The sequence below is a fragment of the Neoarius graeffei genome, chromosome 20 (assembly GCF_027579695.1).
Source record: "Neoarius graeffei isolate fNeoGra1 chromosome 20, fNeoGra1.pri, whole genome shotgun sequence".
NCBI classification, from domain to species: domain Eukaryota; kingdom Metazoa; phylum Chordata; class Actinopteri; order Siluriformes; family Ariidae; genus Neoarius; species Neoarius graeffei.
Genome location: NC_083588.1, coordinates 36,866,899 through 36,938,987, shown reverse-complemented (window position 1 = coordinate 36,938,987; position 72,089 = coordinate 36,866,899). Strand labels below are relative to the sequence as shown.

Sequence of the window (72,089 nt, the reverse complement as noted above, 5' to 3'; positions counted from 1 at the left end):
GATTTATACAGCTCTTTCAGAATTACCACTGGCATCTGGGTTGCTTCTCTGACTCATACCCTCCTTACCCATCACTGACTTTTGGTTGGTTGGCCTCCATAAGGAGAATTACTGTTGGACCATGCTTGTTCCATTTTTAATAATGGATTTAATGTTCTACAAGATGCTGAAAGCTCGAGATTTTTTTTTTTGAACCAAAGCTTGGTACTTTTCAGAACTGTGTCACAAACTTACTGTATTTTCATAGATTTTTGGTTTTCATGATACTGTGCATTTATGTGCTTTCTCTAACAAACATGGGACCTTCCAGGAATGGGTATAATTATGTTGAGATCATGTGACACTTTAATTGCACATATGTGTACTTCATTTAATGAACTATATGAATTCTGATGGAAACTGGTTACTGTACATCAGAACTAATTTAGGGTTTCTCCCTATTTGAATATTATTGGGTATTTTGTAGATTTGTGACATATAATAAATCCAAATAGTATTCATTTCTACTTCCAGGTTGTAACACTACAAAATGTGCAATAAGTTCAAAGGTGATGGACACTGTAGATGTCGAACTTATAGCAGTTTAAAAATGCACACAATCTATTCTTGAGAAAACCAGAAAGAGACATTAATCCATCCATTATCTATACTGTTTATTCATCAGGGTTGTGGGGAAGCCGGAGCCAATCAAAGCTGACTTCTGGTGAGAGGTAGGGTACAATCTGGGCAGGTCACTAATCTATCACTGGGCTAACACAGGGGCAAACAACCATTCTCTGAGGGCAAATTAGTGTAATCTATTGACCTAATCCGCATGTCTTTGGACTGTGACAAGAAACCAAAGCACCCAGAAGAAACCCATGTTTCAGCAGGGGAAGTCAGCAGGGGGAGGACATGCAAACTCCGCACAGAAAGGCCCCAGTCAGCCGCAAGATTCGAAGCCAGAATCTTTCTACTGTGAGGTAACAGTGCTAACCAATGCACCACCATGCCACCCGGACATTCTTTCAAGAAAGAAATATTTTTTATACATGTCATCACCTACTTTTTTATACTTTCATTTCAATGCTGTATATTGCAAGATGAAAAGAATTAACTAAATGCCAACTCTCCAAAAGCATGTTTGTCGAATGAAAGCACACATCAAAGGCATAGTTTGAATTTCATCTGTCAGAACTGTTATTGAACAATGGCAGAAAGGAATTCCAGATATTCAATCAGTGATATTTAATGTGGGGCGGCACGGTGGTGTAGTGGTTAGCGCTGTCGCCTCACAGCAAGAAGGTCCTGGGTTCAAGCCCCGGGGCCGGCGAGGGCCTTTCTGTGTGGAGTTTGCATGTTCTCCCCGTGTCCGTGTGGGTTTCCTCCGGGTGCTCCGGTTTCCCCCCACAGTCCAAAGACATGCAGGTTAGGTTAACTGGTGACTCTAAATTGACCGTAGGTGTGAATGTGAGTGTGAATGGTTGTCTGTGTCTATGTGTCAGCCCTGCGATGACCTGGCGACTTGTCCAGGGTGTACCCCGCCTTTCGCCCATAGTCAGCTGGGATAGGCTCCAGCTTGCCTGCGACCCTGTAGAAGGATAAAGCGGCTAGAGATAATGAGATGAGATATTTAATGTCTGTTTCACTGACACTCCTTTAGAATTAAAGTGGTGTGGTGAATAGGAAAGCTGATCCCATACACAACATTAGCAATATGACCTTTACCGATCATTCAAGGTTTACAGAAAACACAAACATTATTTGAATTTTTTTCTTTGTTTTGTGCTAAATGTCTTTAAGCATTTGTATTTCAGAACTGTGTTGTCCTTTAATCCTGCTAATCACAAATTAAGACATCCATTAGAATAAATCCTGCTCAGGCTTTCTAACTGATGCAACAAATTGAGATACATATAAATTTCATGTGGAAAGAACATGGTAAGAACTGGAAATTCCCAAATGAACTGAGTTAAACTGGCTGTAGAATGGCAGGAGGAATTCTGAGCTGTGAAATTACATGATATATCATTAGTGATCAAAGACTGAGAATCCCAGCTGAGTGAATATGCATACCAAAGTAGTCTGCATAAAATTAAAAAAAAAATTAAATTTAAAACAACAACAACGAAAAACAAGTAGACCTTGATGCCAGTGATGTCAACAAGGATGTCTCCGTCAAGTCTAGTCCTTATTGTTACTAATTTTGTATGGCTGAAATACCTTTAAAATATACTTCAAACAGGAGGGAAGCTATTGAATAACCAAAGCATCAGCGACACAGTAGCTCATATGGCCGTACCTTGAGAAATCAGGCTAATTTATAACTTGCTAAGTTGTTCTTCATGAGAACAATTAGAACAATTTGATCTTCCAAACAAAACAATCAGAATCAAAATCTATTGAAAACTCAGGGAGGAGTAGCGATATTCCTCAAAGTTCGTTAACTGGCCTAATTAGCAACTTGTTAATGAGAAATCACAGAACCAGGGAGTAGTGCAGACTGATTTGATTTTCCAAACAAAACAATCAGAATCAAAATCCATTGAAAACTCAGAGAGAAGTAGCAATTTTTGTGAATTGTGGACGGATGATGGATGAATGGACAGCGGACGCCATGTGATGGCAATAGCTTATCGCCCTATGGCCAGTGAGCTAAAAACTATTTTGGACGTTTGACCCTGTTGTAACCTTGACCCTTTGTGGATTGAGTCCAAAATATAATCAATTAATCTGCTTTTTACAATGATAATTCCATATAAAACATTCAACCACTCATTCTTGAGATATTGTGCTATCATGAATCTCCGACAGATGATGAAAACCATCATATCTTCACCACCTACGGCAGTGGCTTAAAAATCGATCTAAAAAAATCCTGAGAGACAGCAGGATGGTATAGTAGGTTGTGCTGCTGCCTCACAGCTCCAGGGTCCCTCATTTGATCCTGAGTGGAGTTTTGTATGTTCTCTGCATGGGTTTTCTCCAGGTTCTCCAGATTCCTCCCACAATACTGATAAGCCTATTTTCTATGCTAACTTGCCCCAGGTGTAAATGAGCATGTGAATGGTGCCCTGCATGTACTGGCGTCTCATCCTACGTCATGCCCAGTGTTCCCAGGTTAGGGTTAGGATTCACTGCAACCCTGACCAGGTTAAATTTCAGGAGATGGATTAAAAACAGGTGGCACACTGGTGCAGCAGTTAGCCTTGTCACCTCACAGCAAGCAGGTTCTGGGTTTGAACCTGCCAGTCGACTGGGGCCTTTCTGTGTGGAGCTTGCATGTTTTCCCTGTGCCTGCTGGGTTTACTCTGGCTTCCTCCCTCACAGGAGTGTGGCTGTCTGTGTTAGCCATCCGATAGATTGGTGATTGTCCAGGGTGTACCCTGCCTCTCATCCAATGTCAGCTGGGATTGGCCCCTGCTCACCCATGACCCACAAAATGGATGGATGGATTAAAACCATAATCCATTATCTTAAAAAATTAGATTCAGAAATCCCCTCATAATCCCTTGAAAATAGTATGTTTAGCCATATTAGACTATAATTTGGACTTGCATTTTGCTGAATTATTAGTAGAAAGTTAGTGTTTATAACAGTTATTAATTTACATTTGGTATATCCTATACCAGCCATACCTCAAGTGTAAGTGGCTGTTAGCAGAAATGGAGAGCTTTTCCATTCGCCCACTATTTATTGCCTTAGTAAGGAAGAACCACTTTAACACCGTAATCCCACAAATCAAGAAGCAGATCTTTCAGTACTCCTTCAGATCCTCCTATAACCATGTCTGCTCCCTGCCAGGGCCTGATTAGCCTGCCATATGCCTACCAAACTAGCACGTCTGATCCCCGGTCTTCCATCTGGAACCGAACACATCTTTGGGCTGTTTTTATAAGGCCAAAAATCCCACAGTAGAAGGATCTTATGACATGAATTAAATTGTGGGTAGTAGTAGGATAATTCAGATGATTTATCTAATCAAGGGTTATGTGCATCTACAATTAAACTTGGAGTAGTTGTTCATTAGTGGACAGAATGTGTAAACAAGAAATAAATGCCCAGTGCTGAATTACTCCTTGCAGTATTCACCTGGGTGTGACTCACAGCATGCAGAGCGAGTACCAGATTAGTACTATAGCAGTTTAACTTGCCAATGTTAATGTGCATTGCATCTTACTCTGTATTTCGACAGAAGCAAGGGCTTAGTGAATGTGTCAGAGTTCTAGCTATCTAAAGGGGCTCAACATGGAACTTTTTCTGAAAAGGAAACCATTTGTTGTATGGTTCTACACAGAACTTTCAAGGGTTCCCCACTTGACCCCTGTAGAGTAAAGCCACCTCTGGTGAGCTTCAAAGGCAGATTTATTTTTGGATATTAAACTCTAAAAAAAATGGGGGAAAGTATTAAGAGTATTGATTTTTTTTTCTCCTATCAAATGGCACTGTAAATGTACTAGCAATGTCTACCTGTGACATAAGAGTGGCAGCCAACTGCTAACTTAAGAGAGGAATGATGAAAACATGGCATCAACCAACAAATTGGCAACAGAATCACTAAGCACATCACAAACATTTCAATATAAACTTATGTATATTATGTTGTGTACACAGCAATAGTCCATGTTTTTTGTAAAATGTGTTTGCATATTGTGTTATTTGCTCTGTAGTGCACTGATTAAAGGTCTTCAAGTGGCATATGAGAACATCCTGCAAGAATAAATTGTTAGAACAATTTTCTACAGGGTTGTAAATTTAAGGTATCAGCTCCTGTCCTCCTCCTTTTCCCCTTCCATGTTGGCTCCATCCATATTCATATTTTACCTCTATGTTATTGATTTAATCATCTGTCACTGACCAATATATTGATAAAAAGACACACAATCCACCATCTTTTACATGTGGGTAAGTAACAACCTGAATTCTATCATTATAGGCCCATGTAGGCAAGAAGGAGTTACTGGAGGCAATGTGGTGATTTCAAAGCATTCATAATGAATAACTGGGGATGTTAAAAAGACCAAGTGTAGGATGTGCAAATCACCCATTTATACCTGACACTTCCTGCATAGTGTATCTATACCCTTAAGTTAGCAGAGATGCTTTTGAGTTTTGCCCTAATGTTTTCCTTCTCAGTCCCCCTTTCACAGGAATACTATCAATATATAATATCCTGTCCAGTCGGGTGAATTATTGATTATGAATATGGATCGAAACCTATAGGGGACCAAAGCTGCAGAGTACAGAATAAAACATGATGGGGCTCTGCATCAGACCATTACAACCTCAAAAGTTGATTATTTGGACAACACTGACAGAAATATGGATACAGTAGGAGTCCATTTCTGTTCCCCAAGGTACAATCTACATTAATGTACCCTCTAGGGCTTGTTATTGGACCTCAAGATACAGTGGTGCTTGAAAGTTTGTGAACCCTTTAGAATTTTCTATATTTCTGCATAAATATAGTCAAAAACATCATCAGATTTTCACACAAGTCCTAAAAGTAGATAAAGAGAACCCAGTTAAACAAATGAGAGAAAAATATTATACTTGGTCATTTATTCATTGAGGAAAATGATCCAATATTACATATCTGTGAGTGGCAAAAGTATGTGAACCTTTGCTTTCAGTATCTGGTGTGACCCCCTTGTGCAGCAATAACTGCAACTAAACATTTGCGGTAACTGTTGATCAGTCCTGCACACTGGCTTGGAGGAATTTTAGCCCATTCCTCCGTACAGAACAGCTTCAACTCTGGGATGTTGGTGGGTTTCCTCACATGAACTGTTCGCTTCAGGTCCTTCCACAACATTTCCATTGGATTAAGGTCAGGACTTTGACTTGGCCATTCCAAAACATTAACTTTATTCTTCTTTAACCATTCTTTGGTAGAACGACTTGTGTGCTTAGGGTCATTGTCTTGCTGCATGACCCACCTTCTCTTGAGATTCAGTTCATGGACAGATGTCCTGATATTTTCCTTTAAAATTCGCTGGTATAATTCAGAATTCATTGTTCCATCAATGATGGCAAGCCGTCCTGGCCCAGATGCAGCAAAACAGGCCCAAACCATGATACTACCACCACCATGTTTCACAGATGGGATAAGGTTCTTATGCTGGAATGCAGTGTTTTCCTTTCTCCAAACATAACGCTTTTCATTTAAACCAAAAAGTTCTATTTTGGTCTCATCCGTCCACAAAACATTTTTCCAATAGCCTTCTGGCTTGCCCACATGATCTTTAGCAAACTGCAGACGAGCAGCAATGTTCTTTTTGGAGAGCAGTGGCTTTCTCTTTGCAACCCTGCCATGCACACCATTGCTGTTCAGTGTTCTCCTGATGGTGGACTCATGAACATTAACATTAGCCAATGTGAAAGAGGCCTTCAGTCACTTAGAAGTTACCCTGGGGTCCTTTGTGACCTCACCGACTATTACACGCCTTGCTCTTGGAGTGATCTTTGTTGGTCGACCACTCCTGGGAAGGGTAACAATGGTCTTGAATTTCCTCCATTTGTACACAATCTGACTGTGGATTGGTGGAGTCCAAACTCTTTAGAGATGGTTTTGTAACCTTTTCCAGCCTGATAAGCATCAACAACGCTTTTTCTGAGGTCCCCAGAAATCTCCTTTGTTTGTGCCATGATACACTTCCACAAACATGTGTTGTGAAGATCAGACTTTGATAGATCCCTGTTCTTTAAATAAAACAGGGTGCCCACTCACACCTGATTGTCATCCCATTGATTGAAAACACCTCACTCTAATTTCACCTTCAAATTAACTGCTAATCCTAGAGGTTCACATACTTTTGCCACACACAGATATGTAATATTGGATCATTTTCCTCAATAAATAAATGACCAAGTATAATATTTTTGTCTCATTTGTTTAACTGGGTTCTCTTTATCTACTTTTAGGACTTGTGTGAAAATTTGATGATGTTTTAGGCCATATTTATGCAGAAATATAGAAAATTCTAAAGGGTTCACAAACTTTCAAGCACCACTGTAACTATGTGTACCTTTTTAGGGCCAAAAAGATACATATATGTTCCCCAGCATTACGGTATATAAAGGGTACAAACAAATTGCTTAGAGCAGGGGTTCTCAACCTTTTCTGCTTCGAGGCCCACCTATTTGTGGCCCCACCATCCAGCAACTAAAACATGGGCCGTACTTAAGATTACATTATCAAATTTAGACATGCAAAAACCAACAATGCCACCTAGGAATTGGCAAAGCCTAGGACTCTGGAAAGGCTTACAGGTTCTTAAAACAATCAGGGGTGCAGAGTTAAAAACCAACAGGAGATGTCTCTCACTGATCTGCCTCGCTGTGCCCTCCTTCCCAATATGACAAAGGATACTCACGGTTTTCCTGGGCGGCAGATATCTCGCTGCTGACCCAGGCCTGAGTGAAACAGCGTTGGCAGACACTGGCTGCTGCACATCTCCCCACTGCAACTTCTTGGGGTTTGGTGCTGGGTACTAACTCCCGGGAGGACCACTTCTCCGATGACTGTTCTCTCTGGCATCTGCTCCACCCACATGTGGCCCTACTCTCTCCTTTTCTGTCCCAATAAAAATCCATCAAGATTGTGTGGCACATCCCCCCACACCTGTCGCTCATCTAGTAATTAAGTTAATATGCAGGGTGTGGGTGTGGTACTCCCAAGGTCATCACAGTTCATTTCAACTATTTAAAAAATGCACTCCACAACAAACTAAAAACATCAAGCAATTAAAATAAAAGGGGATGACTAAAACCACAGCAAACCAGGTAAACTATTATAAAAAAAATGCAAGTCAAATAAAAACACAACACTCTAATTTAAAAAACGCAATAAATATAAAAACAATATAACATGCACATGCATTTTTGACCCTGTCCCCCCTCCCCCACCCCATGGCTAAAGATCAGCGGTCCCTGCAACAGTTCAATTTCTGTAGCAAGCTGGCAGCTGACCCATGTTTTGGCCTAGATGAACATCTTGGCTGTGTCTCACCCTCTTCCGTGTCTACTGCAGCCTGCTCTACATCAGGAATGCAATAGAATATGGGTACTTGAGTACTTTCCTTTTCTCTCAACTCTACTTCTGGGGCCTGAACTTGTGGGGCTGTGCAAAGTTTGAGGGCATTTCTATGGAGAACCTTCTCTTTACCTCCTCTCTCTGGCCTGACCTTATAGAGTAGGCCCGTGTCCCCCAGTGTCTCAACTATTATCTGTGGTTCTGGGTCCCACCTGCCATATAATTTCCCTTGGCCTTGCCTGTTCCTATTACGCACCCACATTTTCTCACCTAGGAGCAAAGGAGTAGCATATGCCTTGCGGTCATAGCGCTGCTTTGCCTGCTCAGTTGCCTGCCTTATTTTCCTATGGGCTAGAGTGTAATTATAAGACAACTTCTGGTGATGGTCATGAACCCAGATACGAAGGTCACCTGCTGGCCTAGCATCCACTACCCCCAACCCAACATCTACAGGGAGCTTCAAATGTTGCCCAAACATGATAGGAAGTGGCAAATCCTGTCACACTGTGAACTGTGTTGTTATAAGCTTGCAATAGCTCAGGTAAGTGTTGAGGCCACCTATGCTATTTTTCTGCCTCAAGGGTACGTAACATATTCAGCAGAGTCTGATTCATTCGCTGTACCCTGCCATTGCCTGCTGGGTGGTATGTAGGGTGACCACCTGCTCATAAGCCCAAGGGGGGACAAGGGGTATGTTTTTGAGGGACAATGTGGGACACCGCCCCCACTGCACCACGCCGGCTGCTGGAAGACTCACAGATAGTGGTTTACCCATTTCTAGCACATACTACCTTACATGGTATATCAATAATACCCTAATCTGCTGTTATTGGTGATGTATGGTCATGAACAGGCCACCAAATGTGTTTTTTTTTAAATAAACATTCATAATATTTTGACCATTCAATTATGACTTGACAGACACACTTCCACTTATGATTTACTGAAGCTATACTCAATTTTATTTATTTTCCATTACAATTTATTCACTTTAAATCAATCATAATATAATATTGAGTCTGAGGCTTTGCAGTGCATCAGTACAGCAGGAATAGTGACAAGTCTCCATTTAGTTTTCAGTGGATTAACAGGAATTGTAGTGGCTCAGCACCACAGAAACAGTAGAAAAAAAGAAGTCCTGCCCGATATGATATTGCGTGTTGGACAGTGTGATACACACTCGTCACCTCTGCCGCAGTCACTTTGTCAGCTAGAGTCTCGTTTTTAGGTCGGAGGAAAGCATCCATAGATTTAGACATTTCTTTCTGTTGCACACGTTTCTTGTGAGTCTCCGCGAGCCTGTGTCGTTTCACATCTTATTCCCCGCCATGTCCGTTTGAGAAAGATGTTTTGCAAAGGTCACAAAAAGCCCTCTCTGTATCCCCCTCAACCCCTTTCAGCCACAAATATTCATTTTCCCACTCTTTCCTGTACATACACCTTCTCTTTTTAACTGGAGGTGGCGGTGCCTCACCTGCCATCTCCCCGGTACCTTTCTCCATTTTTTAATATGAAAGCAATGCATGCGTTGCACCTGCATCCCTCGTCACTGTCTGTGCACGTGAGTGCGGTGTCATGGCAACAACAAAAAGCTGACAACAACCAGTCAGTTGTGAGGAGTGTGTGTGTGGTTTTGTTCTACAGTGGCGACGGTGGTGTGCTGAAATGTCAAGTAATATTCGTTTGGCTGCCTGGGTGGCCCGGGGAGAGCGACATCCCCCTCAGCAAGCATCGATTATGTGGGACACGTTCTGAATTTGCGGGACGCATAAATTTGGCTTCAAATGCTGTACGCGCACGCGCTATGCGGGACAGGTGGTCACCCTAGTGGTATGGGGTAGTGCAGCTTTTTGAAACACCATACAGGTCACACAGTTGTTTCATTAAATCAGATTCAAAATTTGGGCCTTGGTCTGAGTGAAATCGGGCCAGACAACTAAATGTTTGAATAATATGGAACCAGTCATTTTGCAGTTTGATCACGTGTTGGTACAGCCCAAGCATAATGAGTGAACATGTCTGTCATAACTAGTATGTTCTGGTAAGCGTCATTGGGCCTGCTGAGGGAAAGGAAGTTGAGTGCCACTACCTCTCAAGGGTATGCAACATCAGTGGGGTTGAAAGGGGCCCAGGGCTTGGTACTGTCTTTCTGCAAGCTACAGGTAATGCACCCAGACTGAAACCCCCATACCTCCTTATCCATGTCAGTCCAGAAGAAATGCCATCTCAGACTGGTCAGTGTTCTCTCTGCTCCTGCATGGGCAGTGGCCTCATGATGCCATTTCCACACCTCTGCATGCCTGGAAGTTGGATACACAATCTGGAACTGTACCTTATGTGTGTTAGGATCAATCACTTTATGGCACCAGATTCCTCCCTGGATACAGAGTCTCTTATGTTGTCTCATCAGTCCAGCTGCACCAGTTGACAATGTTTTCCTCTCATGCACACTTGGCATTTTGTTCTGTTCCACATACCTCTGTATGATCTGAATGTCCAGATCTGCTGTCTGTGCAACCTCCCACTCCTCACCTTGATCCTCAGGGGTGTTGTCTGATCCAGCTGCTACCACAGCCAATGCAGAGATACCAGTCATGTTGGGGGCGGTCCTGTAGTGGGGCCCTGGAGTTGTGGGGAACCCTGGAAAGTGCATCCACTTTGGCATTCTCCCTTCCAGCTCTGTACTTGACCTCAAAGTCAAAGGAGGCCAGCTGGGCGACCCACCACTGCTCCACCGCTCCCAGCTTCGCAGACTGTAGATGAGCTACAGGGTTATTGTCAGTAAATACCACAAACTTTGCTCCAGTCAAATAGTCCTTGAACTTTTCAGTAATGGCCCACTTCAGAGCCAAAAGCTCCAGTTTGAAGAAGCTATAGTTCACATCATTACATTCAGTGGGGTGCAGACTCCAGCTAGCATATGTGATCACTCGTTCCTTACCATCTTGAACCTGTGCCAATACTGCTCCCAGCCTCTGGTGACTCTGGTGTACAAGGTAAATGGTTGAATAAAGTCTGCATTGGCCAATATGGGAGCCTGGGTCAGGGCTTTTTTCAGGGCCTCAAATGCTGTTTGACACTCGGTTGACCAGGTAAGTGAGCAGGAGCCTAATTTTTTGTCATTAGGGATACCAATCATCAATGCATTCAGGGGCGTGCAATTTTTGCAAATTCAGAGATAAAGCATCTATAGTAACCAGCCAATCCCAGAAATGCTTTTAGCTGCTTTGCTGTTGTGGGAACTGGCCAATTGGTGACAGCAGAGACTTTAACTGGGTCGGGTAGAAGCCCTCTTTGATCAACTACATGCCCTAAAAACTTTACCTGGCAATGGAATAGTTTGCACTTATCAGGCTTGAGCTTCAAGCCATGCTTCCAAAGGTGCTCAAACACTTTGTCCAGGTGCTTCAGGTGTGTGGCAAAGTCTGGGGAGTCGACAATAATATCAAGATATCACCAACAAAGATTCAGTTATCTGGCCACTAAGGCATTGCTGCATCAGATGCTGGAAGGTAGCTGGTGCATTGCAAAGGCTGAATGGCATACACTGGAACTCAAATAAGTCTAAGGGGGTAGAAAGGCAGTTTTCTCTCTGTCTCGTGGGTCTACCTCTACTTGCCAATAGCCACTAGCGAGGTCCAAGGTGGCGAACCATGGGCGCCGCCAGGGGGGGAAAGGTTAGAACAATTCTAGGGGCCCAGCACTGCCATGGGGCCCTTTAAGGGGCTGATAATATGCTTTTAATGATTTTAATAAGACTTCTGAAATAATAACAATGCAATATTCCGTCTGGTAAAATGAGCTAATTGAACAAGGTTGTCTATTTCTTGAGTTCTTCAACATATTGTCATTTAACCCTCCCCCTTTTGCGAAATGGTACAGTCCAGTTCTGGTAGAAGCGCGATGCGTTAAATCTGTGTGCTGGTGCAGCAGCCAGCCAGCCAGCAGTGGAGTGCATACAGTCTATGATTGCTAAATATGAAGAGTGGCTATCAAAAATGTAAAGAAAGGCAGCTGAAAGCTGAGAGGGACCGGAGAGGCAGGCAACTGGTCACTCAGGTTTTCCCAAAGAAAGGTAGCTATCGCTCACATGTGTGTTCAAAATATTAGCGAATGGTAAATGAACAGTATGAACATAGTTGGATTAGCCTATCAAGAGAACACTTTTACATTTTGTACAGTGACATTTTTTTCATTTTAATAACTGAACTGACTTGTGTGATAAACAAGATGAAATATTATGTTATGCTGGTGCTAATAACTAGTGCTAATAACTAGTTTCATAACTAATGGGGTGCCCTAAATATGCACAGATTCAGCCTCAGGGGGACCTCTGCCCTACCAAACCACTGAACCCCCCTTTGGAGAAGGAGGTAAGCAGCAATACAACCCATAAATGCTTTAGGATTGAAGTTTTTAATGAGCGAGTGCCATATACAGTTTGCTAGATTAAAGTGTTGCTAATAACGGATACCAGTCAAGTGTTTGACATGGTTACGTGTGTGGAATGTTCACACGTTCTAAGCCATTGGTTTCAAATTGAGGAGCTGGAGAAAGCGCAGCACACATAAAAGAGGGATAGAGGTTACAACATATGAAGAAATACGTACGTAATTGATCAAATTGAAATGTCAGGATTTTTTGCACTCTGCCAGTTACAGTTGCTGGTGGAGAAAGGGCATTCAGTAAACTCAAACTGATCAAGAGTTACCTCAGGTCGACCATGTTGCAGGAGAGGTTGAATAGTCTAGCAATACTTTCAATTGAAAGTGAATTGGCTCGCTCTCTAGACTTCAAAGATTTAATTCATGACATAGCTACAAAGAAGCCTTGGCGCCTAGACTTGGGTATTTAAATCTTTACTGTATGAGTAGTGTAAATATTGTTCTTCATGTTTACATTTGGATTGGTTGATATTGCTGGTAAGAATCTATCTTGAATATTGAATATTTTATTGTTCATGGATATTTGAATATTTGCTTTGACAAACTTTTTCTATGATTTATTAGCAGTCACATCACACATTTCACTACCAATTGTCCTAGCACAAGAAGGCATGTGGCAAAATCTTGAATTTTCATTTGTGATTGTAAATGCACCAGAATTAGTCACTGACCAGTTTTCATCTAGTCCCTGGTAGGTTAATATATAAAATGTAATAACAAAGTCACAAACTCAAGGTCCATGGGCTATCAAAAGTCAAATAATGACAATAGTGCAATTGTGACGAGGGTGGGCAAAGTTGGGGGGCCCAAAATTCTAATCTTTCATGGGGCCCAAAATTTCTGGCAGCGCCCCTGTGGAGAACCATTCTGCTTTGGTCACAGAAATAAGTGTCTCTGTAATTCGAGGAAGCGGAAAGACATCTTTGTGAGTAACAGAGTTCAGCTTCCGGTAATCTACACAAAATCGCCAGCTTCCATCCTTTTCTTTCACCATGACAATGGGTGCAGCCCAGGGGCTGGAGCTCTCCTTTATAATACTCCCTTGTAGCATACCTGATAGCAGGGCCCTCATCTCCTTGTACAGCACTGGGGGTAAGGGCCGGAACTGTTCCCTTAGTGGGTTAGTATCTCCTGTGGGAATCTGATGCTGAACAATGTTAGTCCTGCCAAAATCTTCCTCACTTGTAGTCAAGTCAAGTCAAGTTTATTTGTATAGCACTTTCAACAATAAACATTGTCACAAAGCAGCTTTACAGAATTTGAACAACTTAAAACATGAGCTAATTTTATCCCTAATCTATCCCCAATGAGCAAGCCTGTGGCAACGGTGGCAAGGAAAAACTCCCTCAGACGACATGAGGAAGAAACCTCGAGAGGAACCAGACCCAAAAGGGAACCCATCCTCATTTGAGCAACAACAGACAACATGACTATAACATTAACAGTTTTAACATGAAGTCAGTTTCGTTAATGTTATAACTCTTCCTTGATGGAAACTTGAGTGAAAAACTGTTCATGACAACTGCAGTCCGAAAGCTAGCAAGTCAACTGTAGTCCTCAGCCATAAAAGCATTACTGTAAGTGTCCAGAGCGTCCTCCAGGTGTGACTTTCAACTGTCCACATGGGGCCATCCTCCACAGGAGCGATGCGATGAGACTCCAACCAGACACAGGGCACCAGGATGGATCAGGCAGGTCTGAGGAGCAGAAGAGGTCAGCATCTCAATCTCAGGATTGACATGTAACTCAGAGGGACAGATTTTTGGGGGAGAGAGAGAGAGAGAGAGAGAGAGAGAGAAAACACAGGTTGTTAGGTATGCCCAATGTCATCTGAATAAGTAGGAACAGTATACATATTGCATTGAGTACAAGCAGGGACTCCGGCAACTAACTATGACAGCATAACTAAAAGGGGAGAGCCAGAAGGTAACACAGGCATGAGGGCACCCCGAGACATGAAGCAGCCAGCCACTACACCGTCAACAAACTCAAGTGAGCAAGCGAGTGGGGGACTAACAGCATCCATACATCCCAGTTTACCAAAACACTCTATGTCTGAGGACCCTCCAGATCTACACCTTTACCTCATAAACACCATTAACACAGGGCTTGACTAAACAGATATGTTTTCAGCCTAGACTTAAATACTGAGACTATGTCTGATTCCCGAACATTACTTGGAAGGCTGTTCCATAACTGTGGGGCTTTGTAAGAAAAGGCTCTGCCCCTGATGTAACCTTCACTATACGAGGTACCAGCAGATAGCCTGTACCTTTTGATCTAAGTAGGCGTGGTGGGTCATAGAGGACCAGAAGTTCACTCTGGTACTGTGGTGTGAGACCATTCAGTGCTTTAAAGGTCAATAGTAGTATTTTATAATCAATACAAAATTTGATTGGGAGCCAATGCAGTGAGTATAAGATAGGGGTGATGTGGTCATATTTTCTAGTTCTAGTAAGGACTCTTGCTGCTGCATTTTGAACTAACTGAAGCTTGGTTATGCACTTATTGGAACATCCAGACAGTAAGGCATTACAATAATCCAACCTGGAGGTAACGAAAGCATGAACTAGTTTTTCCGTGTCATGTAGTGACATTAAATTTCTTATCTTAGGAATATTTCTGAGATGAAAGAAAGCTATCCGGGTAATGTTATCAATGTGAGTTTCGAATGAAAGACTGGGGTCAATAATCACTCTGAGGTCTTTTACTGCTGCACGTGAAGAAACAGAAAGGCCATCCAGAGTTACTGTGTAATCAGAAAACTTACTTCTAGCTGCATGTGGTCCGAGTACAAGTACTTCAGCCTTGTCAGAGTTAAGCAGAAGGAACTTAATAAGCATTCAGTGTCTAATATTCTTCACATATTCCTCAATTCTATTAAGCTGGTGTCTCTCATCAGGTTTTGCAGAAACATACAACTGTGTGTCATCAGCATAACAGTGGAAACTAATACAATGTTTACGAATAATATCACCCAGAGGTAACATATATAAAGAAAAAAGCAGTGGACCCAAGACAGAACCTTGTGGAACATCAAACTTTACTTCAGTATGTCTACAAAAATCACCATTTACATCAACATACTGATAGCGATCAGTTAAATAAAACCTGAGCCAGGAGAGGGCCATTCCCTTAACTTCCACAACATTTTCTAGTCTATCCAGAAAAATGGAATGATCAATGGTATCAAATGCTGCACTAAGGTCAAGCAACACAAGCTGCGAGACACAGCCCTGATCAGATGCCAGCAGTAGGTCGTTTACTACTTTAACCAGAACTGTCTCTGTGCTATGATGAGGTCTAAATCCTGACTGATACATTTCATGGATGTTATTTTTATGTAAATATGAGCATAACTGCTGTGCCACAGCTTTTTCAAGGATCTTGGAGATAAAGGGGAGGTTTGATATTGGCTGATAATTGAACAGCTGACAGGGATCAAGGTCAGGTTTTTTAATCAGGGGCTTGATAACTGCTAGTTTAACGGATTTGGGTACATAGCCAATCCTAAGAGAAGAATTTATTATTTTTAGAAGTGGTTCAATTACTTCAGGTATTATCTGTTTGGATAGACGTGTAGGTAAGGGATCTAGTACATACGTTGAGGCTTTTGATGCCAAGATTAATGAAAGTAATTCAATTTTTCTAAGGGGAGTAAAACATTCTAATTGCTGATCTGATACAGTTATATTGTTAACTACAGGGTCACTTACATTGTCTGACCTTAAATTAGTCGTTTGAATTTTTTGTCGGATATTTTCAATTTTGTCATTAAAAAAATTCATGAAGTCGTTGCTACTACATACTGCAGGTGTGCATGTGTCTATAGTGGACTTATTTCTGGTTAATTTTGCTACAGTATTAAATAGGAATCTAGGATTAGTTTTGTTATCTTCTATTAGGGAGGAGAGATATGTTGATCTAGCAGCACTAAGAGCTTTTCTATACTTCAGGAAGCTCTCCTTCCACGCTAATTTGAACACTATCAATTTTGTTTGCCGCCATTTACGTTCCAATTTTCGAGTGGTCTGTTTTAATGTGCGAGTGTCATCATTATACCAAGGTGCTAATTTTTTGTATCTGACCATTTTCCTTTTAAGAGGAGCTACATTATCTAAAGTATGGCGGAACATTGACCCTAAGCATTCAGTTGCCTGATCAAGTTCTGCAGGGGCTGACAGTGACCCAATCAAAGTTGATAGCTCTGGGAGATCATTTATAAAGCTCTGTGCAGTAGTTGACGTGAATGTACGTTTAATACAGTAGTGTGGTGAGGTGCATATATTATTACTCAGACATATTTTGAATGAGATGAGATAATGATCTGACATAACTTCAGACTGTGGAAGTATGACTATATTTTCTATGTTTAACCCGAATGTTAGTATTAGATCGAGGGTGTAACCACCATTATGGGTCGATCCTATGACATTCTGATTAATCCCTACTGAATCTAAAATGGACACAAACACTGTTTTCAAAGGGTCTTCTGGGTTATCGAAGTGAATATTAAAATCTCCGACAACTAAAACTTTGTCTAAGGAAATAACCAGATCTGAGATAAAATCTGCAAATTCAGGAAGAAACTCAGGATATGGCCCCGGGGGCCTGTAAATAATAAGTAACGGAATTAACTGGGTAGACCTATTTTTCAAGGCTACATACATTATATTAGTATGAAGAACTTCAAATGTATTAAATTTATAACCAGGTTTTTGTGTTACACCTAGATAATCATTATAAATAACCACGATGCCTCCTCCTCTACCAGTTAGACGAGGCTGGTGTAATATAACTGTATCCAGGAGGAGTAGCTTCATTTAATGCTATATGTTCATTTGGCTTAATCCATGTTTCAGTTAAACAAAGTACATTAAACTCCTGATCAGTAATGAGTTCATTAACCATTAGTGCTTTAGATGTAAGAGATCTAATATTGAGCAAGTCAGTACAGTCAGTATGATCTAATTTTATATTGATTAGGTTACTGGAACAAACTCTCTGAATATTTCTACTTTTTTGTTGAGCTCAGGGAACAGACACAGTCTCGATGTAGTGGACCCTGAGTGGCGACTCTGTGCAGTTAGCAGACAGTCAGTTTAGCCTGTTCATCTGTTCCCTGGCCTTGGCTCTGGATTGTCAGAAATTAACTAGGCCTGTTCTGAGACTATGACCTATGCTGCAGGAAATGAGAGCAGCACCTTCCCGAGTGGGATAGATACCGTCCCGCCCTAACAGGCCAGCTGTGCCCTCAAAATTAGCCCAATTATTTATAAAGCCCACACTATTTTCAGAGCACCACCTGGACAACCAGCAGTTCAGCTACCATAACCTGCTATAAGCTACATCACCACACTGCCTTGGGATGGGGCCAGAGCATACTACAGCATCAGACATTGCTTTCGCTAATTTAAACACCTCTACAAAATTGCTCTTAGTAACCTCAGACTGATGAAGGCGTATATCATTAGCTCCTGCATGGATTACTATCTTTGAGAACCTGTGCTTGCCTAGGGCCCTAAGATTACCTGCTATGTCCAGTGCCCTGGCTCCCGGTATACACCTGACTAAAGCTGCTGGTGCCCCTAAAGGCTGAGCTAATTTCACATGCCATATGATAGAGTCCCCTATAACCAGAGCTCTTTCATGTTTCTCAGTGGGTGCATCACTAAGGAGAGCAAACCTGTTCAACATGTGACGCGGAGAGGAGTGGTGCTCCCATGGGAGAGCCTCAGCGGTAGCTTTGGCTCTATGCTTATGCCACTGAGCCATCACCCATTTGCCCCACTGTAAGGGCTCTAATGCCGGAGTTGGGGGATTACTAACTCCACCTAGGGCATCCAGACTTTCCCCTACAGAAACTACGCTGTTCTCATTCTCACTGACCTTCTCTAAAGCCTGGATACGTGCTTCTAACACTATAATCTTCTCCGTCAGAGAGCTAACTAATCTGCACTTATCACAAATAAAGCTATCGTTAGCGATGGAGGAAGAATGACTAAACATCCTGCACTCAGCACATTGAACAAGCTGAAAGTGTGCCATGATGAAAGGATTCACGTACCTTAATTGAAGAGCTGTTGATATTAAAGCAGATCCAATGTGGATGGCCTCCGCTTGTGGTCTTTACACAGGAGGAAAAAAAGAAAGCTTCCAGTCTCTGTGTTCTTCCAAAAAAAGAGAGAGAAAAAAACGGAAAAAGGAAAGCGAAAGTGGAAAGTACAAAAAGGAAAGTGAAAGTACAGTAAAAAATGAAGAGGATACTGGAAAATTATTTGTAGAAAAAATTAAAAAGATTAGTAATTAACACCAACACTCACGGAAAAAAGACTCTTTGCAAACAACTTGGGAACCAGGAAGTGCATAGCACAGAATGCACATGTGCAACCCAATCACCCAATGAGGTTCTTTTCCAGCAACAAGAAGCTCTTTGTTTACAAACTGTCCTTGTAGAGAAAACTTTTTTCCACTTTTTAAGGAGAGCTGCAAGCTTACCCTGTTCTTCCATGGTAAGATCAGATCGGTTGGCCAGGCCCAACATATCGAACACTGGGTCCTTTTCCACTTCATCACTGGCTTCCACAAGTTCAACCTCCGCAACCCCATCAGCATCAGGTGTCAAGCCATAGATGTCTGCTTCCTCCACTTGGAACAGCTTGCTGAGCTTCTGATAGTGGCCTTTGGAGACTGAGAAATCATTGAGGTTACAGATACAGACTGGAACTCTACCTTGCTTAACTGATGCCAGGGGCCAAGTCAAGTCAAGTCAAGTTTATTTGTATAGCGCTTTTAACAATAAACATTGTCACAAAGCAGCTTTACAGAATTTGAACGACTTAAAACATGAGCTAATTTTGTCCCTAATCTATCCCCAATGAGCAAGCCTGTGGCGACGGTGGCAAGGAAAAACTCCCTCAGACGACATGAGGAAGAAACCTCGAGAGGAACCAGACTCAAAAGGAAACCCATCCTCATTTGGGCAACAGACAGCATGACTATAACATTAACAGTTTTAACATGAAGACAGTTTCGTTGATGTTGTAACTCTTCATTGATGGAAACTTGAGTGCAAAACTGTTCATGACAACTGCAGTCCTAAAGTTAGCAAGTCAACTGTAGTCCTCAGCCATAAAAGCATTACTGTAAGAGTCCAGAGCATCTTCCAAGTGTAACCCTCAACTGTCCTCATGGGGCCATCCTCCACAGGAGCGATGCGATAAAACTCCAACCAGACACAGGGCACCAGGATGGATCAAGCAGGTCCGAGGGGCAGAAGAGGTCAGCATCTCAATCCCAGGACCAACATGTAACTCAGAGGGACAGATTGGGGGGGAGGGAGGGAGAGAGAGAAAACACAGGTTGTTAGGTATGCCCTAAAAATGACACAAGTATTAAGTCTGTGTGGTAGGCTCGCAGAGACGAGAGTCTTGACATCAGGCATAATACACAACAATGGCATGTTAATATGGTTAAAAAATATCATGACCTGCTCTGGCTGGATGCTTGATTGGGTGATGGGAGCACACTCCTCAGCAATGATGGGATGCAGATGGGACCCTTAGGGCTGGCCAAGACAATTCAGTTACATTTCACCGGGTCTGGGACATGTGACAGAATGTCTGATGGCTGATTCCCTGCAGGCTACGATAGCCAGTCGAGGTCTCCACCCTCTCCACCAAAAGATTTCCTGTTGACTCCATGTAACTCAGAGGGACAGATTTTTTTTGGGGGGGAGCGGGAAAGAAAACACAGGTTGTTAGGTATGCCCAATGTCGCCTGAATAAGTAGGAACAGTATACATATTGCACTGAGTACAAGCAGGGACAAAGGGGCCTTGCCACTATGACAGTGCTGGGTTCTGGGAGGGGCTCAACCAGACTGTAGTAGTCCCGCCCCTGTGGGCTGGACCAAGCACACCCCCAGACCACAACCTCACTTCTGGCTGGGATTGTGACTCCTCGCCACCAGGCTGGCCAGATGTACCCCAGAAATCCATCCTTTGCAGTCACTGTTGCTCTCCAGCAGGCTGCGAAAGCCTCTATCCAGGCATGATGAAACTTGGGATTCTGACAAGAAAATGAAAAAGCTCCCCCCCCAATCTTTGAACACAACATCCCATCATGCTCTCACTACATTCATTCCTATGATGAGGGAGTTAGAGGAGAAATCATCCACAGTAACGACACCTCGCTCAGTGATTTTATGCCTTTAATTTCAAAATCCATCATGGCATAGCCTAAACAAGGGATTTTGAGGCCATTGGCTGCCTTAAGCTTGATAAATGAGGGGGACTTTCAGACACCATACTCTGGAAACTGCCTAGAGCCAGAACACTCTGCCTCATTAAGGTGGCTTTGGAATCAGTGTCTAATAGGCCAGTCATTTTAACTCCTCCTATCACAACTTCAACCTGTGGGCATTCACCAATCAGATCTGAGGTGACCCCTTGTGATTCATTCCCAGAACCTAACTCAGCTGCAGCAGGGGAACCTAGTTTAAAGCCAGCAAGGGACTTGAACAATAATTACAGAACCTAGCAATATGGCCTGGCTTCTTACAACGTCTGCAAATGGGCTTACCATTGGCATCCCAGGTGTTAGAGGAAGATGGAGGAACATACGTTCATACTGGTGGATGCTGGGAGGTGGCTCCACAAAGTGGACTCCTGGGCTTCAGTTCCCAGATTAGTTCCTGAATCCAATCCTTTAGCTGGTCCCTTAGCTTGATCATGATTTCCTTCTTTAGTTCCTGTTTCCAGTCATCATACTGAGAATGATATCTATAAAGTTTAGTGCCCCCACAGCCCTACAGGTTACCTCCGTCCTCCTATGTCCTTGCTGATCCTCTTCCAGCAGCCAGGCCTCCTGGTGAAGGGCATCAAAAGTTCCATATGTATTCTGATGGACAGACCTCCTCAGAGCTTGTAGTAGCGGGCCTTCTCCCAGGCCAAGTAGGAACTGCTCCTTCAGGTGGTCATCCGTGGGGGTCTTGTCTGGGGCATATTGCTGTAGCATGCAGCGGAGCTCCCTCAACCTAAGAATGTATGACTGTACAGGTTCATCTGGATTCTGTTGGCACCTAAAAAACTGTGACCTGATTAGTGTGATGGGCATTTTATCTCTATGTAGGCCATCTAGTGCAGCAAAGATTTTAGCTGGTGTATCACGGTCACCCTCAGCCAACACCTGAATCTGTCTTTTAGCTACCTCAGTCAATGCCCCCATTAAAATGTTCACTTTTCACTGTGCTGTTGGGCCAGCATACTCAAGCAATCCCTGCAGTTGTTCCCTCCATTCCCCATACTTTAGTTCTGAGTCTGGCCCCCCCAAACTTAGGCACCCATAGTGCACCAGGATAAATAGGCATCATCATAGATTAGAGCACTGTTTTTCAACCACTGGGCCGTGGCCCATTAGTGGGCCATGAAGCGGCATATAATGGGCCGTGAAATTTTTTAACGTTTGAAGCCAAATACTAAATAGTTCAGGATGTCATAGTGTCCCAAATCCAGTAGCTGGTTTGACGTACACATTTCAAGTGGAATAAATACATTTGTGGGTAAATTGAGAAGAACAGGTCTTTATTATTGTCACGTTCCTCCTTTGCATTTATTCCCCATGCACATATGTCCGCACACACACAGAGAGTGCGCACATGTACACACACAGAGCATGCACGTGCGGTGGACAGAATAAATAAATCCATTTGTGGGTAAATTATATGGATCTGTGATGCCTGCTGAAAGAGAAGAGCAGGGAGGATTGAGAATTGAGCGACTGTGGTTTGTTTACACCCGATACTAAAACTTCTTCTTGTGTCCTAACAACCATTGCAAAGACACATACAAAGCCCAGAAATTCCTCCTTACCCAGGAAAAAACGATACAGGATTTATCTTGTAGTGTCCTGATCCCCAGATCTTTAACCCAGCCGTATATAAAAAGTTGTATGCCTCCATGCTCTACCAGGTTTTCATCTGTTTGTCCATGTAGAACGATGTCTGCAGCAGCAGGTAGTTTGAGATGTCAGAGAACTCAACGGATGGATACTTTTCCAACTCATAATGAATGAATAACTTTATTTAAACATGATAAGTTGATCGGCGGCGGCACAGTGGTGTAGTGGTTAGCGCTGTTGCCTCACAGCAAGAAGGTCCGGGTTCGAGCCCCGTGGCCAGCGAGGGCCTTTCTGTGTGGAGTTTGCATGTTCTCCCCGTGTCCATGTGGGTGTGCTCCGGTTTCCCCCACAGTCCAAAGACATGCAGGTTAGGTTAACTGGTGACTCTAAATTGACCGTAGGTGTGAGTGTGAATGGTTGTCTGTGTCTATGTGTCAGCCCTGTGATGACCTGGTGACTTGTCCAGGGTGTACCCTGCTTTTTGCCCATAGTCAGCTGGGATAGGCTCCAGCTTGCCTGCGACCCTGTAGAACAGGATAAAGCAGCTAGAGATAATGAGATGAGAATGAGATGAGAAGTTGATCGGCAGAGCTGGTGGAGTTGTGCGTGCACAGATACAAATAATTACAAATATAAAAGATTAAAAATATACACAATCTTTAAAAAAATTAAAATCTGTTGATTATCTGTTAATTATCTTCTCATTAAGTTAATTAATAGTATGCATAACTATTGTCTTTGTATTTAGTTCCAGCTATAATAGGATCAAAATTTATTCTACTAATGTCAAATTTAGCTAGTAAATTTTTCTTTCATGAGAAAAATCCTTCTTTGTTAGCGTGTAAGGATCTAATCCCATTGAGTGGTTTCTATATCCACTTCTTTTAAGTGTACTTCTTGAGTTTAATAACTTGCTTGTTTTCTGTACACAAACATGGCAATAAGTTCTTGTGTTAATCAATCAGACTCCACTTTTGGATCATTAATCCCTTTTGAGTGAGAATGCACTGCATACATGGTTTTATGTTCACTTCTGGCACATCCATACAGTTTTAAATACAATACCTACAATTAACAAGAGTGCTCTGAGAGCACAATATCCCCTGCTGGCAACTATGTCTATGCTATAAGGCTATAAGTCTGGTAAAATGTGACTGAATTGAACGAAATTGCAATATGTGTATTACCAACACATAACAAAGAATCCTGTCAAGTTTCGTGAAATTCCTCCAAAAATTGTGAGAGGAGTTGATTTCAGAAGGTAAGTACCCTTCCCGGGACAGAAGGACAGATGAACGGACGGACATCGCCACAACATAATCCCCCTTCAGGCCTTTTGGCCAGCAGGGGATAAAAACAGTTTGTTTTTATTGTATTTATTTACTTCCTGGGCTCCCATCTGTAATAGGGAGTGATGTTGCATCATATTAATACACTTTACCATAGATTATTAGATTCTAATAGAATAGATGATAATTGGTGATATTTTTTTATAGGCTCAGACTCGTTACAAGTATGAATAGGTGGGCCTCGAAGCAGAAAAGGTTGAGAACCCCTGGCTTAGTGGGTACTGCCCGAGTGACAAGCCGTTGTACCCCTAAAGGTACAATGATGTACTTTATTTTCTGAGAATGAACAGTTTAATTCCTCTTATACCACTGTATTTTGCCAATGGTAGTTTTTTTTTATTCATTAAAGAATAACTCATAAAACTTTTTATTTGTTTATAGTTACATTTAATGATGTGGAAAGTCAGTGAAATCACTTTATTAGAACTAGAAGGACATACCTCTGCCAAGCCACATATTGGGATTTGCATCAAAATCTAATCAGTTGTTCCTTGGTCCATTGCTTACCTTTCCTCAAAATTTCATCAAAATCCATTCACTTTTTTTCAAGTTTTGTTGGGAACAAACAAACAAACAAACAAACAAACAAACAAACAAACAAACAAACAAACAAACAAACAAACAGAGGCAAAAACATAACATCCTCCAACAAAGTTGGCAGACATAATAATGACTATAAGGTTTATTCCTTCATCACTCTTTCTTTGTTCTCTCCCTTGAACTAAATAAGACAAAAATTGCAGTTTGTCATATTACCCTAACCCTCTGTCCTGAAGACTTTCCTCTGTTGGAAAAGTTTTCAAGTTGCAGCTTTACCTCTGACTGCTAAAAAAAAAAGGCATCTCCTTCCCAAATAAATAAAAACTTCACCATATCAACAACTGCACAGTTTTTTAAAACTCTATTTTGTGTAAATTGTTTCCATAGAAATAATAACATTAAAATGAGTGCATTAATATAAACCTGTGGTTTGTAGAAGGAATAACTTGCTGCTGTTATAGAAAATTAACTGGCCAATCACAGTCTAGAATTTAACAGTGCTGGGGTAAAAATAGGTTTAATTATTAGGTCATAGTAGGCCTGTGCAATTTGTACCAGCTTTGTAGTCAAATACAGGATCCATAATGTAAAGGGCAGATTGTGCAGCTCCTACCATAACCATTATGAGGTCTTTGTGAAGTCACATAGTAGCTCCAGTACACTTTTTTGTTTTAAGTGTAATTTCTTTGATGTAATTGTATGTAATTATGATATTGTTTTATATCAGTTGTACTTGTAGTGCCACAGAAACCATAAGTTCATTTCAACGTCATGATGGTGCAGTGATGGCAAAAGAAACATGTAAATAACACAATTCAAACAACATCCCACTAACAAGATTTAGAAAAGGCTTTGGTTTACATTTTCCACTTGATATCATCTGCTTTAAACTGAAACGAACTGCCAGCCAGAGCCTTCACCCCAAGTAAATACTCTGTATTGGCATTTTCAGCAATGAGTCTTGAGATCTCAAATGCATACCATCTGTAGCGAGCTGTTAGTTGTACTAGCGCATTCAAAGTAAACAAATGATGATGGAGCTGGTCAAGTACAGTTTATCTATATAGTCTGATATAAATCAACCAATGGGAAAAAAGGGACATTGTGGCATGTTTGTGTCACAATAAAACAACAATTTTCACCTTTAAAGTGGTAGGCATGTTGTGTAAATCAAATGGTGATAATCCCACAAAATTCCATTTTAATTCTAGCTTGTAATGCGACAAAACAGGACAAACACCAAGGGGGATGAATACTTTTGCAAGACACTATATGTCCATGTATAGCCACAACTTACACAAATCAAAACTGTAAAGGAAAATGTTTCCTAAAGCAGGAATTAAAACGAACTACCTCAGAAGTAAGAGCATGAGGCACATACAGGTACAGAATAGAAGTTCAGAAAATGGAGAAGAGAAAATTGCTGTATATGAAGTTTATCACAGTTCAGACATATTCTGTTGCACATCATCTACAAACAAAATGGAGTCAATGTTTTTATCAATGCTTTTCTAACATATTATATAATTAGAGGCCTAAGCACCTTATACACCAGTAAGTAAGACATAAGGAATAAGGTGACAGAAGGAGATGCTACACATTTTCTGCCTGAGGCTTATCTTTTGTTTCCCGTTTTTTATTACCCTGCATTCTCTGCAGAAAGGACATACATTACTCAAGGCAATATGTAGCACAGAAAATGTAGGCTCGTTGAGTGTATATAAAAGAATGTTGTGTTGAGTCTAATACATTTGCATTTTCAATATGATTCCATGTATTTCAATGAAGCAAATACTGAAAAGACTTTGGTAGGAACTGAGTAAAGACCAAATTAGATCTAATTGAAAACCACAAGGTATTACTATTTTTTTTCTTTTTTTTTTACATATACTGTAGTTTTTACATAGCACTGTACTGTAAATGACCAAACGTGTATACGATGTGTGGCACAGTTGCTGAGTGTAAGCCAAGTTTGATAAAGACAACTCAAATTGCACTATGCATAATTTTTCTATGAAAGATTCATTCATTCATCTTGAGTAATCCCTTTTTCCTGGTCAGGATGGTGGTGGATCAGGAGCCTATCAATACACACAATAAGCTCAATATGCTCTGAATGAGATGTGAGCACATTACATAATACCACATCCATGCACATCCAAACTTACTGTAGGGGCAATTTTTATAAACCAGTTCACCTATATCTCATCTCATCTCATTATCTCTAGCCGCTTTATCCTGTTCTACAGGGTCACAGGCAAGCTGGAGCCTATCCCAGCTGACTACGGGCGAAAGGTGGGGTACACCCTGGACAAGTCGCCAGGTCATCACAGGGCTGACACATAGACACAGACAACCATTCACACTCACATTCACACCTACGGTCAATTTAGAGTCACCAGTTAACCTAACCTGCATGTCTTTGGACTGTGGGGGAAACCGGAGCACCCGGAGGAAACCCACGCGGACATGGGGAGAACATGCAAACTCCACACAGAAAGGCCCTCGCCGGCCACGGGGCTCGAACCCGGACCTACTTGCTGTGAGGCGACAGCGCTAACCACTACACCACCGTGCCGCCCCCCAATTCACCTATATGTTTTGGTAAATGGAAGAACACTGGAGAACCCAGAGGGAACCCAGACTGACACAGGGAGGACATAAGAAACTCTACACAGACTGTACCCTGAGTTCAGGATGGACCCTGGAGCTGTTAGGTGGCAACGTTACTTACTGCATCACTGTGACACCCTCTATCAAACTTTAATATGTAGCATTCAACAATCACCTTTTTTAAAATATCACATTATTGTAATTTATTGTACAGTTCCTAAACACACAAATAACATTGTTCTGTAACAGTAGTGGCTAATCAAAAAAATTATGATGGGTGAGAAACATAAATGATGTAAGTTTAAAATAGTGGTCAAATTATGCTTATGCAGTATAATAGCAATAGATAAATATATTTACATGTAAAAAAAATTACAGTACCCAATAACAATTTCAAAGAACCTTCCTGAAAACAATATGTCTTGTCAAGTCACTACTGTCATACACTTGGTCTGAAAGGGCTGAATTATGCCGTGCATGGCATAACATTCTGACTAGTTAGCTATTTTAAGTCGCAAGTCTTTTCATGATAAACATTTCAGTGTTGGCATATTACTATATGCAGTATATCATTCATGAACTATTTTCGGTTAAATGAATCTACCTCACACTTCTTCAGTTTTACAAAATGAGTAACAGAAAGAAACATCTTGCAGTAATCATTATATACAGTATGCTGTGCATTGCATAATATTAGGATCCAGAAGACATAATTAACCATATTAGAACCCTTTAATACTTACTAAATGTTCTAATAACACAGGTCGATCTAGGACTGCCTCTGGTCATATTAATTCACACTTCCTCCATTTTAGAGAGGGTGTAAATTAAATAAATGTAGGCTAATGAAATGTGCAAATTGTGTTTGTTAAGTTGCCTTTTTAATCCAAATCCACTTGCAAAGCTTCACTCCCAGCCAAAATCAAGGCCACTCATCTGGTAGAACTTGTGGTTGAAGGGTCTGTAAAACTCCCTGAGTTTCTGAAGCACATCTGTTGGAATAAGCGGGTGAGTCCTACCCTTGGATTTCCCTAGGCAACGTGGTCTACTGCTGCCCTCTGGCTTCTTCAGACATGGGAAGCCTTTGGTCTGGTTGAAGTAGAAGTGCTTGTCACTGACAATGCGCTTGAGACCCAAGAAGTCTTGGACACGGCCCACTTCACCGGCTGGGTCGCTTACTAGTCTCTCCCCACTAACAAACAAGAAGCTGGAGAGTGGGAAGTGCTGTAGCCAGTTCTCCAGGTGCTGGGCGTACATGCCAATGCGCACAGCACTCCATGAGGTGTCAATGACTTCCGAGCTGGAGTTTTTGAACACTAGTCTCTGGAATGACTGAAGTCCAGGGCTTTTGGTCCGAGTCTGTGTGTAATCAGACACAGCTCTGGTCACCGGGTCCCGCACCACCACAATGAGTTTTGTGTTGCAGTTCATAGCACACAGACGGGAAGGGGCTTCTTTGGTGACAAAGTAGCTGGGTGTCTTTTCCATTGTGATCTGGCCATCAAGGGTCCTTGGCATCAGGTTCCTGCAAAATGGAAGATTTCAGTGTATAAACCATAACAGGAAATAAAGCATCTTAGATGTGATTTATGCATCCTAGTAGTGGGCATTAGTTCTTTTTCAAGATCTGACTTAGCTCACTTATTCATTCACTGATTAATTCATCTACAGTCAGGGTTTTGGTGGGTCTAGAGCTGTGAACATTGGGCATGAGGTAGGAATACACCCTGGATGGGACACCAGTCGATCGCATCCAACTATCAGCATGTTTTTGGACATGAAAAGAAACTGGAGAGACACAGGGAGAACATGGGAAACTTGAACCAGGGACTCAGTCAGGTCATCACAGGGCTGACACCTAGACACAAACAACCATTCACACCTACGGTCAATTTAGAGCCACCAATTAGCCTAACCTGCATGTCTTTGGGGGAAACCGGAGCACCTGGAGGAAACCCACGCAGACACGGGGAGAACATGCAAACCCTGCACAGAAAGGCCCTCGTCAGCCGCTGGGCTCGAACCCAGGACCTTCTTGCTGTGATGCAACAGTGCTAACCACTACACCACCGTGCTGCCCTATTATTATCATTATTATTATATTATTATTATTATTGTTGTTAATAATAATAATAATAATAATAATAATAATAGTAATCTTTCAAGCCTCATATACAAATTTGCTTCAAATTTTGATCCTAAATATTAAGAAAACAAAAATGTAGACCTCTGGTTTACAAAAATTAATCATAACTACTTATGCCTTCTTGTACAGTGCAAGATTTACTAAACTTGTTTCCAAACCTCCTTCAATAATTCTTGATTGATATTTTTGCATTTAAATGAGGCTATATTAAGTGGCAATCAACTACATTGAGTCATAAAATATCTGTGCTTAAGCAATTATAATTTACATTTTTTTATATACAGTAGCACAACAAAGTAGATCATGATATTACCAATTGATGAAATAACAGTAAATAGGTTGTCTTTGATTTCACAGATAAAAGATGGAGGAGGAGAGAGATGTTAGGCAGGGTGTAATATAGCCTTCTAAACAACAGGTTTAATGCCAGATAATGTCTAGGCCCTGCAAAATGGTGAATGAGATAAGAGACTTCATGGTGCATATAACCTTGCTAGATGTAGCTTAACAAGTGAAGAAAAAAGTTGAATCAATTCAAAAAGCACAAATAGTTCACCTAAAACGCATCACTACTATCCCCAAGGTCCGAGAAAGCCTTTGTACTTGGCATCAAATATTCAGAATTTTACATATAAGCAGTTTTTACTTAATTGAACTGTAAAACATGGCTCCGCCTACCAGCAGATTCCATAGGAAACATGCACCAAAGTTCCGCATTCAAGCCAAACCACCATGACTTTGGGCTTTTGTTTGCTAACTTGTAAGGTAAATCACATGGTGGAGGATGCCTTTCTGAGACCCATCTCTCTTTTCTTTCTAAAGCGGTGGGATTAAATGGGCCTTATGAACATCATGTGAAACAGTACTCCACTCAATAAGGAGCTGATCAGCAAAAACCACAAAGCCACAAGAACCACTTAACAGTAATTTCCTGAGACTTCCTGCTCCCTGTCGCTGCTGTTTCAGGCCCTTACTCTGTGTGTGTGTGTGTGTGTGTGTGTGTGTGTGTGTGTGTGTGTGTGTGTGTGTGTGTAACAGATGTCATGCCTCCATGTCTTGGAAGACACCAAGCAAAAAAAGTAGGGCATAGTTTCCCAAATACATCACATAGTTAAGATCATCTTAACTGAGAGAGAGAGAGAGAGAGAGAGAGAGAGAGAGAGAGAGAGAGTGTTCAGTGTAATGCTTGCTCTACCATTCAACAATGATCTTTGTGCTGTGATACTTGGCCCAGGTCTGAAGGACAAGACATTATTATAGCATTAATGTTATGTCTGTAGATGATTGATGGCATAGGTGCAACATTTTTCTTAAAACAGATAATGAGATGAGATCATTATAGCCTACTTTTTAAAGAGCCAACATACCAGTTCTTTGAGAGCAATAATGTTATCAGTTGGAGCAACGAACAAATACAAGCACGACTCAATTACAGTAAATGTCTAAATAAAGCTTAAATAGACTACATAATTACCAGTGTAAATTAGTGTGTTTTATCAGTATTTCGCAAACCCTTTTGTCATTTTTGCTACTATATTATGATAATGCAAACTTCATACAATAGCCAGTTAGGTCGTTTGCTTTTCCATGAACCTCTTTGCTCTACAGTGGAGTTGCGAGTTCTGAATTGAAATATTTTGTGTGCAAGAAACTAGCCAAAATAAGAAAGCTAATATTCCTCCAGTTATTCACAGAATATTTTATTTGTGGAATAGCCAAACAGTTTATAAAATAGCCCGCCAAAGTCAAAATCACTATGTTGAATAGATGCCAAAGAATTTTAGCAAAAGGCTACACAGTGACTTAAAGAGGAGTTAGCTTTCAGGGCTTGATGAGCCAGAATCAATACTAAACAAGAAGAACATGCCAATAATGAAAGAAAAATAATTAGAAGAACAGGGTGGCATGGTGGTGCAGAGGTTAGCGCTGTCACATCACAGCAAGAAGGTGCTGGGTTTGGACCTTGCAGCCAACTGGGGCCTTTCTGTGCAGAATTTGCATGTTCTCCCTTTGCCTGTGTGGGTTCCTTCCCACAGTCCAAAGACATGAAGAGTAGGTCAGCTAGCTACTCTAAATTACCCATGAGTGTGAATGGTTGTTTGTCTCTGTGTTAGCCCTGTGATAGATTAGCAACCTGCCCAGGGTGAACCCTGCCTCTCACCTGAAGTCAGCCGGGATTGGCTCCAACTTCCTCTATGACCTGGATGGATAAGTGGTGTAAATACAATGCATAAAAGTGAAAGAAACACATCCATCCAATATCTGTAGCCGCTTATCCTGTGCAGGGTTGCAGACAAGCTGGAGCCTATCCCAGCTGACTATGGGCAAGAGGCGGGGTACACCCTGGACAAGTCACCAGGTCATCACAGGGCTGACACATAGAGACAAACAACCATTCACATCTATGATCAATTTAGAGCCACTAATTAGCCTAACCTGTATGTCTTTGGGGGAAACCAGAGCACCCAGAGGAAACCCACACAGACACAGGGAGAACATGCAAACTCCACACAGAAAGTTTTTCGTCAGCTGCTGGGCTTGAACCCTGGACCTTCTTGCTGTGAGACAACAGTGCTAACCACTACACCACCCCAAAACACATATGCTTTGATATTCTTTGATAAGTAAAAAGCTTGGCCATTTGCAAAGTGATTCATCATTTTATTGTGAATTGGTACCTTTGCATCATTTTGTCATTTAAGTAAGTATGTTTGTTACGCTCTGCTTTGTTTTTGATTCAGCATGGGTACTTTTTGCCTTAAGAGTTGAAAATAACAAAATGATCATGAGTTTTTTTCCTTCATCTCATCATCTCTAGCCACTTTATCCTGTTCTACAGGGTCGCAGGCAAGCTGGAGCCTATCCCAGCTGACTACAGGCGAAAGACAGGGTACACCCTGGACAAGTCCCCAGGTCATCACAGGGCTGACACATAGACACAGACAACCATTCACACTCACGGTCAATTTAGAGTCACCAGTTAACCTAACCTGCATGTCTTTGGACTGTGGGGGAAACCGGAGCACCCGGAGGAAACCCACGCGGACACGGGGAGAACATGCAAACTCCGCACAGAAAGGCCCTCGCCGGCCACGGGGCTCGAACCCGGACCTTCTTGCTGTGAGGCGACAGCACTAACCACTACACCACCATGCCGCCCTTTTTTCCTTCATGTACTTCATTTTTACAGAATTCATGTTTATAAATTACTTTTACTTGTTCATTAAAAAAACCCCTCAAAAATATAAAAATTTTCCTTTTGATAAATTCTAGGAAGTAAAAGGGGTCATTTAAAAGTGATCCTTTTCCCCAAACCAAACATTTTAATACTTGCATGCATCTAGGATTTAAGGTTCAATTTGTTAATTCTGTGATATTGAGTCATAACATTTTGATCCTCAATGAGGTTAAAGCAAATGTGACTTGGTACACAGCCTTATAAATCCAAGATCTCATTGAAAGCAACAGTATGCGAGAAGTACACTCCCCCTACAGTTGCAGAGTGTAATTCAGTTTTACACCACTGTTATAAATATAAATAACACTTTGAGCTCCCCTCATAGACAGCTGTACACGTGCTTTTGCTGACAAGCTGAAGGATGCGGAACCGGCAGAAGCCAAAGAACCATGTTGACTGACAAGGTAGAGTAATATTACAGGATTTTTTTCCACAAATATGACTGCATAGTTTTATGTATTGTGACATCGGAGATGAACAATAACATTTTTTTAAAAATGTCAAAGTGTTTGCAGTTTCACACTCTATACACTGTTTCCTAAGCATTTGAATGTGGAGTATGTGTATAATCAAATAAAATGTTGTTGGCAACATGATATAAGCACATATTACATATAATATACTGTACATTGGACAGTGTAATATATTACAAGCTAGCTGGGATAGGTTTTCAAAGTTCCAAGCTTTCAAGGCTTATTTGACATGAAATTGACAAAGACTGACCAAACATTTTGGTGTGAGAGAAATTTATTTATTTGCATGCTAGCCTGAGATAAGGTTGTAACTGATAAGGTTACAGCTTATATTGCAATCTTTCATAAAGATCTTTGGCAGGGATGTACACTCTGCTGTTGGATTGTCATTGTTTTCCCCTTAGCCATGAGGCAGATCACTGCTTATGTGTTGAAGTAAACATGCATGCTCAGACTTTCTTTTTTCTCGCTGTGCGGCAGTCAAAGTTATTGTAGTATTGCACTCAACTCGGAATAGTAGCATTCTAAACTAACTTAACTTGAACCCTTCTAACACCGACATATCTAATGCTGGAGGATGCTAATGGACAAAGAAGAGCTTGTCAACTAAATTAACCTTATAAAACTTGGCTGCCATTGACACAAAATGATGCAAACTTGGGTGGCAAGCTCATCAACAAAGCGAGACAGCAACTAACACAAGAGCACTTATTACTAGTTCCGATGCCCAAGTGTTATCTAGCAAGTTTGCTAACATTACCTCAAGATGTAGCTAGCACCTAAACCTCTGTCAAAATGGACTGACTTAGTTGATGAGCCAAAGCTAGCAAGTCAACCACTTTGCTAACACGGCTATTTATTTAAATAATAAACATCTAGTTATTTGTTCTCTGGCATCAAATATGGTCTGAAAATTGTACTGTGAAGTCTGGGAATTAGAGAATGGAAAAGTCTGGAAGTTTGAAATGGAAAATGTGTAGGAAGTCTGTCTTATGGCTTGTATTTGGCTTATGGCATCAAGCAAGTGCAACAACACAACACATAGCAAGGCAGCTAATGTAATATTACTTACTAGTTCAACAGAAAGAATCTCAGCTCACCATCTGTCTTACAGGCTTTTATCTCTCTTAGCTCTCACCAATGAGTAAAAGCCAGTCCAAGATTTAATCTTTTCCGGTCTCTTGATTGGTCACTTTCACTTTTTCTCTTCCTGGCTTCCTCTGACAGCATCTTCTTTGGTCTCTTTGCCTCAACTGCCATGATGTCTGTACCAAAAATAGTGACTTAGCTTCTTCTTATGTGTAGGGTTGCTGCCCAATTTTGGAATCTGCCTCTGGTGCTGTAAAGCATTACGCAGTTTTCATGGAGCTGTAAAGCGTTATGCAGTTCTCACACAAGGTCTCAGGGACACACCACCAGAGTTACATAGTGCTATAACTGGCAAACCAGCTGTGGACTTGGAATGGAAGACAAACCATTCTCCCTATTACAAGTAATTGTACCATTAAAATGATTTTGAAGCCGATATTTTAAGGTAAAATTCTAGCATAATGTTGATGTAATGTCGTGCTTTATGATAATATTAAGTTATCAGTAGATAGCAAAAACAGCAGTATTGAGATTTTACAGGAACAATATCCTCAGTTTTTCACATCATTCCAGCCCTAGTTTGAAAGTATTCATGCTTGACATTGATGTGAATTGCCTTAAACATCCAGAATGAGCAAATTAAGTTACTACAAATATTTAATTATCTTCCACCACACTAATTACACCTTATTAATTGCACCCGATCCATATAGCTACCACATGGAGTTCATTAAGTGCTCTTTGTTGGAGAATATCCAGAACTGTATGTTTTCTGTTCAGTATGGTTTATTACTGACATGTAGAGTGAGTTTGACAGCAATCATGATGGGAAGTCATGTATGTTGTGTGCACATTATATCAAGGACATGCACAGAATCCTTGCTTACATAAATATTGGTTTTAGAGACTGACCACAGAAACCATGTATCATTCTCTATCTAGAGTGAGTGCATTTGAACATTAACATGTGCTCTCAGCAGTGGTGAAAGTTTACAGTATTAGACTATACATGACAGGAAAAAGAAGGATTTTTAAAAAAATATCCTAAATATATTGGAATGGGCCATTTTTGAAGTTGCCTATGCAAGTAAAAAGAAAAAAAAGAATATCTACGATTTATCATAGATTTACAGATACCACCTTAATGTAGGCTCACATATCTGTGTTTCTGTGTCTCAATGCCTCAATTGCTGCAGATCAATGTGTCTGTCTCCAAGGTGTGAGGTGGAAGACAAGCAAAGAGAAGGACCAAAAGAGATCAAGGTTATGTGACTGCATGTCTGTGCACGTCTGTGTCCCTGATCTCCTCTTCAGTGACTCAGAAAAGTCTTCTGATAAGACATCAGGGATTGACTGAAAGTTGTCTTGGTGAATTCATTCATAATTAATGTGGCCATGGCACCAAGAAAAATCATTAACTGTTCTCTCACAGGATTAAAAATAACCATTTACATTTTACATTGAGAATACGCTTTAGGAAAATAGATTCGTAGGGAATGTGTTCAGCCAGTGGCCTGTCTAGAGGACACAGTTTAAATACAAACCACAACTTCAGTGGACCTTTTCTGAACATACTGCAGTACAAAAGATGAAGTAACGTGAAAAAATAAATAGACAGCATCTCTTTCCACTTTACATTTGTGACAATTATGTAATGGCACAGCATTTACCCATTCAAAAACCATCCCTATCTCCATTTCAGAAACTTTGCATTTGTTTATGCATCCACTGTGCTGTCACCAGTGTTGTAGTCGAGTCACTAAACCTTGAGTCCAAGTCCGAGTTCAAGTCTGAGTCAAGTCCAAGTCATTAAAAAAATTTCAAGTCGAGACTGAGTCTAGTCCACTATTGATCTGGGTTGAGTCCAACACTCCAACCGCACCATTTGACGGTGGCTGTTTTAACCCCATTAACATTAGTTTGTTCCTGAACATGACGTATGAACAGGTGAATATGCATTCTCTTTGTCAGGGAGTGCAAAGTATTCTGTCAGAGATGGTTGGGAGATGGATGTAAGTGCAGAAGGTGCATTTATTAATACAAGTGAAGACAGGTAAATAATCCAGAATGGTAGGCAAAATCGTAAAACAGTGAAATAGGCAGTAGGTCGAGCGAGGCACAAACAGGCGATCATAAACTCGGCAGCATCAAAGACAAGAAACAGGAGATCAGGGATCAGGAAACCAAACAAGGAAATAAGGCTAGGTAATGTGTCAGCAACGCAACTCAATACTTTGCAAAGTAAGTGCGTTTTCACAGTTTTTATATAGGCACGCTGATTGCGCCTTAATCCTGTGCAGGTGCAAGTCTGCTTGGCGCACGTGCTGTCCAGAGCGCACCCTATCTGATGCACGCGCCAAGGCATGCAGGTGTGACACTCTTGCACGAAATGAGTATAAAAATTAATGTAGGTATAAATATCTTATACCAAATTATTATGGCATGTTACAAAAAATAAAGAAAAAATCTGAGTCCTCATCTCCAATTTATGAGTCCGAATGCAGTTAATGCACGAGTCCGAGTCCTCAGTGCTCAAGTCAATGTCAAGTCACGAGTCCTTAAAATTAGGACACGAGTCGAACTCGAGTCCAAGTCCTGGGCTCGAGTACTACAAGCCAACACTCTGATGATAGAACAGTTTCAGCATAGCACTGAGCTGAGAGCAAGGGGAGAAATCATTGCAGCACACATTAGGAAAAATTCGTGTTATTCTAAACTTATTGCATAACTCAATTTACTGACAGTGTGTTACTTAACTTCCTCAAACATAAATTTAGAATTATTGTAAGCACCAGTGCTTTACTTTGAAAGGAATATTCCGCCCAAAAGCTCATCATATTGAAATATTTGTGATCTGTTTAGCAATTCTAGTGCTAATCTGTTGGTTGGTGCTGTATTTTTGTTATTCCTAGTTCGTGGTTGTCTGCTATGCTAACATCACAGGGGGACATTACAAGTGCAGTTACAATGGCATTAATAGGAGAAAAAAAAGCTCTCAAACATAATAAGTAACGGTCAGGTCTTGCTGTTAGCTTTAAAGCAAAATGTAGAAAGGTAGGATATGTGGGTAATATAGGAAACTGTTAGCCAAAGTGAAAATTGACCAAGATTTGAATGAAAGAAGTTTAAACCAAACCACTTGACTTGGAAATTAATCATAATATAAATTTTTTGTACAAATGATCATCACATGTTGATTAAACAGTACATATTAATGTGCAAGCCATTCAGGGTGGATTATTATTTTTTGAACGTTCAGTGGTTATTGTTCATCATAAATTGTGGACAACTTTGTACCTTGTCCTTGATCATATGGAGTACAGATTACCAGGAAAGAGCTGACTGGTACTGTTAGACAGACAACTTCCTGCTGTTTTGAGAATATGAGTCTACGTCCCACTAGGAGCAATTTGCTTCTGATTACAGAGTTTCTTTCCATCCAGATCATAAAAGCTCACCACCATTCATTCCCTAGCGTTTAGCCATTTAGCCCACTTAAATCACCTCTTTGTTAAGGGCCAACCGCCATCATCACTGCCAGCTACAGCTGGTGCGTTCGAAAGCCTGAGAAATCTAAGTGAATTTGAGAAACCAAACGACAACCAAAATAAGCTTGTGAAAATTATAAAATAAAAGAATGTGCTTATTATTTCTGCACCCACCAGATGTTTTGTTTTTGAACTATAGTAACGTCCTAAGTACCCTAAAATGAGAGCCGCATTGTTGTATAACTTAATTGTGGCGTGATATCACTTCTACCACACTGAATGTATGAATGTACACTGACTGCTGCCTTATTTCAGTGTTTACTATGATTTTTTTTTTTTTTGTGTGTGTGTGTGTGTGTGTGTGTGTGTGTGTGTGTGTGTGTGTGTGTGTGTGTGTAAATGCTATACAACATCTGTATCCCTAGAGTCATGCAAAGACAGTTTATATTGCTGTTTAGGATTTTGAAATTAAACGTTGAAATTAAGCAAATTCTTGTTTTTGGACTGTTACCATTAAAGACATATCAGTTATAAAGGCTCCTGATTGTATTTTAGTTGGCAGAAACTTGAATAAGTTTTCACTGTCAACATGATAATCACTTTAAAGAAAAATGTTCATGTGAACAAAAGGTACAGTCGGCACTGCTAACACTACTGTTATTACAGGCCATCAAGTGCTCGCAGTAAAATGTTACTGAGGATGCTAAAGCCAATGGGAATGTTATGAATGTGTCTGGATGTCTACCACAGCAAATGGTTATCATTTCCGAAATGTGTGAACATTAATTTGTGAGCATTTTACAAAACAATACAATTAAAGTAATAAATGAAAAGAGTACAATGAGGTATGGAGAGAGGACTGTACAATTTTGGGATAGTTAAGGGCAGTTTGCTTCTGAATGGCATTCTCCTTGGAACACTCTTTGGAAATAATTTTCTTGTAGGATTTGACAGAAAACTATTAAGGGCTTTCCCTTTACCATTTTTCACTGGTACACCGCCGGCATCTAATCTAGAACCGGTTCCACATATTTCAACTGTAAAAGACTGGTGCCAGTGCCAAAACACCAGCACCAGCATGGCACCACAAAATTGCTTGTCCCAAAGTTGGAACCATTGACGTCAATGGCTATGGGAGGGGCTGCTGCAAGACTTTTGCCGCCATTTTCATAAAACATAAGTGAAAGCAGCATTGAAATGTCAAGCCAGCAGTAGCCTGTGGAAGAGACCAACACTTTGTTGGCACTCTGGGCCTCACAGAAATGCAAAAGCAACTTGCAGGAACTGTAAGGAAGAACAAGGTATATGAGGAAATAAAGTGAGAGCTCGAGAAGTATGGCTTCAGTAGAAGAATGGAACAAATCATAAACAAACTGAAGAAGGTAAGGAAGGATTATAGAGATCATAAAAAAGAAGTGCTGAAAAGTGGTGTAGGAAGGAAGAAATTAAAATACAGGGTAAATATCAATTTACTGGATTTACCCTGGGCGGCACGGTGGTGTAGTGGTTAGCACTGTCGCCTCACAGCAAGAAGGTTCTGGGTTCGAGCCCCGTGACCAACGGGGCCTTTCTGTGTGGAGTTTGCATGTTCTCCCCATATCTGCGTGGGTTTCCTCCGGGTGTTCCGGTTTCCCCCACAGTCCAAAGACATGCAGGTTAGGTTAATTGGTGGCTCTAAATTGACCGTAGGTGTGAGTGTGAATGGTTGTTTGTCTCTATGTGTCAGCCCTGCGATGATCTTGCCTCTCGCCCATAGTCAGCTGGGATAGGCTCCAGCTTGCCTGCGACCCTGCACAGGATAAGTGGTTACGGATAATGGATGGATTTACCCTGGTAACATTTCAACAGAAATAACCCAAACATCTCTCAAACCTACTGAAATGTGGTCCGGTTCTCAAAAGGCACCAAGACAGAACTAGCCTTGCACTGGCACCATCCTGGTGGAAAAACTCTACCTGAAGGAAAAGCTGCATTATAGAGTTAACATTTATTTCTAAAAGTATAGTCTAACTTCTTCTTACTTCTTATGTCGAGATTCCCTCTCGAATCACAATGGCACTCCAGATGTCTCGATTTCTCATTGCAGATTCTAGGTCCTCTGGTCTCAATCCAGTATCTGACTGTAATGTCTATGAAAGTCATAGACATAAGTCTATAGTCATAGTCATATTCTAAAACGTAGTCATAACCTAGAAAGTGCTTATGGTTTTACATGATAGCAGCTTGTCTCACAGGTTTCATCTTCAGAAAAAAGGCTGAAGTCTTGGACAGCCAGGCAAGACAAAGCACCAGACATGCAAGTACAGTGATAGACAAAGACAAACATGGCCTAAGGATGGAGGATGGTGACGATAAATAGGCACTGTGAGAATATTCAAAACACCATTTCTGATCTAGCTGAAAACATCCTGAGGCTACTGGGTTGAACAGAATAAACTTTCAAATTCATAACTCGAAGCAGTTTCAATACTCCTATAAGATGAGACTTTTTCTTAAATTCCCATGGGACAAAAAACTCAATTCAAGGGCCACAGTGGGCCTGCTGTTTGGGTGCTAAACATTAGCTTTGAGACTGTGGTTCTGACTTACAACTAAGTACCTTCTGCCCCAAGTTCCAGCACCCATAAAGGACCACACAGAGGTAAGAAAAGGAAATTTATGTTCATGCCACTGTGGTAAGGAACATCTTTGGCATTAAGAAGCCAGACCAGGAATTTTTATCCCACTGCAGTCTTAATATGTTAAAAAGTAACTCCAAAGACATTTTACAGTGATTATACTCAAGTATAAAGGAAGCATTACAGGCATTTAGCAGACGCTCTTATCCATAGCGACGTACAACATACACAGAGCATTCCGGGCTAGCAGTTGGAGGTTAGGTGCCTTGCTTGAGGGCACTACAGCCATTCCTGCTGGTCCAGGGACTCAAGCCAGTAATCTCTTGGTCCCAAAGCTGCTTCTCTAACTATTAAGCCATGGCTTCCCCCATGAAACAAAATTTCTTTACATTTTCTGGATAAAATTGCTTTTGGAAACTGCTCACTACATTGTATTTTGACATCAATACCTATAGAATAATACATTTATATAATATATTCTCTTTTACATTAACCTGGCAAGCCAGACTAAATGTGAATATTTAGTCTGGCCTCGATCCGTAGACATTTCCGAAGCGGGTAGGAGGAACAAACCGCTGTCTTTCAAACTGTCTCTGTGCGTATAGGCCAACGCTCTGACCAATCAGCGCAACAGTGACTGTGACGTAGTCAGAGCAACAGAAAGCAGTGGGGGAGCCCTTGAAATAAAATAATTTTTCAAAATGCGTATTAATTAATAAACAGGTTCTAGATATTAAGAAGTTTGGAGATAATGACCACAAGTTTGGAGTCTGTACCACATACTTAACATACACTTATTTTTTTCAAGTGTTTTTCAAGGGTTTGCTTAAACTGTTTTTGAGAGTTTTTATTTAGTGGTGTTTGGTGAAATAATTTCCCTTAAATTTAAAATAACGGAAAAATAAGAAATAATCAAAAAGTAATGTTTCAAAGCTGTTTATTAATTCTTCGTACTGCACAAACTAGCCCCATCCTTTTGGCTACGAGCGGAGCCAGCTGGTAGATCAGACTTTTGCCATAGCCGGTCGGCAAAACAGCGAAAACGTCCTTCTTGAAAAGGAATGAGCGGAGAGCCTCTTCCTGCTCATGTTTCAACAAAAACTCCAAGTCTAATTCTTCTAAAACTGATTCCAAAGCGGAGTCAAATGCGCGCTGTTCACTAGCCCGAAGCCATCTTTACTGTTGTGCTTTCTCTAGCGTCGCGCAGCTTTGTCGTCACTCCTGCAAAAGCCCGTCCAAAGAATCCAAACAAAACCCTTGCGTTGTGATTGGCGGGCACGATTTGATGCCCGGGGTGTTTTTGTTTATATGGTGCGAGGCTAGACCCATTCGCTAGGCAAAAAATATTTTTGGCCGCTAGGCGGTTGGGTCTAGTTTACTAGGCTACTTTTACATATGATTTGGAAGTAGATTTTTAATTTGAAGTGTATGATTTAAAAAAAATAAAAGTAATAGTACAATTGCACTTAGCTGTTGCATGTTGATTTTGTTGAATGGTTTCCACAAGTCTAACTTAATGTTATTCTTTGTGGGCATGGCAAACCAACCAAGCATGACAACAGAGCATCAGAGAGATTTGCCATTTCATATTGGCTAGTGCTATTTTTTTTACATCAATAAGTATCTCTTCCTGTGTGATTTATTAGCATTGGATTAGCAGAGAGCCTGTGACTGAGATCTCCTCAAAATTCTTGGATATTTCTGAAATATGAACCACAATACACCTCATATAATGGTAATTCTGACCATATGGGATTGAGAATATTGGCTCCCATGGTGTTTCCTTCTATAAAGCTGACACTTTTCAAATGATGTGCAAGCAGACTCCACACAGAACCACTTCCTTCACTGTTAAACCTTTCCAATGTTGACTGACCTTAGAGAATTTGTGCACTCTGGAATCATTTTGAAGGGTTATTAAACTGTTTATGTTAAGCGTTCATGTCAACCAGCTTTGCCTGGACTTCACTGAAACAGATTTATAAGAAACATGGTCATCAACAATCACAGTATTATAGAACAAAATCCACACCGAACGACTTGCATATGAATCTTTATTAATAACATCATTTTCAGTGGTGTCCAAGGTTTATTTTGTCATGAAATTTTGAGTTGCCATTTTTAGCTTAAGTGTCTTTCTTTGACATACTGGTAATTTTCACTTTGGTTATCAGTTTCATACCTTACCCACAATGCTTTTTGACTACCTGCTGATAGTGGTGCCGTGGGACTTAGCTCTTGTTTCAGCTCTACCTGAACAGAATGTTGCAGCAGTGCTTTAGTCCTTTAGTCTGTCCAGCTCTGTCATCTTCTCATCTGTACATTCTGCTCAAACAAATCAGCTCCCAAAGCTTTTGTCCTAATACCGCTGTCAATGCCATCACACTTGTCGTCTTGTAGATAGCTAACTAGTCAATCCGAATCTCTGCCATAACTCAGCTCAAATGCACTATATATCTGCATTGCATTCTTGAACTTTGAGTCCAATGTTTGCTGTGTTCACTCACTCTATGTTGTTTTTTCTTGTTAACATGACATTGAATGTCACTGGAAAATGATGAATAAGAAAAGAAGCATTACTCTTTTGTTTTTAGGTGCTAGTAATGAAAACTTTGATCCATATACAGTATACTGTATATATATATATATATATATATATATATATATATATATATATATATATATATATATATATACACAGTATACTGTATATGGATCAAAGTTTTCATTACTAGCACCTAAAAACAAAAGAGTAATGCTTCTTTTCTTATTCATATATATATATATATATATATATATATATATATATATATATATATATATATATAAATAAATCTAATTTCATGTTCTTTGGTCCATCACCCACCTTTCCTCAAAATTTCGTCAAAACCTGTTCATTACTTTTTGAGTTACGTCAGGAAGCAGAGAAGCAAACAAATGGAGGCAAAAACATAATGTCCTCCAACAGAGTTCGTGAGAGAAGTGTGTTGACCTTTATAAGTCAGGGAATGGTTATAAAAATAGCTACTTACCTGAAAATGTCCATTTCTACTTTTAGGACAATAATCATAAAAAAAAGTGGACATCAGCTAGAACCTGGAAGAGGATCCAAGCTTATTTTGCCCCTACATATAGTGAGGACCATGAGCTGGCCTAGTGGTTAGCATGTTTGCTTCTTCATCGTAAGATCGTGAGTTCTACTCATGGTTGGGACATACCAAAGACCATCATAAAAATGGTACCTACTGACATCTGGCAAGGCATGCTGCAATATAGATGAGAGTGGGGAGTCAAACTCTTGCAGTTACCAGAGGACCAGGCCCCACTGTAACACTAGCTTTATAGGTGAGAGACCGAGGGCTATAGAAGCAGAGATCAGCGCTGCCCAACGTGCCTTAAGGGCCTGGTTAGTACTGGAATGGGAGACTGCCTGGGAAGGCCAAGTCCTGGCAGGGGAAGGACTTTGACTTTTTTTGATGTACAGTGAGGGGGATGGTAAGAGAGGCAAAAAAAAAATCCCCAAAGATCACTGTTGGTGAATTACAAGCAAAAGTAAAATCTTGGGGTTTCCAAGTCTCCAAAACCACCATCTGATGCCATCTCTATGCTGACAGATTATTTGGAAGGTATGCCAGAAACAAGCCTTTTTTGTCAGTTAACCACAAATGCAAGCACCTGAAGTTTGTGAAACACTACTACAACTTTGACTGGAACCGTGTTCTCTGGTCTGATGTAAAAAATGGAGCTTTTTGGCAATAAATGCTCAAAGTGGGTTTGGTGTAAAAAGAAGGATGTCTATAATGAAAAGAACCCGATCCCAACTGTAAAATATGGTGGACGTTCTGTGATATTTGAGGCTATTTTTCCTCCAAAGGCCCTGGAAACCTTGTTAGGATACATGGCATCATGGACTCCATGAAATACCAAGACATTTTAAGTCAAACTCTGGCTGCCTCTGCCAAGAAACTAAAACTGGGTCGCCACTGGATCTTCCAGCAGAACAATGATCTGAAGCATATGTCCAAATCAACACAAAAATGGTTAGCTGACCACAGAATCAAGCTTCTGCCATGGACATCTCAGTCTCCTGAACCTGAACCCCACTGAAAACCTGTGGCGTGAGCTAGTAAAGGTTGGATTTTTCTCACCCCTTTTTACTAATCTTTACAAGGGGTGCCTATAATCATGGCGGTAATTGTGTGTGTGTGTGTGTGTGTGTACCACGGGGACCACGCAACCCTTGACCTTCCACATCCGTTCCAGCTGCTCTTTCAACCCTTGATACTTCTCAAGTTTCTCATGTTCCTTCTTCCTGATGTTGGCATCAGCTGGGATCGCCACATCTATCACCACCACCCTCTTCTGCTCTTTGTCCACCACCACTATGTCCGGTTGGTTAGCCAGGATCTGTTTGTCAGTCTGGAAGTTGAAGTCCCACAGAACCTTGGCCCTGTTGTTCTCAGCCACCTTCTGTGGTATGGCCCATTGGGACTTGGGTACTTCTATTCCATACTGGTTGCAGATGTTCCTGTATACTATCCCAGCCACTTGGTTGTGCCTCTCCATGTATGCTGATCCAGCTAGCATCTTACACCCTGCTACTATGTGCTGGACTGTTTCAGGGGCTTCTTTGCACAGTCTGCATCTTGGGTCTGATCTACTCTGGTAGATCCTGGCCTCTATGGCTCTTGTGCTTATGGCCTGTTCTTGTGCTGCCATGATTAGTGCCTCTGTGCTGTCTGTCAGTCCTGCATTATCCAGCCACTGGTAGGATTTCTTGATATCAGCCACTTCCTCTATCTGACGGTGGTACATGCCATGTAGGGGTTTGTCCCTCCAGGTTGTCTGTTCCTCCTCCTCCTCCTCTGCGCTCTCATCAGGGTTCTGTTGCCTGAGACATTCACTTAGCAGTTCATCCTTTGGGGCCATCTTTCTGATGTATTCTCGGATTTTCGATGTTTCATCCTGGACCGTGGTCTTGACGCTCACTAGCCCTCGGCCTCCCTCTTTCCGCTGAGTGTATAGTCTCTGGGTGCTGGACTTGGGGTGGAACCCTCCATGCATGGTGAGGAGCTTTCTAGTCTTGATATCTGTGGCTTCTATCTCCTCCTTTGGCCAGTTTATGATACCAGCGGGGTATCTGATGACTGGTAGTGCGTACATGTTGATGGCTCGGACCTTGTTCTTACCATTCAGCTGACTTTTCAGGACCTGCCTTACTCTCTGGAGGTATTTGGCTGTGGTTGACTTCCTTGTGGCCTCTTCATGGTTTCCATTAGCCTGTGGGATGCCAAGGTACTTGTAGCTGTCTTGGATATCACCTATGTTGCCCTCTGGTAGGTCAATCCCCTCAGTCCGGATCATCTTGCCTCTCTTTGAGACCATCCGGTCACACTTGTCCAATCTGAATGACATCCCTATGTCATCGCTGTAGATCCGGGTGGTGTGGATCAGCGAGTCTATTTCTCGCTCGTTCCTGGCATACAGCTTGATGTCATCCATGTAGAGCAGGTGGCTGATTGTTGCCCCACTACAGAATCGGTACCCGTAGCCGCTCTTCGTGATGATCCGACTGAGGGGGTTCAGGCCTATGCAGAACAGCAGTGGTGATAGCGCATCTCCTTGGTATATGCCACACTTGATGTTGACTTGGGCAATGGGTTTTGGGTTGGCCTCTAGGGTTGTCTTCCACATTTCCATTGAGTTCTGGATGAAGGTCTTTAGGTTCCTGTTGATCTTATACAGTTCCAGACATTCCAGTATCCATGTGTGTGGCATTAAGTCGTAGGCTTTCTTGTAGTCAATCCAGGCAGTGCACAGGTTGGTCTGTCTCTTCTTACAGTCTCGGGCGACTGTTCTATCGACCAGTAGCTGGTGCTTGGCTCCTCTGGTGTTACTGCCAATCCCTTTCTGTACCTTGCTCATGTATTGAGCCACATGCTTACTCATTTTTGCTGCAATGATGCCTGACAGGGCCTTCCATGTTGTGCAGAGACAGGTAATTGGCCGGTAGTTGGATGGGATGGGTCCCTTCTGGGGGTCCTTCATGATTAGGACTGTCCTGCCTTGGGTTAGCCATTCTGGGTGGGTCTCATCCCTCAGCAGCTGGTTCATCTGTGCTGCTAGGCGTTCATGGAGTGCGGTTAGCTTTTTCAGCCAGTACGTATGGATCATATCGGGGCCTGGTGCTGTCCAGCTCTTCATCTTTGACACTCTTTCTTGGACGTCTGCCATTGAGATGGTTACTGGTTCTTGTTCTGGGAGGTTGCTGTGGTCAGCTCTTAGGTCCACTAACCATTGGGCATCGGTGTTGTGTGATGCCTTTCTTTCCCATATGTCTTTCCAGTATTTTTCCACCTCAGCTCTTGGTGGGTCTGACCGGTTGTTGTTCCCCTGCCACTGAGAGTACACCTTGGTTCAGTGGAGAACAGCTTGTTTATTCTCCTGGCCTCTCCCTCCTTGGTGTATCTCTTCAACCGGGTAGCCAGAGCTGTTAGTTGCTGTTTGGCAGTTTCGAGTGCCTCTGGTATGGATAGTGAGTTGTACTTCCTGGGTGCCCCTTTATTCACCATGTTCCCTTTCTGTAGTTCAGCTAGCTGGCTTCTCTCCGTGCTGCCTTTATCTTGGTGGATACTGTTTGTTATGTCCCGAGCCCACCTTGTGTCCAAGCATCTCCATGATTACTGTTGCTGTACTGTGTATCAGCTTGTTGGTCTCAGTGATGGTTCTTGTGGAGATTGTCTTCAGAGCAGCATTCACATCTTCTGAAGGTACTTGTCAACTCAGCTTTGGTATTCGTCGGGGGCTCCAGGTTTCCAGTTGTATTTCATTAATCTCTAGTTGTGATAGTGGATTTCGATTACGGATGTTGGAACACTGGGCTAATAGCTGTTTCTTTGTTAGCCTTGATTGTGGGTTTTGAAGTATCCAATGGTCCCACATTCGCTGCATGTATCCCCTCTCTCTGGGATTGCTTGTATAGTAGCATTCCAGTAAATCCATATTTTCTGTCCTCGTCCATCGATGTCTTGTTCCAGTAGAACAAATTTCTCATCAGTTTGCCCTGGTTCCCTAGCAACTGACGCAGACCTTGTTGACCCGGGCGACGTCTGAGCCGGTATGACTCTATCAGTTATGTCTTCACTAATTCCTGAGGTAGGCTGATATATCATGAGGGGTCTTGCCTAAGGATGCCTTACTGGATGATGTTTTGCCCCGACCGGGATTCGAACCCCGATCTCCCACGTCGTAGTCAGTGAGCATTACCACTGTACTATCCAGCTATAGCTATATATACAGCTATATATATATATATATATATATATCAGTGGCGGCAGGTAGTCTTTCAAACAGGGGAGGCTGGTTGGTTACGATATTTCCAGATTTTAAAAGAAAAAAGAAAAATCACATCAATTTTGCCCATACTCTTGCCTCTGATCTGGCTGATTGTTGGCAGGGTCACAAACTGTGAAATAACAGGTTCTTTTGGCCCATTAGCCTACTGTCCAATATACATGATGGTGGTGTTGGGGGGGGGTATATTTTCATCTCATCTCATTATCTCTAGCCACTTTATCCTGTTCTACAGGGTCGCAGACAAGCTGGAGCCTATCCCAGCTGACTACGGGCGAAAGGCGGGGTACACCCTGGACAAGTCACCAGGTCATCACAGGGCTGACACATAGACACAGACAACCATTCACACTCACATTCACACCTATGGTCAATTTAGAGTCACCAGTTAACCTAACCTGCATGTCTTTGGACTGTGGGGGAAACCGGAGCACCCGGAGGAAACCCACACGGGCACGGGGAGAACATGCAAACTCCGCACAGAAAGGGCCTCGCCGGCCCCGGGGCTCAAACCCGGATCTTCTTGCTGTGAGGCGACAGCGCTAACCACTACACCACCGTGCCGCCCGGGGTATATTTTAACATTTTATATTTTAAAATTGTGGCATGTTGTTTAAAAATTGATCATTATTGAAAGCAGCTCTTTGTCAGGAACCTCAGCAGTAACAGCAGAGTGTTCTGGAATAGGCACAAGCACTGACCTTGGGGAGCCAAACATAGAGCTGGGTGCCACACATTTCATTCAATGACACTTTCCCTATATTTTACTTATTTTGACTGAGAAATGTTTTATTGACAATTTTGATAACCCTTCACTTTTAATCCAGGTCTGTAGTGTGAAATGTTCTCGGCTGTGTTTTTGTTTAAAAATGTTTTCCAAATTGTAGCTGTGTTTAATTCATATCCAGAAAAATATATATTCCAATATAATATACTCAGCATAAACATTTTAAATAGATTCTATATTTTTGGTCCATCCATGACATGTTACTAAAGTAGCCTATTTACTGTTGTTGATGTGGGTCACTTGCTGTTAGCCAATTCACTTTCTCGTACCAGGAGAGCTGAAAGGAACGAGTATTATTCCCTACCTTTTTCACCAAGTCAGTTTGAGGCGTTGGTCTACCCTGCTCTTTAATTTTAATTTTTTCCTCGAAAGGAGGACTGGCAAATGGCTTCGCCAAAATTAAATCAGCAATGCTTGGCATCCGTGCGCAGCTTTCTTGCTAGCTGACTAGCCCCCTCAAGTTCAAGTTCAGTCACTCAAATAAACAAAATTTCTGGAACTAAGATAGCAAACTTGACAACACTATATTTACACTTTATTTACAATGAAAATATATACAAGCTAAAAAAGCTGGTAGAAACCATATGTAATGAATGAACTCGAAATGTAAGCTGATCTCTTACAATACACCACAGCACTTGCAAATCCGCATGGGACGGAACTGAGATTCACCGCTGCCTGTCTATATTTGAAGCGAGCTGTCAATCAAAGAAAATATTCGGCCGCTTTCACCAATCACCAGTCTCCTCGTGGAAACTGCCATGTCCCTCCCACTGTGAGGCTCGGAGTCCGTGGGCGGGCGTTTTCGCAGTATTTGTCCAATAACCATCTTGCATTTTGAGATTGAAAAGCGCATAGCTCCTAAATGCCATTGAAGTCCACTGAGGCTGGAAGTCCGTGAGACTCCGTGGGCGGGCGTTTTCGCAGTATTTGTCCAATAATTGTCTTGCATTTTGATATTGAAAAGCGCATCGCTCCCAAATGCCATTGAAGTGCACTGAGGCTGGGCTGCATCGCGCTGTCACGAGGGGGAGAAACTCAGGCACACATTAGGCGAACTGGGGAAAGTTATAACAGAATGATTTCGCACTGTAGTTGGGTTGAGCACATATATTTCTATGATTCTGGATCTGAAATAGCAATGTTATAAGGTCAGCTAGAACATAAGCCTAGCGCAATTCATCCTACACAATGTTCGTCATTTTTAGAGGAGGCTGAGCCTCCCTCGTTGTCTTAGAGCAATCGCCCGTGATATATATATATATATATATATATATAAATAAACAGTATATTCATATTTTTCATATGAACTACATTCAGGATGTTGAATAACATACTTTCCAATATAAGTAGTATACTTAAAGTTCATTTTATTAAGTATGCTTCAGTATAAGTATAGCAAGTATACTACAGACCATGTACTTTTAGTGTACTAGAAAGTATACAAATTTAATACTTTTTCGGAATAAATTGGAACATTTCAAGTTTATAAAAGTATACTTTAAAGTTCATTTTAAGTTTGCTAAAGTACACTTTAAAGTATAAAACAAGTACACTCATCTATATACTATCAGTGTACTTGGTATATCCCTCTCTTATGCTTAAAGTATACCACAAGTACACTTATTGATATACTGCCATTGTACTAGTTATATATTTCGAGTCCCTATTTTTAGTTTATTATTGTATACTTTAAGTATACTGTTATAAACGTTGGTTATTTCACTAGTTTACTTGTTATACTTTAAGTTTGCTTGGCATATTACTTGTAGCTTACTATTTATATACTGGGAATATACTCCTTCAAGTATTCTTAAAGTTTACTCATACTGTATGTACACAAGAGTGTGATGCATTTACAAAATCACAAGACATAATGTTGAAAACGGCGGCACGGTGGTGTAGTGGTTAGCGCTGTCGCCTCACAGCAAGAAGGTCCTGGGTTCGAGCCCCGGGGCCGGCGAGGGCCTTTCTGTGTGGAGTTTGCATGTTCTCCCCGTGTCCGCGTGGGTATCCTCCGGGTGCTCCGGTTTCCCCCACAGTCCAAAGACATGCAGGTTAGGTTAACTGGTGACTCTAAATTGACCGTAGATGTGAATGTGAGTGTGAATGGTTGTCTGTGTCTATGTGTCAGCCCTGTGATGACCTGGCGACTTGTCCAGGGTGTACCCCGCCTTTCGCCCGTAGTCAGCTGAGATAGGCTCCAGCTTGCCTGCGACCCTGTAGAAGGATAAAGCGGCTAGAGATAATGAGATGAGATAAATTAAATGTTAAGCATGAGTCAATGACTTGACCTTATTATGCACTTGGAGCAAGATATACTCAGTATTAGTACTTTGTGGCAGAAAAATGTAAAAAGTATACTAAAGTATAAGTTTTAGTATTAAAGTATAAGTGTAAGTCTTAGTATTAATGTACTTAGTCTTAGACTTTTGTTTATACTTTTCAGTATAAGCCAAGTATACTTCACTATACTATTCTTAAGTATATAAAATATAGTTTATAAAAAGTCAACTTCAAGTATACTTCCTCAGTTTTAGTAAAAAATAAGTATACTCATAGTACACTTGAATAAACTTCTTTTTGCTAAGGGACCCATGAGGATAGCCATAAATTGTTTTGATAAATTTGGGTACTTTTTGTTTGTGAATGTTTCTATATAATAAAAAGAAATTCACATGTTGGCTTGAAGATATGAAGTTTATCTTTTTGTGTTGAAAAACTCATATGTTTAATATGAAATACATCCCAGACCTGAATGACATATTGTGGCAGCGGGGGCGTGGTCAAGCATCGGTCTGTGACAGGAGGGCGGAGTCGGGGAAGGTAAGTGGCAGAATCACTACACCTGCCGTTAATTAATGTGTTTGTGTGTCTTCCCAGTGACCGCGCCCTATTTAAGGAGAGAGAGCGAGAGCAGAGGGAGCTCTCTCCTCAACCAGATGACTGATGTGTGTGTGTCTGGGTGTGTGAGAGAGTGCGTATAGGCTGAAAAGCTGAAAAAAAGCCAGTTTTGTGAACTCAGTTCTGTCCTGCCGTCCTTCTGTGCTCCACCCACCTACACAAACTGTCACAGTGGTGCCGAAACCCGGGAGCCGAGCACGGAAGAGAACAGCCCCATGGAGTCCTCCACCTTCGCCGACCTGATCCACGCCCTCACCATGGCCCAACAGAGCCAGCACCAGGTGTTGCTCGCCCTCCGAAAGGAGCAAGCACAACGGTTCAAGGCCCTGGTGCTGGTGCAACAGGAAGATCATCGGGCGTTCCGGCACCTCCTCGTGTCGGCGGGGTCCACCATCTCCACCGCCGCGGGCCCTTCCCCCCTCACCCTCACGAAGATGGGCCCGCAGGATGACCCCGAGGCATTCATCACGCTCTTTGAGCAGGTAGCAGAGACCTTGGGGTGGCTGGTGGAACAGCGCGCGGCGCGCCTCCTCCCCCTGCTAACGGGAGAGGCGCAGCTGGCCGTGCTACAGCTCCCCGCCAACCGCCGGCTGGCCTACACGGACCTTCGCCGGGCCGTCCTCCAGCGTCTGGGATGCACCCCTGAGCAACAACGTCAGCGCTTCCGTGCTTTGCGCTTGGAGGAAGTCGGCTGGCCGTTCGCGTTTGGCCAGCAACTCTGGGACGCCTGCTGGCAGTGGTTGAGGGCCGACAACCGCGACGCCGAGGGACTCATCGACCAGGTGGTACTGGAGCAGTTCGTCATGCGCTTACCAGCGGGAACCGCAGAGTGGGTCCAGTGCCACCGCCCGGCGTCGCTGGAGCAGGCAATCAAGCTGGTGGAGGACCATTTGGCGGCTATCCCGACGGCAGGACAACAGACAACCTCTTCTCTTCTCTCTCTCTCTCTCTCTCCCCTCCTCATGTGTCTCCTCCTCACCCCATTCCCCCACCGCGGAGGCGGGGGCCAGCACCACCTCAGCCGGCCCGCCGCACCCACGGTGCCCTCCCGTGTCTCCCCTCTGTGTCTGTCTCTCCCCCCCCTCAGGTGAGTGAGCCCCAGAGCACTAGTGCAGAGAGGAAGCCCGGGCCGGTTTGCTGGCGCTGCGGGGAGGCGGGCCACCTCCAACAGCAGTGCACGGTAATAGAGGTGGGCATGGTGGTTCGGATCCCCGACGCGCCAGGAGCCACCCTCGATCGGGCCGGAGCGTATCGCATACCGGTGAATATCCAAGGGGATACATATCAGGCGTTGGTGGATTCTGGCTGTAATCAGACCTCAATCCACCAAAGCCTGGTGCAAGAGGAGGCATTGTGGGGTGCACAGGGGGTGAAGGTGTTATGTGTGCACGGGGATGTTCACAGCTACCCTTTGGCGTCGGTCCACATTTTTTTCAGAGGGGAAAAATTTAGAGTAAAAGCGGCGGTTAATCCTCGCCTTACCCACTCTATAATTTTGGGGACTGATTGGCTGGGATTTCGGGATTTAATGACACATTTAGTGAAGAGTGGGTCCTGCCATCAGTTAACAGGGGGAGGCCCCAGTGTCGCGTTGGCGGGAGCAGCTGTCACAGAGCCGTCTACATCAGCTCCGCGTCAGAGTGAGGAACCGCTGGCTCCTCCTCTCTCTGTTGGAGAATCCCTCATGGATTTTCCATTAGAGCAGTCGCGAGATGAGACTCTGCGGCATGCGTTTGACCAAGTGAGAGTAATCGATGGTCAAACGCTCCAGCCAAACGTCACCCCATCCTTCCACTACTTCGCAATTATGAAGGATAGATTATACCGAGTGACGCAGGACACTCAGACTAAAGAGCGAGTCACGCAGCTTTTAATTCCGAAGAGCCGCCGGGAATTGGTATTCCAGGTGGCTCACTTTAATCCCATGGCAAGGACCCTTTGAGGTCACACGGCGAGTCAGGGACGTTGACTACGAGGTGAGGCGAACGGATAGGGGTGCTACAGATTTACCACCTCAACCTGCTCAAACTCTGGAATGAGGAGGTCCCCATGGCGTTGGTGTCGGTGGTTCCGGAGAAGGCAGAGCTGGGGCTGGAGGTTCAAAAGGGAACATTGGCATCGCGTACCTCTCTGGTCCCCTGTGGAGACCACCTCTCCCCGACCCAACTCGCGGAGGTTGCCCAGTTACAGACCGAGTTTTCGGATGTGTTCTCGCCCCTGCCCGGCCGCACCAACCTCATAGAGCACCACATTGAGATGCCCCTGGGGGTGGTAGTGCGTAGCTGCCCTTACAGATTACCTGAGCACAAGAAAAAAGTGGTTCAGGAAGAACTCAAGGCCATGCTCAAAATGGGCATCGTTGAGGAGTCCCATAGTGACTGGAGCAGCCCGGTGGTCTTGGTACCCAAGGCCGACGGGTCGGTCTGGTTCTGCGTGGACTATGGAAAAGTCAACGCGGTGTCTAAATTCGACGCGTACTCAATGCCTTGTATTGACGAGCTGCTCGATCGACTAGGCACGGCTCGCTTTTACTCGACACTGGATTTGATGAAGGGATATTGGCAGATCCCCTTGACTCCATTATCCCGGGAGAAAACGGCCTTTTCCACACCGTTCGGTTTACACCAATTTGTCACACTTCCTTTTGGGCTGTTTAGGGCGCCCGCTATGTTTCAGCGGCTGATGGACAGGGTCCTCCGGCCCCACGCCACCTATGCGGCCGCATATCTTGATGATATAATCATTTATAGTAACAACTGGCAGCGGCACTTGCAACACCTGAGGGCCGTCCTTAGGTCGCTGAGGCGGGCGGGTCTCACAGCCAACCCGAAGAAGTGTGCGATTGGGCGGGTGGAAGTACGGTATCTGGGCTTCCACTTGGGCAACGGGCAGGTGCGTCCTCAAATTAACAAGACAGCAGCAATTGCAGCCTGCCCGAGGCCGAAGACCAAAAAGGGGGTGAGACAGTTCCTGGGGCTGGCTGGCTATTATCGTAGGTTTACACCTAATTATTCGCACGTCACCAGCCCGCTGACTGATCTGACTAAAAAGGGGGCACCAGATCCGGTCCAGTGGACGGAGCAATGCCAGCGGGCTTTTTCTAAGGTAAAGGCTGCACTGTGTGGGGGGGCACTTTTACACTCCCCTGACTTTTCTCTCCCCTTTATGTTGCAGACGGATGCGTCGAACAGAGGGCTGGGGGCCATTTTGTCCCAGCAGGTGGAGGGGGAGGATCGCCCAGTCTTATACATTAGTCGCAAGCTGTCGGTGCGTGAGGGGTGCTACAGCACCATTGAGAAAGAGTGCCTGGCGATCAAGTGGGCAGTCCTCGCCCTCCGGTACTACCTGCTAGGATGCCCTTTCACCCTCTGTTCGGACCACGCGCCCCTCCAGTGGCTCCACCGCATGAAGGATGCCAGCACGCGGATCACCCGTTGGTATCTGGCACTCCAACCCTTTAACTTCAAGGTGATCCACAGGCCGGGGGCGCAGATGGTCGTGGCGGACTTCCTCTCCCGTCAAGGGGGTGGGGGGGGGAGTCGGCTGCAGGCCGGACGGCCGCCTGGCCTGAGTCGGGCGGTGGGGGTATGTGGCAGCGGGGGCGTGGTCAAGCATCGGTCTGTGACAGGAGGGCTGAGTCGGGGAAGGTAAGTGGCAGAATCACTACACCTGTCGTTAAATGTGTTTGTGTGTCTTCCCAGTGACCGCGCCCTATTTAAGGAGAGAGAGCGAGAGCAGAGGGAGCTCTCTCCTCAACCAGATGACTGATGTGTGTGCATGTGTCTGGGTGTGTGTGAGAGAGTGTGTATAGGCTGAAAAGCTGAATAAAAGCCAGTTTTTTGAACTCAGTTCTGTCCTGCCGTCCTTCTGTGCTCCACCCACCAACACAAACTGTCACACATATTTTCCGCTATTTCACTCTGATGACGTCACTCCCAGTGTTTTCCTGCTGACTTGACATGCATCGTCAAAATAGTGAACTGGTTCAAAATGAAAATTCTTTTGATTAACTCACGTTTTGTGTGTGTGTGTGTCTGTCTGTCTATATAATATAAAGAACATTATATGGTGGCGCGAAGATATGAAGTTTATCTTCTCATGTAGGGTGTCACGGTGGTGTAGTGGTTAGCGCTGTCACCTCACAGCAAGAAGGTCCAGGTTCAAGCCCCGTGGCCGACAAGGGCCTTTCTGTGTGGAGTTTGCATGTTCTATCCATGTGGGTTTCCTCCGGTTTCCCCCACAGTCCAAAGACATGCAGGTTAGGTTGACTGGTGACTCTAAATTGACCGTAGGTGTGAATGGTTGTCTGTGTCTATGTGTCAGCCCTGTGATGACCTGGCGACTTGTCCAGGGCGTACCCCGCCTTTCGCCCGTAGTCAGCTGGGATAAGCTCCAGCTTGCCTGTGACATTTTTTTTATGCCAGAGAATATTTCCTGAGGATATCCAGTGTAAAGTGAGGCTGTGTTTTTTTTTCATGTCCCTATTTCATTGTGAGGATTTTAGCAGTCATGTATGTCTCTGTTAGTTATGTGTTGTCATTGCAAAGCATTAGATTTTCCTGAAAGACTTCTGTGGAGCTAATATAGCATCCGATCCAACACTTCACATTCATTGTAATAACTCTACAGGCCAAAAAGTGAGTCTAGTGGTTCCAGACCAGAATTGAGCACCTCTGTTGCTTAAAGACCCCCAAATATGAGTCTTCACTGAAGACCTGGATACAGTATGACCAGAACAATATGGAGATAGGATTTCATGCATGCATTTACTGTCATGCAGAATGATCAATATCACATCAAAGATATATTTTAGGCATGTTCTTGTTCCAGCGTCAGAGGTAAGAGGTCAGCTTTGTGGATTTTAATTCCATGTGAAATACCATGCTGATTTCCTAACCTTTTCTGACATTATTCTGCCTCTTTGTTCATCCTCATTCAATAGCTTCTTGAGTGTAATCCAGGTTTGAAACAGCAAAAACTACTATAATTGCTGCAGTCCCTTTCCAAATAGTTTAAAAAAGCAAAACATATGGACACAGGAAACAGGAAAAAACAGATCGTAGCGGACCCACTACTCTCTCCTGCTATGGTGTGCCAATTATCTTTTGGAAACTCTGAAATCTGGATTACAGCTGCTATTTCACTGCCCAGTCTTTGGTCACAAGACTCCATTCCTGTTGGAGTAAATTTCCTACTGCATCTGTAATGCCAACTATTAGTTTTCAGTCCGTCATACAATATTTCAGCTACGTTTAAATGCTTGCTCCTCTGTGCTAGTGATATGTGTATAGAATGTAAAGCAACCTTGTTTTTCATGGCCTCATCATCTTCTTCCAAAAACAGGAAAACAAATGACTTAATGAACCAACTCCACATAAAAATGTCTGAGATCTGAATGAAATAAAGTTTGTTAAGGCATCAGCTGCATGCTCGTGCCATGAAAGACAGTGGTTTTCCTGTTTGCATGTGTGCCGTTTTCCAAGGACTATGAAAAGCATTGTTCCAAAACCCTCCAAAACCAAATGAACCATCACTGAAAACCCATTAAGGCTTTTTGTTTAGGTTTCTCTTGGCTAAGTTGTTATGTGGCTCTGTTTTGAAGGCCTTATATATGCACATACAAGTAAGCCTTAAGAAATGTGAACAAAGCTAGCCACAAATGAAACTGAGGTTTAAATGACAGATGTTTAGAGACACATTTGGGCATTTCCCCTGCTTTCATGGCATGGCATGAACAGTATTTTTTTTCTTTTGATAAATTGCTTTCTCTATTCTGGCAGCACTATAGAGTCCAAACTCTATAGAGTCCAAACTCATCCACATTTCTGTTCACTGAAGAGTCGGATGAGATTTTGACATTTCTTTGGCATCTGAAGAGTTGTCTTAGATTTATTTGCCCTGATCTTCAGTTACATATTTATATTCATATTTATGTCTGGTATTTGACATCTAAATATTAATTCTATAGATTTCTGTAACATCAGGATAGCATCAATCAGCAAATCCAAAAGCCTGTACAAACAAAAGCATGTACAAAATCGATCACGAGTAATCAGGTGACTTCTCACAAGGCTGTACAGACAAATCTATTAATCATTCTTTATACAGTTCAATCACACTGTTAAAAGTCTGCATGAAGAAATCTTTCTGTGATCCTCTTACTTAAAACACACAGAGAATCTGCTCAAGCTGTGACAGACTGCACTTAAACTGCCTTTTTTGACAAGGCGGCCACATGTTACACTACACTGTCAAGAAATCAAGCTACTTCTAGCTGAAGGAAGTCCCAACACAGGTGATCAGACACTCTGACACTTTAGTCTGAAGAAGGTATTGTGAGCTTACAGTATTATTGTAAGTGTGCATTCAAGCATGTCCACAAGTCGCGGAAAGCTGGAAAAGGAAGCACAGGATGCAGTGGTGCGGCGAGTTGACGTTGGCACAGCGTAGCCTGAGGGCCACTCAGTGCCTTTTATTCATGTTGGTTTTGTGACAGAAGAGAAAAACAAAGTATAAAAACAGTTTAATCATTGCTCAGAAGGAAGGAAATTAAACTTTTCAGTCTAGGGACAAAAACAAACACCTCGTTTTGTGCTTCATTCAATTTTCTGTTAATTTATATCGACTTTGCTCAGTTTGTTTCATTCTTTAGGTCACAGTGAGCTATGTCTCGCCAGCAGAGGTGTTTTCCCCAAAGTTGTGTGTGTGATTATTTCAGTCAAACTTCACAATGATCTGCTCTGGCCTGCCACTTTGCGCACTTCGTACTTCTACTCTTTGATTCCTCCAACGAAAAGAAAGCTGTAGTCAGTTTCAGAAACACTCTTTCAGACATCAGCACCATGAAATGTATGGTTTGTATGGCTGCCTTTGCCACATCTGTATGCAATAAAGTTGCCATGAAGAGGGGGGAGTCTGGCAGCTTTTTAAGGCAAATGCTCCCAGTGACGTTCCCACTACTGCAGCACAGCTCTATCCAAGCAATTAAAACACACACAGCGTTGTGTTCTGGCTTCTGGATGCAAGGCCTGCCACAGGAATTTGCACAAAAACACTTCCTCTCGTCCTACAGCTAGTGGATGAGAGTTGCCCCATGTGGGGGAGAGGTGTGGGAGAAGGGAATGCAGGGTGCACTAAAATTATCAGTGGCAAAATGCTACCATGTGTTCTTATTTCCAAAAGTGTAAGGTGACAGATCCCTTATGAGTCTAAATTGCTGCTCTGAACATTGAATTTGTAGCTATCTCCTATTTCTTTCTCCCCTCTCTCTCTCCCTCTCTCTCTCCCTTTCCCTACATGTGTCCTCTGCCAAGACAGACAGTCATTAGACAAACGAAAAAAACTCTCTTTAGCCGAAAGGTTCTGTAAGATCGTACTGACATCTGGAGACCATTACCAGTGGTTCCATCCACTGCTCTTAGTAGCCGAGAAGAACTATGATAAAATTACAGCTTTGGTCATTACAGTCATCTTTTCCATTAGGATTTATCACTTACACAGTAGTTGCAACTTTTTTTTTTAACAGTTTTGAGTTTCCATGTTTTCTCAGTACTGAGTTATTTTACTCTCCTATCAACACACACACACTTAGTAACATATAATCTTATTTATTTATAACAGCGGTTGAGCTTGTGTTCACCAGCCTTCATCATCCATGTAGTCTGAAGAACATCAAATGTTTAGTGAGTCTTAAAGGTTCCATAGAATGGAAATCTGTATTTACATTGGCATCGTTGAAAAATTAGAGTTTGGTACATGGAGCTGACAAACCGTGAACCTCAAACACTGTCTTCTCCTTTAAATGCAAATCCCACATCCTTACAAAAGAGGACAATAAATTATCCAATTCCAAAATCCTGGAGTGTTTCGTAACAGTTGAGACTCTTTAATATTCATGCCCCAAAAATTGTGTACACCAGCCCAAGTTCTAGCCCAGGCTATATTACTTCTGCTTCCGGCACCAAAGCCAGTGGCTGCCTAGCCAGTCAAGCTGACCTAAATTTCCTTTCAGAAAATTTACTTCAATAATGTATGAATGCATCCATGCATGCATACATCCAACCATTCATTCATCCATCCACCTACCTACCTACCTACCTACCATGGACCTGCACAGCCAAAACTTCTGCAGGTATCGTGAAGAACAAAACAACGACACACTCACTGAGGGACTCTTCAGCTGCCATCCCATCTCAAAGCAGTGTGCTTGCACAACTTTGGAAAAGTGGCTTCTGACTAGAATGAGCTCGTATACCTCAGGGGCTCAACAAAGCAAAATAATCTTCTGGACTTTGCATGTATGGTTGTTGAAATTGTCTGGAGAAGCTCACTGAAGGAACCTTCAACTGTCCTTCTGTATCAAAGCAACACCGAAGCAAAGAGCTCATGGGAGATGTGATGGGGTGCTCACATGGCTTTTGACCAGTGCTCCCTAGCATATTTGTCTCCAAAGTGCACTCAATCAGCAACAGAATGGATTAATTGAACTTTCTGGTGGTAATAGCAAAAGACTTTTCAACTACTTCTACTTCAGTAAAACATGGTTAAATGAAACTTCTCTGTGGTGGAGCTACCTGGCTGTTCACTGCACAGAGTGGATCACGACCCCATTCTCAGTCAGAAAACCAAAGGTGGAGGTAAGTTGGAGGTATGCTGTATAACTTTATCCACTTGTTGACAGTTTTTTTCTGTACTTAGCTAACAACTATACTTTACTTTGTGTTGCTGTTGAGATCAAAAGCAAGTAGCTTGTATTATATGGGTAACATTCGCTACTAGCAAGCACCAAATAGCTAGCATAGCTAACTAGACTGTATGACAACCTAGCTTATATACACTGAAGATCATTTTATTTTCCTGCCCGTGTCCTGTTCAAAGAAATAGCTTGTGTTGTCATATAAATCTACTGTCATGATGGCACTAGACGGTGCTTCTGTGCAACACTTCCGGGTTGCATTTCTGTACTGCATTTCCCAGATCACACCATGGGCCATGTTCACAATCATGCCCTAATGGTGCAAACCTGCTGCAGACCAGCCTATCAGAGCAGAACTCATCAATATATTTATGATCCCACCAAAAAGGGAATACAGTTCATTTCATTCTTGGGCCAAATCATAGGGTTGTAAATAGGCGTGTAAAACTACATCTGGGCTTTTTTTTTTTTTACCCCAACCAAAGTCACATGCCTTCTATTAAGACATCAGAGAGCAATTTAAAATATGGAATAAATACATTATATGGACACTTTAAGTGCAGCTGTCAAGTTTGTGTATTGTGTATCCTTTTTAAACTATATATGCCTTTCTGGGCGGCACGGTGGTGTAGTGGTTAGCGCTGTCGCCTCACAGCAAGAAGGTCCGGGTTCGAGCCCCGTGGCCGACGAGGGCCTTTCTGTGCGGAGTTTGCATGTTCTCCCCGTGTCCGCGTGGGTTTCCTCCGGGTGCTCCGGTTTCCCCCACAGTCCAAAGACATGCAGGTTAGGTTAACTGGTGACTCTAAATTGACCGTAGGTGTGAATGTGAGTGTGAATGGTTGTCTGTGTCTCTGTGTCTGCCCTGTGATGACCTGGCGACTTGTCCAGGGTGTACCCCGCCTTTCGCCCGTAGTCAGCTGGGATAGGCTCCAGCTTGCCTGTGACCCTGTAGAAGGATAAAGCGGCTAGAGAGAATGAGATGAGATGAGATGAGATATGCCTTTCTATGAATTTTCAACCCTGTTACCCAGCCTGCTGCATGATCTCAACCAGGGAAAGCATAGATCATACATAGTTAAAATCAAATTATTTAAAAAAAAAGAGAGAAAAAGGTTGTCTAAGTGATTTTAATGCTTATTCAGTCCTCTTACTGAGTGGCCCTGACATCCCCATATTTTTAAAAACGTTGGTAAATTTGGAAAGGGCTGGACTATAACCGCATAATTGTACACTTCTACATGTCTACGTACACCAAGGAGTACTGTAAATGGTAGCTCTCTGATTAATTAGCCTGCACGTGACATGTGCCATCCATAGAAACAAAATCATCTGCTAAAGAACTACAACAAGATAGCACTTGCTACTATTTACTGCCACCCCTTTTCTTTATCAACTTGAAATTCTGGCTACACTACGGGTATGAGCTTACACAGCCTATTATCTATTGTTATTCAATACTGGGTTGTTATTTTTGGTATTTTCTTATGTGAAAAGGAAAAGGCGGTTTTAAAACTGCTATAAATGTTATTAAAAAAAACCCTTCCACTTTCTGAAGGCTAAACGATGGTTATGTGTTTGTGAGCGTGGTCTTAAAAGAGCCTCTGACATGATTCACTATTCACTGGACTTGTGGTAGTACAACTGATTTAACACTCATTTCTGAATGAAGCAGTCCTGATTAGCAGGTACAGTATTTAACAAATAAAAGCATACTCTCAAAAAAAAAATTAACCTGTGCCTGATATCACTGGGGTGATATCCTCAACATTTTTTTTTTTTTTTACCTGTAGTATGTATCTTTAACATGGTAATGTGAATGTAGTGTACCCTTAAAATTTTTAAATGTGTGTGGTTTGACTTTTAATTAGTTTTTATTTAGTGTGTGTGTGTGTGTGTGTGTGTGTGTGTGTGTGTGTGTGTGTGTGTGTGTGATAATTTAAATGTTCACTTTATGCACCTTTAGGTAAAAGAAATACACATCAAAGGTATCAAAATGCTGCTTTGTATCCTTAAGTCTTATATTTCAGTGACAAGAAAAGTAAAGTAAAGCTTCGTGTTCTTTTTTATTGAGAGTGCATGATACAACAGCTGCCTATAAGTGAATCAGTGATCAGCCAGCACACCTGTTCACACTTCCACTTTCATCTAGTAGCTTAGAAGCAGGTGAGATGTTATTGTAGGAGATACTCATGCAGTATGCTGGTGTGTTGGATTTATTAAGGAAAGAGACCTTTTGAAAAGCTTTACAGAGATGAGCATGTGCATGTGAGAAATACCCAGTTTGAAAAGTCTCCCAATTCAAAGCCATCACACAACCAGATGGTCATGTAGGCAACATGAATTTTTATGTAACTACATTTATAGTGAAGGGTTTGAGTTCTCTTTTTTAACCACCTTGAAGTGTCTAGTACGAGTAACCTTGTTGTGTGCGATAATCATGACATCACCAGAACTTGTCTGAGAAGTCAAATTACGTTCATTTAGACATGTAGACATCCATCCATCCATTATCTGTAGCCGCTTATCCTGTTCTACAGGGTCGCCGGCAAACTGGAGCCTTTTTTCCTGCTGGTCCAGAGAATCAAACCAGCAACCTTTTAGTCCCAAAGCTGCTTCTCTAACCTTTAGGCCATGACTTCCTCCAATTCACTCAACTGACCATTTGATTCGATTTATGATATTGCCTTCATGATTTGATTTTCCCATTATATTTTTGAAAAAATTTAAATGAAGAAAATTATTTCCAAAAAATATCTATTCATCATCTGTAGCCACTTTATCCTGTTCTACAGGGTTGCAGGCAAGCTGGAGCCTATCCCACCTGATATGGGCGAGAGGTGGGGTACACCCTGGACAAGTCCGCAGGTCATGGCAGGGCTGACACAGACAAACAACCATTCACACTTACGGTCAATTTAGAGCCACCAATTAGCCTAACCTGCATGGTTTTGGAGTGTTGGAGAAACCAGAGCACCCGGAGGAAACCCATGCAGACACAGGGAGAACATGCAAACTATATATAGAGAGAGCCCTCGTCTCGAACCCAGGACCTTCTTGCTGTGAGGCGACAGTGCTAACCACTACACTACCGTGCCACCCGACATGTATCTGTGCAATACACAGATAATACACCATGGGCTTCTTAGAAACGTGGTAAGACATAACTCACAGTGATGGTGCATGCTTTGTTACCTGTACCACTCCAGACCCTTGTGGTAGAACCTGTCGAAGAAGTGCGGCTCGGCGCCCATGGCGCGCACATCTGGATGGACGCGCAGGAACTCCAACAACGCCCTGGTGCCTCCTTTCTTCACGCCAATTATGATAGCCTGGGGAAATTTCTTACTTCCGTAAGTGTTTGAAACAGGGATCCCACTTTCCTCAGCGCCGTTTTCCGACTCCAGAGACTCCGATTGTGTGCTAAGGTGAGCGGATGCAGTCCCGTTCCAGCGGAGCTCCGCGCGCACTGCATGCACTTTACCGGGGATGTGATGCCTCAGCAGGTTTGGTCGAGTCGTGATTTTTGGCGCCGAGTCGCAAAACCCACTCAAGCAGTGAAAAAGATAGAGAAAAAGCAGCAGCATGATGGTAAAAGGCAGCGGCACTCTGGACAGCGCTCTGCCCGAGTTCAGCCGAGTCCTGCAAACACTGCATCCCATGTGTTGCAATAATAAGCACCTGACAACATGCTTACATGTCAGAGCAGTGATTTATTCACTAGGTGTTCACAAGAAGTTTTTTTCTTTAGAGAGGAGATGCACTGTCCTGGGTTCTCATCCAAATGTCTCTTCAACACGCCGCTTCAATGCCATTATCTGACAGACTTACTTGTCTTACTATTAATAGATTAGATCCCATATTTCGCTTTCGTGGCATGTGTCTCGTCGCTCCTTTCTTTCAGTTTAGGAATAAGTTGAAACCCTTCTCACCGTTCCAGTCTCGCTTTCCACGCCTTGACCGGAGTCTCCACCCTTTACAAGGCAAGAACATTATAAGGAAAGAAGATCAAAAGGCCACTCTTTTTTCTTTTGATAAAACACTTCCAAATATTTGCCATGGAAATGCACACAATGCATAAGATCAAAATAAAAAAAAAATCAACACACACACACACACAAGAAAAAAAAAATCTATATTGGGGTATTTGAGTGTACTTTTCTCAGCTCAATTTCAAAATCCTCAGTGCTGAACACCTGGATTATTCAAATTTATGAAAGCAGATGCAGTACTGGGTGGCACGGTGGTGTAGTGGTTAGTGCTGTCGCCTCACAGCAAGAAGGTCCAGGTTCGAGCCCCGTGGCCGATGAGGGCCTTTCTGTGTGGAGTTTGCATGTTCTTCCCGTGTCCGCGTGGGTTTCCTCCGGGTGCTCCGGTTTCCCCCACAGTCCAAAGACATGCAGGTTAGGTTAACTGGTGACTCTAAAGTGAGTGTGAATGGTTGTCTATGTGTCAGCCCTGTGATGAACAGGATAAAGCGGCTAGAGATGATGAGATGCAGTACTGTGCAAAAGTCTAAGATGCCCTATTTTTTTTCCTGAAAACTTTGTTACAGGTTTTCATTTTATGACTACATCATCAAGTCTGTACAAAAACAGTTTTGTGTTATCAACACAAAATTCAGTGTTACAGAAAAAAAAAGATTGTATGTCAGTAAAGAAAGCAGCAGATTATACTAGAGACATTTTCCATACGAAAAACATAATGAAGGCAACTGGGTTTTACTGCAGAAATAAGAAGCAAGTTCGACAGTCAAAGTGTCCAGAAGAACTGTCTGGTTCTGGAAGATGCTCAGTAAAACTCACAGCTTATAAAATATAAAAGATCATTATAAAACTGCACTATCTGAGAGTAGGCCTACCTGAGACTACCATGTTTTTTTTTTTAAAGCAAAGAGTCATCACGCTAAATATTGCCTTTGTTTTATTTTATTATTGTTTACTGCTGTTTATAGTGTTTTTTAAATGTAGAAACATTTAATTTAATTTCCTGAATGCATCTTTGCTGTACAGGATTTCTTTGGATGTGCTGAAGACTTTTGAACGTATTTTGCCTCTAAATGTTGCCAGTTTTAAAACTGGAACCACAGACAGGTATGCACAGTCTGACGCTATAGTGTAAGGTATCATCACTGCACAATGCATATCATGTTACCCTGATCCATTGCCCCTCAGAGACTGTGGTTCTTTGAACTTGCTTAATGCCTTAGTCTCTAGTTGGAATATGAAACGTGTATAATGGTGAACATTGTTTGGCTGAGAATGACATAAAGCTGTGCCGGGGACACGTGGCAACTTACAACACTGGCAGGGAATATTCTATCCAAAAAATATGACTGAATCTAGATAGGGTTCCTAGTACCTGATTTTCCTCATGTCATATTTTCCTCATGTTTCATCTGTTCTATTGAAGCATGTGTTCTGACAACATTCCAGTGGATTTGATCAAAACTAGATAAGGTTTTGCACAAAGTTGTGGAATCCATGCCTGTAAACAGGGGACACACCAAATACTATGAAACTCTGAAATTGATGTAAACATTTCAAAGATTCTACTTTTCATTCAAGTTGTTGTCAATAATATCATTTGCAATGAAAACTGTTGTATTGAATTCGAGAAGAATGCAAAATCGACGCATTTTCACTCGTGCTCTCAGACTGTTGGACTACACTGTACATGCAATAGCATTAAAATTGCTCTTAGTCACTAATCATCCACTCAAAACCTCATTCAAACATATTAACTCTTCTTTAGGTTATCTATGCTTGACCTTGCAACCTACCACAGACTGTCTGTCTGTTAGAGGGTTCTAAACCAAACCCACTTTGAAATCTATCCAGAACCTTCCAGAATAACTATGACTGCATGCACTCACTGTAGTGATTTGTCTACAGTGATCATGTAAAATGTTTTACATCAGAATATTATATTATTAGGTACACCAGTCTAGAATACCAAAACTTCTCACAATACAGTGATAAAATAAAGTTAACACACAATAGTGCTATACCACAATCAGCAAATCATGTCGTAATTAATTATCAAAGATTGATAACAAATGCTGTTTGTTTTTCTTCCATCAAGCAAGTTAATTCGTGTCTACTCTTCCATGTGTAATTATTGATCCAGAAATATATGCTAAACTATAAAAAGAGACACAACCACCTTTTGGTGATGATTAGAACACATACCATGTATGTATGATTCATCTGAGAGGCCCATCGACACATTTTCTCCACTGAAGGCCTACAGATGGTAAGTCCATGTGTCTACCATTATGGCAAATTACAAGTCCTCTCCACCAAAAAGAGAATGTTCCACTCTCAGTTTGTCATTTCCGGGCCCAAAAAGAAGATCGCGTTCATTGCAAATACCACAATATCCCCACTAGCAAAAAATCTGTTACCGGGGATTGAAAAAGACCGCCACCCGTGAGAGGGCACAAAAGGGGTTCTGTGTATCCCCAAGGCTTTTCCCAGCCACTGTAAGCTGGCAATGTTCAACATAGCAGAGTGTTCAAATGACTCTACAAAATGAACTCCAGATTAAAAATGTATCACATTTGCATGATTACAGCATCTTCATTGCTGTATTGAACAATGGCCATTGTATGCAAGCATGTATAAATGTAAATATACTAAATGACAAGTGTAATTGGTTCACATTCTTGTTTATGGTTGTCTAGTAATGATTCCTACAACCTGTTGCTTTTATTCTGGTTGAAACTGAGTCGTCATTTTTGGAACACCTATCTAGTAATTTAATATACTGGATATAGGAAAAAAGTTCATGATCAGTTTCCAGTTTATGCACAAGACCCCGAAAAAAAATTATATAATAATAATAATAATAATAATAATAATAATAGCTTCTGGTAGCAACTACAGCCATTCTGTCAGAGCAGATGAAAAACAGAGGAACAAAGAAGACAGAAAGCAGGTCAGCAAAATTTTTGTCTTCCTTCTAGGCCCTGATACCTTTCATCCTGAAACCGCATGTAAAATGCAGGTTACCCCGGAACAAGGTGATTGAAAGAGAGAAGGAATCATTGGTGGAAATACACGACCTACGTGTCCCTTTAGATAAAGTCTAATGCCTTACAGGTCAGGTGCTGTAAATCCACAGTTCAAAAGGTTGGAGATGATATAATGTGCTTAAAATATCACACAGGAGATGCCATGATATGGCTTTATCAGGTGTGTGTTAAGAAGATCATTTCTGTGCCTGTGTAGCTAATTACTCTACAAATGCAGAGATCAGCTTTTAAAGAGAACGTATTGATTGAGATCTGCAGCATATGGGCAGGCCTGCTGACCTGAGAAGACATGTTGCAGAGAGGAAAAGTCCAACTGAATCAGTGCCATGTTTGCTGAGCTTCAGTGCAAATATGTAATATGAGTCAGGGCACATTAATATCTGTACTTGTTAACGTATCGTGCCAGTGACCATGTGGTGAAGAAGTTGTTTTATCAGCTGGAAGTCCAAAACAAAAGGCCTCTAGATGCTTTTGGTGCAGGAAAAGCCTGCACAGGCAAGTCTGATGTACCTGAATGAACTATATAACAATGTAATATGGACAAAGGGATTTGACTGACTGGCATTTGTGTCAACACATGAGAGATATGTTTAAGCTGTGTTTTAATTGATGTATGATGTACAAGGTTGTGCTGAAACAGAATTGTACAGAACTCTAGTGAGTGTTTTGGAGTGATTAAGAGAAAAAGAAATAAGTTGTGTCCATGAGAACAAAGCAAGAGAAGAAAAGAAAGGCATAAAGGATGAGAAGCAGTCGTAATAGGTTCAAGCTAAAGTTTTATGCCTGGCAGCTCACCTGCAGATTAATAGATTAATACACAATTGTGGTTACTATAAGCTGACAGTAGCAGAAACTGATGGGTGCAGTTTTAAGTGTGTGTGTGTGTGTGTCACAGAATACTGATTCGTCTGACCACAATACACGATTCCACTGTGTGATGGTCCATCCCAGATGCCGCCGAGTCGACAGTGCTTCTGGACACAGTTAATATAAGACTTCCTTTTGTAACTCCGTATTGTAGTGCTTGACAAAGGTTTGCCAAAGCAATCCCAAGCCCATGTAGTTACATCAGCTATAGATGAATGGCAGTTCTTGATGCAGTGCTGTCTGAGGGATCGGAGATCTCAGGTGTTCAACTTAGGCTTGAGCCCTTGCCCTTTACACACTGAAATTCTTCTAGATTCCTTGAATCGTTAAATGATTATGCACCATAGAGGGTGAAATATCCAAATCTCTTCATGGATTTCTTTGAGAAATATTGTTTTTAAACATTTCAATAATTTTCTCACACATTTGTTGAAAAAACTGGAGATCCTCAGCCCGTCTTTACTCCTCAAAGACTAGGCCTTTCCTGGATACTGATTTGGTACCAAGTCATGATTATACAGTATTCACTTGTTGACATCACCTGTTTCAAACCACATCATTTTTTATCTCTTTTACCTCATTACTAACCCTAAATTGCCCCGTCCCAACTTTTTGTGGAATGTGTTGCATGTCCAAAATGCAAGAAAGGATGTATATTAACAAATGAAATGAAGTTGACCAGACAAAACATGAAATATCTTTTGTTCATACTGTTAGCAATGAAATACAAGTCAAAGTACATTTAGAAATCACTTCCTTCTTTTTTTTTTGTTTGCATTTTCCATATGGGTGTGTATATGTAGAATATAATAGGAAAATGAAAGTGGTTTAAAGTGGAAAGAAAACACAGTACATTACTTGTTATCAATGAGCAGATTTTCAGAACAAATTAACATGATGAAAGATTAGAACCATCCAGTGTAAATAAAACAAAGACAAAAATGATTTAAACTCATGCATTAACATACACTCTGTTCAGTGTATTAGGAACACCTGTACATCTTCACACAATTCTTCAATCAGCCAATTGACAGGCTGTAACAGCATAATGCATAACATCATGCAGATACAAGTCAGTGTCACATGGTATAATCACACAGTATAATCACTGCCATGAGGACGGAATAGAAGAGTGATTGCATCAACATTATTGTGTCTGTGCTCCATTAAGAAGAATTTTCATTTATGCTAATAATGGACTGCTCTGAAACACCTCTCTCAATACAGCCTCAACAAGCAACAGTGCAGCTGGTCCATCCTGTCATACTACCCTAATAGCTATTCTAGCCAGCTACATTTGGGGAAACAGAGAAATGTATCATTAGCAAAAGTTAGTTAGCTGATATCGACTTACCATTCTTACAATGAGTAGCCTACATGTGTTATGTAAGCGTTTTTTTTCTCATCCTGATGAAGCATGCTGGGATCGTTTACCCACCCAGACACAAAAAGCTGGTGTTCTTAAACGCTTTGAGGCACTTTGACGAAGTGCCATTTATTCTCTTCCAAAGTCAAGTGAGCACTTTTAGCCATTGTTCAGCTATTTTTCCTTTCACCAAATGCACCAAAGCCACATATGTACCCAAGTATGGCAACTACAAAAGAAAAATCATGGACTGGAATGCTAGGATAGTATTCTCTACTTGCTAGCTAATTGAAATTATATCAGCATTTAGTGTTATTGTAGGCTTTACAAAAATGTTTAAAGTGTATATTTTGTCCTTTTTCATTCTTTGCCATCTCTGGTGGTACGTACAATAAAATGAAAGTATTGTTTTGCCGCTATGAGAAATGATAATATGCCAAAGAAAAGGAGATATAGAGTTTAGATAAATAGCTAATCTAACTGTCTATATTATTATTATTATTATTATTATTATTATTATTATTATTATTATCAGGCTAAAGCCCAGTTTGCTAATTAACTCCTATCTGATCTACATCACTGAGAGATTCAAATCAGGAACTCTTGCTCTGGGGTTTATGCCTCACCAGATGTATAGAAGATTACATTTTTGAGTATCCAGCATATCCCTTTAAGAGAAACATTGTGGCTATTGCTTATTCATGCTTTTTTTTTTCCTTTTTTCTTTCTTTTTTTTTATTCTGTAACATAATTGCCATGACGTCAAGGCAAAACCACAGTCGCCTCTTCTCTAAATTATTGTCACAATACATTTTTACCCACCGTGTGAAAAGGTGGTTTTAGTTTCCACTATATGCATCTCTGAAAAGACTAGAAGACTTAGTTTACTGACAATGTTCCACTGTCCTAAGCCCAGCTCAGAGTTTATAGATTTTCCATGTTTTAAGTGCTAACTAAACAAAGCATGGGTGATTTAAAGGGACCATTTGTGGTTGTGCCAGGTTATGAGGCAAAGAATGACTATACAGAATTACAGTAAGAGCACATTCATAACAGTGCATAGTAATCAAAACAGAAAAGAAGGAACTTTTTTGCAACTTTGAACTGTGTTTTATTCATAGCATCTGAATAGTAAGACATATTCAACATCACAGTGAGTGGCTTTGTAGACGATTCATGCTGCAAAAAATGTCTTAGCAAGTGAAAATGTCTGCAGAAAATAGTATTTTTTTAGTATATCCTAGTATAAGATTACAACAACCCAAATCTATAATGATGAAACCTTTTTGTAGACATTTTACTAATTTCAAACTGCAAGCTTTCTTATTATTTTGGCAGGTAATTTTGATTCTTTCTAGAAATAAATGCCAAAGAAAAATGGCAAAGACTATTTCAAGCTTAAAATAAGTTTTGGGGGCGGCACGGTGGTGTAGTGGTTAGCGCTGTCGCCTCACAGCAAGAAGGTCCTGGGTTTGAGCCCCGTGGCCGGCGGGGGCCTTTCTGTGCGGAGTTTGCATGTTCTCCCCGTGTCCGCGTGGGTTTCCTCCGGGTGCTCCGGTTTCCCCCACAGTCCAAAGACATGCAGGTTAGGTTAACTGGTGACTCTAAATTGACCGTAGGTGTGAATGTGAGTGTGAATGGTTGTCTGTGTCTATGTGTCAGCCCTGTGATGACCTGGCGACTTGTCCAGGGTGTACCCCGCCTCTCGCCCGTAGTCAGCTGGGATAGGCTCCAGCTTGCCTGCAACCCTGTAGAAGGATAAAGCGGCTAGAGATAATGAGATGAGATGAGAAAATAAGTTTTGGCTAGAATTAGGCTTAATAATGTGACATTTGGGGCGGCACGGTGGTGTAGTGGTTAGCACTGTCACCTCACAGCAAGAGGTTTTCTGGGTTTGAGCCCAGTGGCCGACAGGGGCCTTTCTGTGTGGAGTTTGCATGTTCTCCCCATGTCTACGTGGGTTTCCTCCACAGTCCAAAGACATGCAGGTTAGGCTAATTGGTGGCTCTAAATTGACCGTAGGTGTGAATGGTTGTTTGTGTCTATGTGTCAGCCCTGCGATGACCTGGTGACTTGTTCAGGGTGTACCCCGCCTCTTGCCCATAGTCAGCTGTGATAGGCTCCAGCTTGCCCGTGACCCTGCACAGGATAAGTGGTTATGAATGGATGGGTGAACATTATATTTAGTTTATTGTAATCTTATAGGGACAGCACGGTGGTGTAGTGGTTAGCACTGTCACCTCACAGCAAGAAGGTCCTGGGTTCGAGCCCAGCGGCCGGCGAGGGCCTTTCTGTGTGGAGTTTGCATGTTCTCCCCGTGTCTGCGTAGGTTTCCTCTGGGTGCTCCGGTTTCCCCCACAGTCCAAAGACATGCAGGTTAAGTTAATTGGTGACTCTAAATTGAACGTAGGTGTGAATGGTTGTTTGTCTCTGTGTCAGCCCTGTGATGATCTGGCGACTTGTCCAGGGTGTACCCCACCTCTTGCCCATAGTCAGCTGGGATAGGCTCCAGCTTCCCTGCGACCCTGTAGAACAGGATAACCGGCTACAGATAATGGATGGATGGATGGATGGATGGATGGATGGATAATCTTATAGGAAATAATAGATCTGTTTGACTACATTTGAGGTATTTCCACTTTTTTCTCTCTCTCTCAGGGTGTCATTAGAGTATCACTTGAAATGTCAACAAAGAGAATTTGCATATACATCATCCATGCCAGATCTTCAATGATTAATGAAATTGTGAATTAACATACAGTTAACCTGACCACAGGACATGTGGCAAATCCTCATACTACTATGTCATACATGGCATTTCAGTTTCAGCAGGTTTAATGGGACACACAATCTACGTCTACCTAGTACCTAATGCACTGACAAGTAATCCTGCTTCTTCACTCAATCAAATGTAGATTTGTCACCTTTTGTATGCTGTGTACTACAGTTAAACCACAGGTCCCATTAACAGGGACTGTATTCTGATCAATCCATTACACTTCGAGTGCCTCAGACTATACACTAGAAATAGCAGATGTGTTTTGCCTCTCTCTCTCTCTCTCTCTCTCTCTCTCTCTCTCAGGTTAGTTTTATGGTCAGATGACAATAAGATCTGAATAGGGTCGCATAAGGGCCTGGGATTGGCAACACACACACTGTGAGAATCTGCCCA

At 42.1% G+C, this 72,089-nt stretch overlaps 1 protein-coding gene across 1 annotated transcript; it reads right to left on the bottom strand.

Moving 5' to 3' along the window:
• Positions 1-27,708: 27,708 nt before the first annotated feature.
• On the bottom strand, positions 27,709-63,332 carry LOC132869259 (heparan sulfate glucosamine 3-O-sulfotransferase 6-like). The gene is made up of 2 exons (XM_060902596.1): positions 62,844-63,332; positions 27,709-28,385 (listed from the first exon to the last, which is right to left on the bottom strand). Exons 1-2 carry the CDS (start codon positions 63,308-63,310, stop codon positions 27,767-27,769), a joined length of 1,086 nt encoding a protein of 361 aa, XP_060758579.1. The 5' UTR covers positions 63,311-63,332; the 3' UTR covers positions 27,709-27,766.
• Between the last annotated feature and the right edge of the window lie 8,757 nt (positions 63,333-72,089).

Excerpts from the sequence above, each read along its gene's own strand:
- LOC132869259 (XM_060902596.1), bottom strand. The coding sequence starts at position 63,310 with ATGGGATGCAGTGTTTGCAGGACTCGGCTGAACTCGGGCAGAGCGCTG. Across the intron at positions 28,386-62,843 it reads AAGGGTCTGGAGTGGTACAG|GAACCTGATGCCAAGGACCC; the intron begins GTAACAAAGCAT and ends TCCATTTTGCAG.